At 42.5% G+C, this 60948-nt stretch overlaps 3 protein-coding genes across 3 annotated transcripts; 2 read left to right on the top strand and 1 right to left on the bottom strand.

Annotated features, from left to right (window-relative positions):
• Window positions 1-647: 647 nt before the first annotated feature.
• cUnh16orf89 (chromosome Un C16orf89 homolog) lies at window positions 648-9368 on the top strand. The gene is made up of 8 exons (XM_079252427.1): window positions 648-873; window positions 4930-5082; window positions 5190-5340; window positions 5471-5588; window positions 5858-6020; window positions 7394-7498; window positions 7978-8067; window positions 9105-9368. Exons 1-8 carry the CDS (start codon window positions 693-695, stop codon window positions 9206-9208), a joined length of 1065 nt encoding a protein of 354 aa, XP_079108553.1. The 5' UTR covers window positions 648-692; the 3' UTR covers window positions 9209-9368.
• A 508-nt stretch (window positions 9369-9876) lies between these two features.
• ift70 (intraflagellar transport 70) lies at window positions 9877-31520 on the bottom strand. Its single transcript, XM_079252423.1, has 19 exons — window positions 31417-31520; window positions 30978-31043; window positions 29229-29438; window positions 29060-29116; window positions 28808-28943; window positions 28352-28456; window positions 28145-28273; window positions 24831-24880; window positions 23995-24147; window positions 20242-20307; window positions 20099-20152; window positions 19904-19969; window positions 18805-18881; window positions 15425-15632; window positions 13989-14060; window positions 12681-12784; window positions 12503-12581; window positions 11106-11235; window positions 9877-10619 (listed from the first exon to the last, which is right to left on the bottom strand). The coding sequence occupies exons 1-19, from the start codon at window positions 31462-31464 to the stop codon at window positions 10483-10485; spliced, it is 1947 nt and encodes a 648-aa protein (XP_079108549.1). The 5' UTR covers window positions 31465-31520; the 3' UTR covers window positions 9877-10482.
• Window positions 31521-34248: 2728 nt separating this feature from the next.
• LOC306764908 (uncharacterized protein) lies at window positions 34249-49982 on the top strand. Its single transcript, XM_079252206.1, has 4 exons — window positions 34249-34292; window positions 42042-42173; window positions 43685-43814; window positions 48623-49982. Exons 2-4 carry the CDS (start codon window positions 42056-42058, stop codon window positions 48897-48899), a joined length of 525 nt encoding a protein of 174 aa, XP_079108332.1. The 5' UTR covers window positions 34249-34292; window positions 42042-42055; the 3' UTR covers window positions 48900-49982.
• The last annotated feature ends 10966 nt before the right edge of the window (window positions 49983-60948 follow it).

Here is a 60948-nt window from a genome sequence, read left to right as displayed (position 1 = left end):
AGAAATTCACTTGTTACAGCAGCTCTTGGTTTACAATAAGGAGCACAAAGCGGTAGAAAAGATGCAATCTGTTGGTTAGTCAAGTCGCACTTTGTAATGCCTTTACACGAACACGTGTATTACAAAGTGAACTAACATGGATCGTAAAATGGACTAGTTTTCCATTTCTAGGGGCTAGAATAAGTTGAATTTACTTATATCTAAAATACCCTCACACAACTTTTCATATGATATTGATAGATTATAACAAGTATTTTCAAATTAAAACCAACTTTATACTATGATCCTGAGGAACTTCAGGCTGGATTGTAACTATAAGCAAGTGTTTTATTACACAGTTTCCTTGTGCAGCTGAGTTAATAAAGTTTATATGATTGGTGTTGCAGTTTTCTACATAATTATTTTAATAATTTATTTTAATGAACATAATGAACATAAAAAAAAAAAATCAGAAGATCAACTTTAGGACAGTTTGACTTTAATATTTTGGGGACTGGAGGTTGGTGTGTATAGATGTTAATTAGGAGTTTATTAGAAATAAAGTTGCTAATTTCTTATGTCGTAAAGATGGTCTCTCTGACGTCACAGCTGGTCCACCCCTCTGGTAAAGGACGACCAGTCTGTCCTTCCAGCTGCTGTTCTGTCTGTCCGGCCCGGAGCCTCCAGTCTGGGATCCTCGGACTGCGGTAAGGATGCGGGCGGCGCGGCTCCGGCTGGCCGCGGCGCTGGCGCTGTTCGCCGCAGCGGTGTGCGCGTCGCGCGCGGAGGTGATCGATGACATCCTGAGCAGCCTCTCCCACGGAGTGTCCTTCTTGGAGCGACAACACGAGCACATCAACCTGGACGGGGCGGTGGGCTTCGTCATGCTGCAGGGTAGGTCCGCAGATCCCGTCTGGGCGCAGACGCGTCTCTCCAACTGCGGAAACATCTCGAAAACATCCGCAGTTTGGGTTTATTTTCACCAGTTCAGACTGGAGGCAAGGCAGAGATGCAGCAGATTAAATGTCTCTGACACTTGAAATAGTTTAAAGGAGGTGGTAAATCTCGAGCCTTGTTTCCCGCCATGTTTTTATCTAATTATTTCTGGGATAACCACGTTTTAATTGAAATTAACACGCATAATTTCACGTTTTAATGAGACATTGCATCATAAATACAACTTCAATCTGACTTTTTGAAGCTGTAGTTTGGCTCTTCAGTTCATAAATGTCCAATAAACGCAGGGCCGCTGCTAGCCAGATGGGTGCCTTAAACGCAACTGCTCTAGGGTCCCCCCAAACAAACCCCATGTTAGACCCCCAGGACATGATTTCCATATTTGCCAGTGTAGTTGTCTTCATTTCTATATCAGATTCTAACTACTAATTTCCAGGTGTCAAATTGACAACCTTTTATGTTCTTAAGGACAAAAATGTTCAGAACTGAATGATTGTTTTTTTCCCAGCAACTTCAGTCCTGCTTAAAATAACCAAAAATGTAAGAAAATTAATGCTTTAAATGCCAGTTTGATCACCTGATGTCGCTGTTTCTATTGTTTTCTTCACTTTAATGATGAAGGTGCCCCATTAAACCTACAATTTTCTATTCTATTCTATTCTATTCTATTCTATTCTGCAGTCATTTAGCAGATACTTTTATCCAAAGAGACTTACATATGAGTGAGAACAACACAAGCAGGAAATCAAACAGTAGAGGACATGGTAGGAAGGTGCTGGTGGACTGTCCAGTTGGACGCAGGTCTTTCCATGAAGTGCTACAGGCTTTTTTTTGTTTTGTTTTTGATTTTCCCGCTTCCCACCCCATAATATTACCGATGTTAAAATACAAAGAATTAATACCATAATGTTGGTTGTAAAGAACTGGACAAAGTTCTCCAACTTTCCTGACAAATACAGTTATACTAAGAGCGAAAGTGCTCTTTGAAGAGCTGACTCTTTAGCTTGCCATTCATTTTTCCATCTTAAGAGCTAATATAAAACCTCATTTACATTCTGTGATGTTACAGTTTAATTTCCTGGGAAAATAGTCAAATTCATAATGTCCACAAATCCGCTCCGTTGAAAGTCTGTGTGGCTTGAAAAATCAAACGCTGAGTCCCAAACCTTCAGGCCAGATGCACTAAAAATGGTCAAATTGTTCTTCACCATGCACAAAGTTTATTCTTGCTAAAGTTCCATATTAAAAATAAAAAAGTAAAACTTAACAATGTAAACGTTGTTTTTATTAATAAATATACAGCAATCATAATAAACTAAGGTAGTTCTGTCATTTACAGAGTGTCATTGAACGCCTCACAAGTGCAGAAATCACAAATCTGTCAATCAAAGCGAATGATGATCTATCTTATTAAAGTCTGCCTGTGATTGGCTGGATGTGTTTTGTTTTCTATTTATGTGGGAAAAAGAGGAAAAGTTGAATCTGACAGTTTTCTTTAATGAATTAACAGAATGTTTATAAAAACAGAAATCCACTTTTACTTCATGGCCTTTTTGTGTTTTTACGTTTACACTATATTATAAACAACCAGGAGACGGTTTTTAATGGCTGTTGGGTTTATTTAGATCTGCTCTGCAGCAGGTTTTAGTTTGAATAATTAAAGCTCAGTGCATCATGGGAGGTCTCCCAGCAGCCTCGACCTAAAGCAGCTTAAATAAAAGAATGACTCGAGGTCACCAGAGCCGAACTACAACAGACTTTACAGCCTGGTTTCACTCTAAAATACAACGTCAGACTTACAGCAAGCAGAACCAGTGACAAATATCAGATCCAGATGCAAGAAAAGATGGTTCAGATAAGTTTCTGAGTGAAATGATGTAGAAGTATCTGCTGGAAGTCCGGTTAAAGATCCGTCATTCCCGCACGGTCAAAGCAGCGGGAATCCATGAAGAGACGTGTGAGCAGCGACATGTTTAACAAAATATTCAGTTTATAAATTATTTTTAAAAAAACTACATCCAGAGTGACAGAAAATAAAGTGGAAATGAGCTAAACGTGGTTTGCGCTGATTCACAGCCCGTAGCTAACTGACCCCATCGGGCTGGTATCGAACGATACTGACACTAGTCTCGATATCGTTGTAGGAAAACTAGATTATCAAGAGTCTGGATGAGTGAAGTTTAAGAATGTTTATTAAAAAAAGGGAAAAAAAAACAGTTTTACAAGGAGAACGTCGACCTGATGAAGTCCGGTGAGGTTCTGAGGAGGAGGAATGATGTGATACACGGAGGGAGGGAAAATTAAAACTGGACCTGTCTTCAAGGCCGTTATTATCCTGGCAGGTGTGTTTAGACGGACATGATGTTCTCATTCCAGGGATCAAGGTAAACGTCTAAGCATTAGGAATATAAGCATGGGACAAGGCCGGATTATCCAATGGGCATTATGGGCACAGGGGCCCATGCCAACTTGGGGCCCTTTTTAGGCCCGTGTGGGACCCACGTAGGGCAAACACTAGCAGTTCGGACGTTAAACAAAACGTACATAAAAGCCAGATAATTTCACCAAAGTGTCTAGCGGATTACTATTGGTACCACTGGCTGAAAGATGTTAGAAACGTCGTCTCACATTGTATCATTCACAATTTTTCTCAATGTTGCGGTGGGGAAGGGGGTCCCTGGAACACTCTGGGCCCAGGGACCTGTGCACTTTTAATCCGGCCCTGGCATGGGATGATGAAAATGGTTATAATAAAGATATAACTTTCTGTCAGGATGGCGTGGTGGAGGTGTGGACCCAAATGCAGGGACGGGAGGCAGGAATGCAGAAAGAAGATGTTTTTAATACCAAAAAACTAAACTGAAGGCAAAAACCATAAAACTAACAAAAACACACGGAGCTGACAAAATGACAATGAACAGAAACCCGGTAGTACATACACACACAAGACACGGGTAGAATGATTTAACTAATGAGTCCTGGTGAATCTAATGAAAGAAAAACAGGAAACAAGACACAAGGCAGCTAAACATGAAAAACTACAAAATAAAACTGGAAACTAGAATTAAAGACACAACATGAAACATATGATACGCTCACAACCCTACTGATGCGTTCAGACGCCACTGATGCCTTCACCTTCCAGGCCCTTTATCCTGATTCTCCCATCGCTGGCTGGATGTGTGTGTTCAACAGCATCTGGAGCAAAGTTTTTACCACATGTATCAAATATCCACACGCAGCACTGAAGGGTTCAAATATTACAGCATCGATTCTTATCATGACTCATGTTACGTCCCCCGATGGAGTTTGTCCAGCCTACAAAGAGGTGGCAACATTAACAAAAGAAAACCAGGAAAATGCACAAATGAAGGTTTTATTTAGGACCCACTTGTCCTCAAAAAGCATCAAGAGGCACAAACCAAAAGCCAAAGCAAACCCAACAACAAAAGCATGAACCAAAGCTGGCACCAACCCAGCTTTAATCACTAAAATGTTCATTAAACACCAAACAGTCAACCTCATTCACAGTCAGTGAATGAGCAGCAAGCTGTGGCACCAAGACTCAACCAAACCCAGCTGCCAAGAACGAACGCCTTTATTCTGGTGCTCAGCAGAAGGTCTGGCCAATCACGGGTAGGTGGGCGACCAATCAGCATCCAGCACATCAGTCTGAGGGCGGTGCCAGGAAGAAAACCAGGTGTATCCGAACTCCCAGGTGATGGTTTGAATGGTGACCAGCTAGACAGGCCATGGGCCGTAACACTCAGCAAACTGATTCAGCTCCAACAGGCTGGATGTTGTTTAATACTGAACAGAAAGCGGGTTTTTTTTTGGTCCAGAAAACCATAAAAATGCTCCTAGTTTAGTTTAGTTTAAGCTTTTTCCAGGAATCGAACAGATTTGTGGCTCCAGACGGTTTATTTGGTAAAAAAACGTGTTGTAGAGTCCAGAGCGTGTTTTTACCGAGTCCTGTTGCTTGTTCTGTCTCAGCCGAGCTGAAGGAGGCGATCCGGACGTGGCCTCACACCGACCCGGTCAGCTGGGCTCAGAGAACCTCCGCCGTTGCTCTGGTCAAACGTCTCGACCAAAGTCTGGACAAGGCCGTCGAGGCCCTGAAGCAGAACGACCCGAAATACTACAGAGGTGAGACGTGCAGACGGAAGCTCCCAGAGACCAGTTAAAACCAGTTACGTGGGCTGTGAAAGTGGCGTTTTTAGACGATGCTTTCTCCAATCGTCTGCTCCCTCTAGAGTTCGAGCCTCTGCTGACCTGGACGTTCTGGCTGATTCCTCAGGACTGGTGCTCCACCGATCCCAGCCTGGTGTATCCCTCCACCATGAGCAGCGAGTGTTACGACGAGCAGCTCAGCGACAAGTGTCTGACGCTGCTGCTGGGAACCTGGTACAGCCGCTGTTTATCCAGCAGGCTACTGGTTACCTACTGGTTCAGGATGCAGCCCAGATGATCTGCAGAGATCTGAACTGTCGGCTGTAACACGGGGATCTAATTTCTCTGCTTTATGTTTGCACAGGAAGATGAACGGGACGCCATGCATCGTCACAAAGCCCTGTCGGGACACCATGACCCACTTTGGTTGTCCACACTACTCCCTGTCCCACCAGCTGCTCTACTTTATCATCGGAAGAATGGTGAGATGTAAAAAAAAAAAACACACTTAAAGCAGTCAATATCTGCAAAAACTGCCTTCACAGGAAGAATGATCATCCATATGTATCCCCTAATACAATATAATAACGTTTAAAGACAAAGTTAGGTCAGAATTTGGTCACTTTTCTTCACATATTTTCTTACAAACACAGTGTGTGTGACTGAAAGGAAGCGTGTAAGTAGAGAACAGTGGGTCAGTAATAACACCTGTATAATAAAAAAGGCTGATTGTTTTGTGTTTCCGTCTCAGAGAGGCTGCAACAACCTGCTGAAAGGTGACACCCGAGCATCCAGAGCAAATATGACCGAGGATAACTACCAGAAGATCTTCTGCTCCAACATGATGAAGGCCAACCAGGACATCGTCAGAGACGGTTTGACTGAACAAACTGTCGACATCTTCATTGAAAACAGTGAGAGTTATTGTTTTCTGGCAGATTATTGATCATAACCACTAGAACCGTGCAAAACCTAAATATCACACATTAAAAGAAAACCAGTCATGGAAACAGCCAGATAAAAATAGTTTTTATGCTTTCACGAGGTGCTTTTTCCAGACGTACATCCAACAAGTGTCATGAATACACTTTGTTTTGCACTTAAACGTTACGCAGACGTGACATTCGGGGTCATGTGACCAGTTCATTTCAAGTGAAGATGGCGTGGAATGAATGGACAGAGGAGAAAAAAATAAAACCTCCATCATCGACAGCAAAATGCAGTTTTACAAGGAATTGAAGGGCTTTGAAAAGTCCTGGAAAACCCCTCAAACTAAGCTGTACTTCCTGCCATTATATGAGAATTACAGCTTCTGTCATTTAATAGAAACATCTTTATTTCCTCTTGTCAACATTTTACAAACACCGGCTTGTTTTGTGACAAACTGATGGAAACGCGGCGGTGGGAGCTGTGATGTCAGCCTCTGACCAGGAAACAGCAGGTTTCACGTCTAGAGTTCAGCATCTGGTCTGACGGGATCTGGTTTAGAAACCAGGCCAAGCCAGGCCAGACCAAGCCAGGCCAACTTTATTTATAAAGCACTTTCTGACAGCTACTGCTGACCAAAGTGCCAAACATAACATATTTAACATACTAAAACATAAAACAATGAAATTTAAAACCATAAAAGATAAGACATAGAAACAAATAAAAACAATAAAAGCAACTCATTGTGGTAAAATACCAGTGAGAACAGGTGGGTCTTGAGGATTTAAAACTGGACAGTGATGAAGCCCGTCTGACCTGCAGGGAGAGTTCCACAGAGCTGCTCCCGCCACAGAAAAGACCCCGTCCCCTTAAATTATGTTGGCTCAGAGCAACAACCCCCATCTTTTACATACCAATAATTACATCATGAAGTTTTCTTTTTTTTACTATTTATATATTTTTTTTTTACTGTTTGTTTGTTTTTCTAAGCATCCTACTTGGGAGTCATCCCAAAGGGACCAATAAAGTCTTTAAACAACATATTTCAGTTCAAATGCCCAACATGTCATCAGATTTTTGATTTGTCCACAGAACAAAGGAAAAAAAAGAAAAAAGATAATTAAAACTTTAAATATCTTGTTTTATTTGGTTTGTATTCTGAGCTGTAAAATCAAGTTTGTCACAAATAAAACAGAAACATTCGACACACTTATTGATCCGTTTTGCTTCCATCTGTCTGCTTTTCTGTTGTGGGACAAAAAACCCATAAAATTCCTTCAGCTGCACCTAAAAAACCTGAAATTTTACGTTTAAGGAGGGAAGTGTTGAAAAGCTAAACTCCCTTTTTGTCCGTCGACAGTTCTGATTTGTGGATTGGCCGGTTTCTCTGACTTCCACAAAGCCGACTGGCTGCAGCACATCCTCCGGCTGCAGGACGAGGAGGTCGGCTGCTTCGGGAGGGACAGTGAGTAACCGGCAGCAACAGACCGACCTGCTCATCACCTCATGCTCAGTTAATAAATCTAACGAGTTAAAACATCAATGTTTAACCCTTGTTCACCCTTTTACAGCATTAAACACTCCGATCCACTTCAGTCGTCATCAGAACTTCTAAATTAAGCTGAATTTCTGAAATAATTTGAACCCTTTAAAGTCCTTTTGGAACAATAAACCAGCATGTAATAATGAACAATAACACTGATTTTAACCCATTAACTGATCAATTTTACAGTGAAAACAGTTAACCTCCATAAAAGTGCTTTAAATTTTTGCATGTTCATTTAAAAACATGACAGGATTAATAAATATAATTTTAAAGTTTGTTTTTTTTTTTAATATGAATTGTTCTTAAATTAAAGATGTGCTTATTTCAGCAACACATTTGAACTGGATCCCATTAATCAGGTAAATTCTGTGTGTGTGTGTGTGTGTGTGTCTCCTCAGAAAGCATCATTTCTCAGATGATTGGAGACGAGCTGCTGGAACAGCTGCAGCCTCACAGGAGAGTGAAGAGGCGCGAGAAAATCCTTCAAGGTCACTTTGTCTCCTCTCATGACGTCGTTACGTAACAAGAGTCTCAGCAGCAGAAATGCTTCATATGTGATCATGTTTCAGCTGCAGGACTTCCACGTGTCGCTGAAATTTCATGTTTACACGAAGGAACAGGGTTTTAACCCTGTAATGCCTGGTTAAAACAGATATACAGTTGTCCTCTAATATATTTATACACTTTTATTAAAGAAAAAGCTGAATTTACAACAGTCATTCAAATAACTGGAGGCTGAAAAAAGGAACAACTAAAAATTTGCTAAATTATAATTTAGTGATATAAAAAACATGTTTTTTTTTTTTTTTAATTTAATTGAGTTGAACAAAAAACAAAAAAACAAATATGTCCTGGACAAATTAAAACACTTTTCTGTTGAACAGTGGGACAAAATACCTGTCAGCAGGTGCAGAAGTCTGACTGAGGAACAGAAAACACCTGACTGGAGCGTGATGTAACATGTCATTTTTTATCATATTTGTTTGTTTAAAAAAAAAATTTTTTTTGAACCAGAATTAGAAAATAATGATTTTTAGAAAAAAATATTTTTCAGTTTTTGTCAATTTCAGCTTATTTCCCAGACGACTGTTTTTCTCCTTTAATGGGAGGGGATGAGTACATCTGAGAACGACTGTAAATAATTATTTTTCTTTGTTTAAGTATTCATTTAGTCCTTTAATGCAAAGCAAAATTAATTAAACAAACTAGACACAAAACTAGAAAAGAGCGCAGATCTCCGCCAAGCATATTGTGGTGAACACCCAACATAACTTCAAAGTGATCCAGAATCCAGGATCTCTTCCTGATCTCCACCAAGATGTCCTCATTTGTTCCTTGTGAGACCTCCAACATATCCTGGAAATTTCATCAAAATCCATCCATAACCTTTTGGGTAATGTTGCGAACAGTTTAAAGCAATTGGTGGAGCATCTGGTAGTTTTTCCCCTCAGGGCCACCGTACTTTCTAAACCAGGAGCATAGCTCTCGCTGACGTGAATCCTCTGGTGTTTCTCTGGTCCTGCAGACGGCTGTTCCAGTCACATGACGGCGGTGGCGGTCGGCGCTCTGGGAGGATACCTGAACTTTTACCTGACAGAGCAGGACATCACGAAGAGGCCGCTGTCCTGAAGCACACGACACGTTCACGCAAGAAAAACACTGTTCTTCGCTGGTGGAGACCGACGGCACGTCACATCAACTAAAACCTTCAATTCTTCACAACATGCTAAAATATTTGGCATAAAACAGAAAAGTTTTCCCAACAACAAACAATAAAGCTCAGCGCATAACGGTCACAATATTCTCTACGAGGTCTTATTTTAACCCTTTCATTTTTTTTATTTTATTATAAAAAGTCATAGAATCATTCACCAAAATGATCATTTCTGTAGACATAGTAGCATGAAGACCAACCACAGGCGTCTTCCTGGCTTTATTCCAGCCATAGAGGATCATTATTTCTCTGCTTTTCTCATCGCTTGTTGATCTTTGGCTGCTCCTGATTGGACGTTACCGTCAGTTTAAGCTCTCTGATTGGTGGAAAGTCTGACAGGAAGTGTCTTCATCATCATGTCCAGGTAGCAACAGATGGTGATCAAGATGTGATAAATAATGGATTTACCATCTAGAGTCTCTGAATAAACACTACATGTTGTGTCTGGATTTAAAACCTCCTGGACGGATAGAAACGCTGGAAAACCTCCGTAGACCAGCTGGAGGGTCACATGACCACCACAGAGTTCCACGCTGTGAGACGGTGACGGCAGAGACGGCGCTGGGAGGGGGATCTGGTGGAGCGTAAAGGGTTAAAAGAGCTTCTGCTCCTTGTGGACGATAGGTGGCGCTGTTGTCGCTGTAGATGCAGGAGTTTCTGGTGCTCTGACTGAATGATGAGGATTAGAATCTGATTATTCTGGAAGATCTTCTCCCAGAGCTGCAGACCGACGTCTTTACTGTTCATCTCTGCTGGTTTTCCTGCGGTCTGAGCAGACGTCGTGTGTCGTGTCACATTGTGCTTTACGCGGTTTGTTGTTCAGAACGATCATCTGCAGCAGTTTTCTGTCATTTAAAGTGAACCAAAAAGCAGAACGGAGCATCTCTATCTGAGACAAACATTTAATTTACACGACAAGCAAATGTGTTTCTTTCCAGAAATAGTTGTTTCTGCTTTCAGCATGTAGTAAAGCGACATGTGGAACTTTAAACATGAAGGCATCAGCTCATGTCAGGTTGAGTTTATGTGAGCAGAATAAAGATAAACTACTAAAGCCACGTCTGCTGGACTCTTTCATCCAGACAGAACCGTACTAAACGGGACGCTTCCCTGCAACCAGTCAGACATGCTGACTGGAGGACAGTTTGTGTGTAGAAACAGATTTCACCCCGCCGTCTGCACAGTGACCTCACTTGTTCCAGCCAATGACGTCGTAGAAAAGGGCCTTGAGCAGCCGAGCCTCGTAGGTGACGGTGTTCTTGCCGATGTGGACGTGGATCTCCTCCAGGGGCTGCTCGATGATGGCGGGCACCTCCTTCCCGTACGCTGCAGGCAGATGGAGACTCACTGATACTGGCTCACATTAAAGACACAATACTATATAATGAAGTATTTATAATTAAGGAATTAATTACGCTTTCCAATAAATATATCATAAATATTACTATTGCATCAATATGATATGAAAAACTTAAATATTATTTTATTATTATATTACTACATATCTTTTATCTGTCTTCTCTTTTCATCATCTGCAATGCTTTCAATGTTTTTATGTAAAGAGCTTTGAATTGTTTTGTACGTGAAATGTGTGAAACAAATAAACCTGCCTATATTATTGTAAATAACAACAGATATAATATACCGTAAATATTACTTGGACTTAGTTTTTATACATAACAATAATATGATATGATATATGATATATCATTACCAGCAGCTGTCAATCAAGGCTGTCTGTCATCTTTACAGAAACTTGTGTGTGTGTGTGTGTGTGTGTGTGTGTGTGTGTGTGTGAGGGGGGCCACTCACCCTCGCAGTGCTCCAGGAACTGAATACACTCCTGTACAACGGCATCCCGCAGCATGACCATGTGTTTGGACATGTTCTCCAGCAGCGAGAGGAAACAACGCTTGGCGTAGAACCACGTGTCCGTCCCCAGCTAAACACACACACGCACACGCACGCACACACACACACACACACACACACACACACACACACACACACACACACACACACACACACACACACACACACACACACACACACACACACACACACACACACACTGTAGGTTTTATTTTCATATAACAGCAGTTCTAACTGACACCAGAAAAAAAAATGCATGCTGGACTGGAAACCAGACTGGAGACCAGACTGGAGGCCAGACTGGAGACCAGACTGGAGGCCAGACTGGAGACCAGACTGGAGGCCAGACTGGAGACCAGACTGGAGGCCAGACTGGAGGCCAGACTGGAGGCCAGACTGGAGACCAGACTGGAGACCAGACTGGAGACCAGACTGGAGACCAGACTGGAGGCCAGACTGGAGACCAGACTGGAGAACAGACTGGAGAACAGACTGGAGACCAGACTGGAGACCAGACTGGAGGCCAGACTGGAGAACAGACTGGAGACCAGACTGGAGAACAGACTGGAGACCAGACTGGAGAACAGACTGGAGGCCAGACTGGAGGCCAGACTGGAGACCAGACTGGAGGCCAGACTGGAGGCCAGACTGGAGAACAGACTGGAGACCAGACTGGAGACCAGACTGGAGACCAGACTGGAGGCCAGACTGGAGAACAGACTGGAGGCCAGACTGGAGAACAGACTGGAGACCAGACTGGAGAACAGACTGGAGACCAGACTGGAGGCCAGACTGGAGAACAGACTGGAGACCAGACTGGAGACCAGACTGGAGACCAGACTGGAGGCCAGACTGGAGAACAGACTGGAGACCAGACTGGAGAACAGACTGGAGACCAGACTGGAGACCAGACTGGAGACCAGACTGGAGAACAGACTGGAGGCCAGACTGGAGGCCAGACTGGAGGCCAGACTGGAGAACAGACTGGAGACCAGACTGGAGACCAGACTGGAGACCAGACTGGAGGCCAGACTGGAGAACAGACTGGAGACCAGACTGGAGAACAGACTGGAGACCAGACTGGAGAACAGACTGGAGACCAGACTGGAGACCAGACTGGAGACCAGACTGGAGACCAGACTGGAGGCCAGACTGGAGACCAGACTGGAGACCAGACTGGAGAACAGACTGGAGGCCAGACTGGAGACCAGACTGGAGGCCAGACTGGAGGCCAGACTGGAGGCCAGACTGGAGAACAGACTGGAGGCCAGACTGGAGAACAGACTGGAGAACAGACTGGAGAACAGACTGGCTGCATCTGTAGAAAAATGGCTGACCTTCTTGTTATACGGCTCCAGGCTCTTGATGACCCGAGAGATGCCGAAGTCGTAGTTTCCCTTTGCACAGTACAACGTCCTGCAAGGAAAACCGCAGTTTCAGGCCGATTGAAGGGATCTGGATGGAAGCCAGTTTCCTCTGGTGACATTGAAGGAATCGCAGAGACGGAAAACTTACCCGATGACGAGGTTGACAATGCAGAGGTGGAACACCTTTTTGTCCGGATCGTCATAGGAGATCTGCTCCTCCTCCTTCTCGATTTTCCTCATCAGCTCCTCGGCCTGTCGAATCAGCGTCACACAAAGAAGAATCGAAAGATTTATTTCTTATCTAAACAAAAACAAAGTCTCGTAAATAAAAATGCCACGTTTAAAGTACTCAAAGGCAACGTGTACGAGTTTATTTCACGTTGTACTGCAGTTTCATTAAGTCAAAAAGTTTCATGTGAAACATTTCCTGTTTGTCGCAGTGAATAACCATGTTTGATGACGGGGGTCTTCCTCTCTTGTCAGGAGTCCCATACCTCTGGTCAAACATGAAAACCATTTTAACAACGATTTTTGATTTTTTCCTTCAAAATGAAAATAAAATACTAGAATAGAAACCAAACTGCATCAAATGCAGACTTTTCCACCACATCAAACTCTCCGGAAATCTTCCAGAAAAGCATTAAAATGGAGCGATGTGGCGACCGTCCATCACCATCATGTCTGCAAACTGCTGCTGTTTCTCTTCTGTTTGTGTTTGACATTTTAAAGACGCATGTTTCAACTGTGATATTTAGAGAAAAAAAAACAAAAATAGTTTTCATTTTTCTGGCAGCTGCAGAGAAACTTTTCCATCTTCTGCTGCTTATTCGGGGTCGGGTCGCGGTGGCAGCAGCCTAAGCAGGGAGGCCATTTGCCAACTCAGCGGGGGGATCCCGAGGCGTTCCCAGGCCAGCCGAGAGATGTAATCCCTCCAGCGTGTCCTGGGTCTTCCCCGGGGTCTCCTCCCAGAGGGACGTGCCTGGAACACCTCACCAGGGAGGTCCAGGAGGCATCCTGACCAGATGCCCGAGCCACCTCAACTGGTTCCTCTTGATGCGGAGGAGCAGCGGCTCTACTCTGATCTCCTCCCGGATGACCGAGCTCCTCACCCTATCTCTAAGGGAGAGCCCGGCCACCCTGCGGAGGAAACCCATTTCAGCCGCCTGTATACGAGATCTTGTGAAACTTTTCCATTAAATGAAATTCAAGTTGAGATTTCTGAACCTTATTCTGGCTTTTTCCTCCAAATAACATGAAAACAAAAAAGATTAATTCTTTTAAAGTAAAATAAAGATAAACACACTTCAAAATCAGTGTTTGACTTCATCGTCTTCCATGTGCAGCTCCTGTAACTACGAGGGCTGTCAGAGCACATATGTCCTACACACAGCAGAGGACCTGAAGGCCTCAGGTGGTTCATAAAGGGACAAGGCCGTCTGTGTGTGGGCCGCTTTACCTCCTCGTTTTGGCTGGTCATGATGTAAGACACACACAGGTTGGCCAGGACCACGGCGCTCACGTTCAGGATCTACAGCAGGAAACACATGACTCCATCAGCAGCATGTTAGAAACGATCCACCAAACGCAGACCAGCCGCCGCCGTCTTCAGAAAAGCTCCAAACGTCACGTCACATGTACAACACACATTCACACCAACACCTGCAATCCTGCAAACATAACCAACCAAACAGATCAGACGACTAAAGCAGGAGAAAAGTCCTCACACGTCATCCTGCAGCAGGGGAAACAGGAACGGAGACGCAGGAAAGGCTTTAGAAGACCTAAATTTACCAAAGTTTGCTGAGAACACAGAGATAAGGCAGCCGTCTCGTGGAGGAAACATCTTCCAGGTTAACGGAGACGAAACTAATCTGCATCATTCAGTTTTTATTTATTCATTTTTCCACCAAATGTTCAGGTTACACAGTAACGTCGTCTCTAACACTATCAATCACGCTGATGTTATGTAATTTTCCTTTTTTTAACCCACGATTTATTTCTTGCAGCACGGTGGAACAGTGGTTATCACATCAACAAGCTCGCTGGTTCGAGCCCCGGCTGGTAGACGTTGAACAGTGAGCTTTCTGTGTGGAGTTTGCATGTTCTCCCTGTGTGTGTGTGTGTGTGTGCACGTGTGGGTTCTCTCTGGGTTCTCCGGCTTGCTCCCACCCAGACGTGCACGTCAGGATAATCGCCATGGTTGATTGATGACTGATCACATGCAAGTCGCTTTGGATAAAATGACTGGAACAGAATTTAACATTGAAACGGATCCTGTTTATCCAACCTGGAGGCCACGCCGATGGATTTCTCTTCCACTGACCCAGAGCTCCGAGCAAACGCAAACTCCAGTTCAGCTTGTACTTTTCTCTTCAAACCAGTACAAGACGAGTTTCCCAGTTCTCAGAAAAATACGTTTTAATGACAAAGAACCTTGTTTGTGCATTCAGGCCGATGTTCTTCCAGTTCAACATAACATTTAATATGACTTACCAAAAGGCTTTTCTCCTAAGCTGCATCCAAAGTGAGCGGGAGTTACCATAGCAACCAGTGACAGAGTGAAATGCTGCATCAGGAGGTGGATAAGACCCCGGATGAACCATCAGGAACGTACCACACAGAACAGTAACACTCCAGAAAACTGTTCAGATTGATTTGAGCTCGTTTCCAGACTGACTATACAGATGTCAGAAACGCCACTCCAAGCAAACATCCACACAAATCCACACAAACACGGCAGAACTGCAGCGTTTTGGCCGTTTTTACCGAGGGTTTGCACTTGCAGGGACATTCCTGAATGTTACACTGCTCCACCTGGACAGAAAGGCAAACCTCAGACTGCCATCGACGCCGACGTGTCAACAGACGCCTGAACCTTCCCAGCAAACTCACGTTGTCGTAGTGCTTCTTGACGATGGGCTCGTAGAAGCCGATGGCCTCTTTGTATTTGTTCTGCATGAAGAGCACGTGAGCCACGTTCAGCTTCCAGGTGTCGTCGTCGTTGCAGAAGTCCACCGACTTGCGGAAAATCTTCTCCACCATCTGGAAGTTCTCTCGGTTCCAGTAGATCTTGGCCTGAGCCATGAGGACCACTACGTACCTGAGATCAGAACCAGCCAATCAGAGCAGAGGGATGGGATTGTTACTGAACGGAAGCACGTGGTTCTGACAAAAACCAGCAACACGGATCATAATTATCCAGTTTTATCTTCTCTTCATCGGCTTCCTGTTAAAGAAACAAATTTTAAATTCTTCTCCTCAAATAAAAAGATCTGAGACGCCATCGGATGATGTCAGAGTTTCAGACAGTTCCCAACACGCCACTTCACTGTCAGACTGCAGGTGTACCTGTGGTTCCTAGAGGATCTAAAGGTAGAAGGAGAGGAAGACCGTTCAGACGCCTCTCTGGAGTAGGGCTGGGAAAACGAATAGAATAAATTCAATATCAGGATGTTTTGCCTCGTGATTTAAAATTTTTTTGTTTTTTAACAAAACAAGTGATTTTTTTCCAAATAAATAAAAACAATGCATGATAAAATTTTTGCCATTTTTATTATTTTTTATAGATCTTTTTACTTGTCTTAATGAGCATTACAGCAGCAGAATAATGAACTGGCTACTTAGTTGTTTTTGCCTGATTAAAATGAAGCAAAAAAGGTTTTGTACGTTTTTTTTGTTTTTATTGCTTTTGTTTTTATCAATATTGCTGATTTCTACAAAAATCAGTTATTTAGAATAATCATGAGAATTGCAATTTAAGTCAAATCTGCACCAAAAAAATGGAATGGAATCGCATCGGGACGAAAGCATATCGCCACAGGTTGGAGGTTCAGACCTGGTCAGAAGCTCCAGCTCTCTGAACAGGTCCGAATCCTAAAGACCTGGACCACTTTGCACCAGCTGGCAGCTACAGATCTGCTCCTACTCTTCTGTTTTTATAGACTCCCTCAAGCTCAGCTCATAGGAACAAAACTAATACCTGATCATTATTATATCAATGTTTCCCCTTCATCTGGGGGGTCCAAAGTCGGTCCTCAAGGGCCGCTGTCCTGCAGGTTTTCCATGTTTCCCTGCTCCAACTCACCTGGCTTCCATCAAATGGAGGTTCTGCACAGTGACCGATCAGTTTGAGTCAGGTGTGTTGGAGCAGGGATACATGGAAAACCTACAGGATTGTGGCCTCCCAGAAGCGGAGCTGGACACACATGCCCTACACTGACTAAGCTCCAGCAGGCTGGCCGGAAGTTATATATTTTTAGCGCCACACCTTCAAATTTAAGAGAATTAGATCGTTTCACATGAACCTGCATTGGTTTCTCCAGAAGCACAGCAGCGGTGGGCTACTCTGCTGTCAGACGCCTGCGCTGCATGTGAACACTGCATGTAGAGCTGCATGTGAATACTGCATGTGAACGCTGCATGCAGAGCTGCATGTGAATGCTGTATGTGAACACTGCATGCAGAGCTGCACGTGAACGCAGCATGCAGAGCTGCATGTGAATGCTGCATGTGAACACTGCACGCAGAGCTGCATGTGAACGCAGCACGCAGAGCTGCATGCAGAGCTGCATGTGAACGCAGCATGCAGAGCTGCACGTGAACGCAGCATGCAGAGCTGCATGTGAATGCTGCATGTGAACACTGCATGCAGAGCTGCATGTGAATGCTGCATGTGAACACTGCATGCAGAGCTGCATGTGAACGCAGCACGCAGAGCTGCATGTGAATGCTGCATGTGAACGCAGCATGCAGAGCTGCATGTGAACGCAGCACGCAGAGCTGCATGTGAACGCAGCACGCAGAGCTGCATGTGAACGCAGCACGCAGAGCTGCATGCAGAGCTGCATGTGAACGCAGCATGCAGAGCTGCATGTGAACGCAGCATGCAGAGCTGCATGTGAACGCAGCATGCAGAGCTGCATGTGAACGCAGCATGCAGAGCTGCATGTGAACGCAGCATGCAGAGCTGCATGTGAATGCTGCATGTGAACACTGCATGCAGAGTTGCACGTGAACGCAGCATGCGCTGCATGTGAACGCAACATGTAGAGCTGCATGCAGAGCTGCATGTGAACGCAGCATGCGCTGCATGTGAACGCAACATGTAGAGCTGCATGTGAACGCAGCATGTGAACGCAGCATGCGCTGCATGTGAACGCAACATGTAGAGCTGCATGTGAACGCAACATGTAGAGCTGCATGTGAACGCAGCATGTAGAGCTGCATGTGAACGCTGCATGCAGAGCTGCATGTGAACGCAGCATGCAGAGCTGCATGTGAACGCAGCATGCAGAGCTGCATGTGAATGCTGCATGTGAACGCAGCATGCAGAGTTGCACGTGAACGCAGCATGCAGAGCTGCATGTGAACGCAGCATGCGCTGCATGTGAACGCAGCATGTGAACGCAGCATGCGCTGCATGTGAACGCAACATGTAGAGCTGCATGTGAACGCAACATGTAGAGCTGCATGTGAACGCTGCATGTAGAGCTGCATGTGAACGCTGCATGCAGAGCTGCATGTGAACGCAGCATGCAGAGCTGCATGTGAACGCAGCATGCAGAGCTGCATGTGAACGCAGCATGTGAACGCTGCATGCAGAGCTGCATGTGAACGCTGCATGCAGAGCTGCATGTGAACGCAGCATGTGAACGCTGCATGCAGAGCTGCATGTGAACGCAACATGTAGAGCTGCATGTGAACGCTGCATGTAGAGCTGCATGTGAACGCTGCATGTAGAGCTGCATGTGAACGCAACATGTAGAGCTGCATGTGAACGCTGCATGTAGAGCTGCATGTGAACGCTGCATGCAGAGCTGCACGTGAACGCTGCATGCAGAGCTGCACGTGAACGTTACACAACTAAACACTGCCCCCCTAATGCCATTTCCGGCTTCCATCAAAGTTCAGCTACCTAAACTCACTGAAAATGGATCAAACTACTGCATATCGACCCCCTGTAACCTGGATAAACGGGCCTTAACTTGTTTTTCATTCATTTTGTTACATTCCCTATGACAGTAATCCTGAAGTATCTTAGTAGATGAGTTGTGTTCTGATTCCCTGGAATAATGTAAAAGCCATTCTGCTTCCTTAGGAAAAGCCTGGAAGTACAGATAGTCAGAAGAGAAATGATAACCTTACCTTACAGAGAAGTTACAACGAACATAAAGAAAATTAAATAATGTTGTTTTTCATGTTTACTTTCAGGTGAGAAACCTCACACGGTGTTTACATCAACGTATGTCCTGACTGTGTTTGTGTTTCCTCACTTCTCCTTCATCAGGTCGAAGTCCTGCACAGCTTTCTTCTGCAGGTCGTCGTCCCGAGCTTGCCTGGCGTCCTGCACCTGAGGAATGACCAACAAATCAAATTCAGGTTGAACTCTTCTCCTCAGGGCCGGCTCTTTGTTGTTTGTGCAATAATCACACACACACACACGCACGCACACACACACACACACACACACACACACACACACACACACACACACACACACACACACACACACACAGGAGGATTTACTGAAACGCCTCATCAGGACACACCATGCAGAGTTAACCTGCAGGCTATCATGCAACGTTCCTCCAGGTGAGGAGGATGCAGCTGTTCCCAGGAAACATTTCTCATGTTGTTTTTAGGGGAATAAGAAAATATCGAGATAAAAAAAGATCGAAATATTTTAATTTATTCATTTTCTGAACCCGTTCAATCTGAGTAAGGGTCGCAGTGGAGCTGGAGCCTATCCCATCAGCATTCAGGCGAGAGGGCGGGTTGCACCCTGGACAGCTCGCCAGTCCATCGCAGATCGCAATATTTTGTGTGACGATATTTAGGTTTTCAGCAACTGTATCAAATTTATTTTATGAACAACGGATCTTTATTGATGAAGAATCTTTTATTCATCTACATGCAGAATAAGTGTTTTTATCTGTCGTGTCGTGAAGCGCAGCTTGTTATTCAGCGAGTTGAGCTTTAAACGCCTTCTACGCCAAGAGACTTTTCTTGCCATTAACCTCTAAAACGGTTACCAACATCTCATATTGCTGCTCCCGTTTTGTGACACATATATTGCCAGTTCTCGCCAATGCACACCACTAGTAATTTTATGTTTATTTGTGCTTTTTTTTCAGATTATTGAGGTAAATGACATCAAACTACAAACAGACAAAAGATGGAAATTAGCAATTGCTTAAAATCTGACACATTATGAATACAATAAATGTTTTGCACAACATGATGATAATCATCTAAAACTAAAAACTGTGACACTTCTGTAATCACATATAAACAGAAGCTGTCATGGCACTGATGCATTTTTTTTAACTGGTGGGTCCAACGGTGCAGGAAGAGATGAAAGATTTTAACAACCTGTTTTGTCAGCTTCCGAAGCTGCTCCGTTAATTTCGCGTTCATCTCTTCCAACTTCCTGAACGCCTGTAAAAGGAAACGGTGCAGAAAAGCATGATGAATGGAGGAGAAAAAAACTAACCTGAAGGGAGACAGTGAACAAGGAGAGGATGGAGGGAGGACCAAGTAAACCTAAAAGTCTTTGTGATGTTTTACCTCCTCTGGTGCTGTCTGACATGTCAACAAGGCGTCCAGGAACTCATACATGTACTGGAAAGAACAAAAACATGCTTGTGTTTTAGACGTGCAGAAAACACTGCGTTTGTTCTCAGATCCTGAGTGAAGGCCGTGGAGCTCACCGGTGAGAGGAGCTTGTAGGTGAGATGGGCGTTTTCTGCCAGGACGTCGGCCGCCAGGTCGAAGTACTGCGAAAGATCCAACAGAGACATTAATGCCATTTTAATGAAAAGCACCACACCTGCAGCTCTGTCGCCACATGGCTCCAAATCCTTCTAAAAAGGGCGTAAACTCCCGGCGTAGACCCCTCGCTGGTGTTCCGGATGGTGGGAAAAAGGCTGTGTTGCCGAGGATTGTGGCGGTTCTGAAGGAGAAGCTGCGATAATCCTCTGAGTAATGAAGTCAGTGTGAAGGCAGTCAGGAAGAGGAGATGCTTTTGTCTGAATCCACTGCTGTGTGGATTTCAGTAAAATCACTTTTACACCTGATTCAGTCAGTCACTGTGTTAAGGTTTATGCTTTGGGTTCAACCAGCTTATGTTTGAGTGTTACTGAGGCATGTAAACAGTTATCTAACCTCTTCATCATAAGGCTTTTTATTCCCTCACCTATGACCCAAAAGAAATCAAGTAGATTTCCACGGCTACACAAGCTGGATGTTTAATCCTGGTTTCTATGGAAACCTGAGACGTGTGACATGTCTAGAGACGTGTCAGAATCAACATATGTGTTCCTGTATCGCAGTAAATCCACCTGGAACACAGTAAAAAAAAAAATCTAAAACCAGTAAAGTAATCCCAGGAACCAGTAAAGTAATCCTAGGGACCAGTAAAGTAATCCGAGGAACCAGTAAACTAGTCCCAGGAACCAGTAAAGTAATCGTAAGAATGCGTAAAGTAATCCTAGGAACCAGTAAATTAATTCAAGGAACCAGTAAAGTAATCCTAGTAACCAGTAAAGTAATCCCAGGAACCAGTAAAGTAATCCTAGGAATGAGTAAATTAATTCTAGGAACCAGTAAAGTAATCCTAGGAACCAGTAGAGTAATCCTAGGAACAAGTAAAGTAATTCTAGGAACCAGTAAAGTAATCCAAGGAACCAGTAAAGTAATTCTAGGAACCAGTAAAGTAATCCAAGGAACCAGTAAAGTAGTCCCAGGAACCAGTAAAGTAATCGTAGGAATGAGTAAAGTAATTCTAGGAACCAGTAAAGTAATCCTAGGAAGGAGTTCTTTTATTTATTTTTTTTCTTTTCTTTTTTCTTTTTCTTTCTTCTTTTGGCCTCAGACAAAGGACTTCTGTCCGTACTTATCTTGCTTGATCTTAGTGCTGCATTTGATACAGTCGATCATAACATTCTGTTACAAAGACTAGAACAGGTGATTGGAATTACAGGTACAGCGTTAAGCTGGTTTAAATCATATTTATCTGATAGACTTCCGTTCGTTCATGTAAATGACAAGTCCTCCTCACAAACTACAGTAAGTCATGGAGTTCCTCAAGGTACTGTACTTGGACCAGTACTCTTCACGCTATATATGCTCCCTTTAGGCAAAATTATTAGACAGCATGGAATAAACTTTCATTGTTATGCAGATGATACTCAACTATACTTATCCTTTAAACCAGATGAAACAAATCAGCCCAATAGGCTACAAAATTGTCTCATAGACATAAAGACTTGGATGTCTAGAAATTTTCTCCTCTTAAACTCAGATAAGACTGAAGTAATTCTCGTTGGATCTGAAAAACTCAGAGCTAAATTTTCCGGTTTTGTAATGAACCTGGATGGCATTACTTTAGCTTCCAGTGCTACAGTGAGAAACCTTGGAGTAATATTTGACCCTCACCTGTCCTTTGGCCCACATATTAAGCAGGTTACTAAAACAGCCTTCTTTCATTTACGTAATATAGCCAAAATTAGGGACATTCTGTCTCGGAGTGATGCAGAAAAACTGGTTCACGCTTTTGTTACTTCGAGACTAGATTACTGTAACTCTCTATTACTGGGCTGTCCTAAATATGCCCTGAAAAGCCTTCAGCTGATCCAGAATTCTGCAGCCAGAGTCCTGACCAGAACCAGCAGAAGAGATCATATTTCTCCAGTTTTAGCCTCTCTTCATTGGCTGCCTGTTGAATCTAGAATAGAATTTAAAATCCTTCTCCTTACATATAAAGCCCTCCACAGCCACGCACCACTATATATCAAAGACCTCATAGTTCCTTATATACCAAGCAGAGTACTTCGTTCGCAGACTGCAGGCTTACTTGTGGTTCCTAGAGTCTCAAAGAGCCGAGCAGGAGGCAGAGCCTTTGGTTATCAGGCCCCTCTCTTATGGAATAAGCTCCCAGTTAGTGTTAGGGAAGCAGACACCCTCCCCACCTTTAAGACTAGGCTGAAGACTTATCTTTTTGATAAGTCCTATAGCTAGGGATGGTTAGCATCCCTTAGTTATGTTGCTATAGGTTTAGACTGCTGAGGGACATTTCCTGATACACTGAGCTTCTTTCTTTTTCTCTTTATCTCTCTCTTTTATCCCCCCCCCACCCCCAATAACAGTGTTGCATCATTAACATGTATGTCTCCTGTCTCAGCAGGTCTCCCTGGCCGGGAGTAGCAGTTCCTGTTGTCTGTTGTCTTTCTGTCCTCTTCCCCCCACACAGCAGAGGCAGATGGCTGCCTGTCCTGAGCCGGGTTCTGCCAGAGGTTTCCTTCCTGTTAAAAGGGAGTTTTTTCCTTCCCACTGTTGCCAGTGTGCTTGCTCAGGATGGGAGATTGAGTTGGACTCAACTCAATCTGTTGGTTTCCTTATATAGGCTGTTATGAATTGGCTTTCATTATGTTTTCCCCTCTGTCTGTAAAGCGTCTTGAGATGGCATTGCCGTGATTTGACGCTATATAAATAAAGTTGAATTGAATTGAATTGAGTAAAGTAATCCTAGGAACCAGTAAAGTAATCTGAGGAACCAGTAAAGTAATCCTAGGAAGGAGTAAAGTAATCCTAGGAAGGAGTAAAGTAATCTTAGGAATGAGTAAAGTAATCCTATGTAAAGTAATATGTGATGAGGATGATGATGTTCTACAGTAGAAGGTAAAAAGTGAAGCTGAACAGGTTTCCAGGTGTTTAATAGAGATGTTACCAGGTAAATATCTCAGGAACTCATCAGCTGATGATGATGACGATGATGATGATGGACACCTCTATCAGTGGTCAGTCAGTAGAATCCAGATTTAGACCCCAGATTCACCTTAGAAATACCATGAGGGTCCAGGAAGACAATAGGTAGAGGGAATCCTTCACTATAAACCCCCTTCATCTCCATGGAAACTAGCTGGACATTTATCTCCCTGGAAACTAACTGGACCTTCATCTCCCTGGAAACTAGCTGGACCTTCATCTCCATGGAAACTAGCTGGACATTCATCTCCCTGGAAACTAACTGGACCTTCATCTCCATGGAAACTAGCTGGACCTTCATCTCCATGGAAACTAGCTGGACCTTCATCTCCATGGAAACTAGCTGGACCTTCATCTCCATGAAAACTAGCAGGACCTTCATGATTTATTTAGAGCAAAGGCAGAGTAATAGGAGACACATTAGCAGAGTTTCTGTCCCACAGTGATGAGACGGACGTCTCTGTAACCAGCAGAGTCTGCTTTCATATGACGCCTTGTTAGTGTGGAGACTAGATCAGAAGCTGTGAAGTGGACTCTGATGTCATGGTTTCTGTTTGGGGTTTGAACTTGGTTTGGTTTGGACGCATCGTAGAGTCTTTTAGCTGAGTTTCCCGCCATGTTTCTATGCTAAATGTTAGCATCGCTGCCTCCTAGCGGGTACTGCGTCCTGTTTTCAGACCGTACGCTTGGCTGCGTACCTCGTGTTTGCAGTAGAGCAGCAGCAGGTTTCCAAAGGTGATGGGAGGGTAGGAGGGCTGCTGCAGGAGGAAGGCCAGCTTCTCGAAGCCTTCTGACGGCTTCGTGTCCATGTTCAGCAGAGCCTGGTTGTGAAGGGTCACTGGGTCCAGTTCCTGCCAGAACACAGAAATAAACTGGAGTTTCCAGCAGGAAGTGAAACATCTTTCTCTCTAGCAGTGAGTAAAGTAATCTAGTAGTGAGTAAAGTTAACCTAGTCGTAAGTAAAGTAAACCTAGTAGTGAGTAAAGTAATCCTATGATTACTAGGACAGTTCAGCTGAAGTAGACAGACATATCTATTGTAAACCGATGTAATTATACGTAGACAGAAACATCTGCAGCTCCTCCAGAAAGAAAAAAGCTTTGCATGACAGGACGAGCACGACGTGAACCTTCAGCAGCTGCACCTGACTGTTGCTCCCAGCAGGGGGCAGTAGTTGTTCATGTCCTGGCAGACGGCCCTCATCAGTCCATCAGTTTTAATGAGGACATTTTCAGACCATGAATGCTTCATCATCACCTCCATGCAAGCTTTCACACCCACGTCTCCATGCTAATATTCCATTCATCCCTCTTTTCTCCAGGCTGTGACAGGACAAGTCCAGGCAGCCTCAGACTACAGCAACCCCTCAACCACGTGCACAGACTCACATTTATTTCCTGCAGACTAAAGTCGCTCATGTCTCAACGTCAGCTCTTCAGAAACAGTAAAAATGAATAGTTTATGTTGCCTGCGGGTAAGTTGTTTTGTCAGCATGATGAGCAGACGTGGGAGTGTATGTGCAGCGATAAGTTACCTCCTCTGATCGGGGGGGCATGTCAGTGAGCGCATCCTGAGCTTCTTTTACTGCAGGAATCCACATGAAACACAGCAAACAGAAACATGTCAGAGCAAAACAAAACTTCATTTCATTACAGCGACTGTTGTGGAATTTATCTGATGTGAAAGAAATCTAGAAATCAACCGTATTCTGTCCAGTTTACTGACAATGCACAGTTGTTGCAAGCTAGAGGTCTCCAGAGCTCTGCCTGCCACTCAGGGTGTTGCAGCGTTCTTTAGACATACACAAACAACCTTCGCCTGGCAGCACTAGTCAAAACAACTGCTAGCAGAACATGATAATAGTCAAAGCTGAAACAGGCCATGAACAGAACATTCAGTTTCATGCATGAAGCTACTAAAGCAAGCTTTCTGAACCACTCTAAACTATACAGAATATATATTTAGTACTACATAAAAGAACTTTAATAAAGGAGTAACACATTAAAACTATGCTATATGTATAATTTCCACCACACAGGCCTTGAAACAGAACATTCAGTTTTTGCATGAACTAACTAAGGAAAGCTTTCTGAATTAAACTATGCAGAACATACTTTGTGCTACATAAAAGAACTTCAACAAAGGAGTAACCCATTAAAAATATGTGTCTAATTTCCACTACACAACTATCAGAAATCAACTCAAGTCTTTCATCCTTTCATTCCCTGACGTTCATGCGTAACAGAAACTTTACAGATTGGGATTTGGTTTGGATTTTACGCACTGCTTGGTCTTTTCTACTCTACAACATTAATCTGTAGAAGCACCGCTGCTAATAGACACCAAGCAGCGAAACCGGGCTTTTCTCTGCTGCCTCTGAAGCAGACCTGTGTTTGATGTGCACTCCACACTTCCTCCTGATCACTCGTCTTTCAAGCTTTGGTCTGATAATGTGTCAGAGCCGGGAGAGGAGGGAAGATGAAAGGAGGCTATGTGAGTCGGACTTTCTCTCTGGAAGCAGCCTTGTTTGGGACTGGCATAAACGTCCTGCGTTAACACGCGTGTTGAACCCTGTTCTGCTTTGTTAAATAAGTGCTTTGTGTTTGGATGTTTCTTTGTTTTAACTGGTCCTTCCAACATCATCCCAGTAGGGATGCATCAATCCACTTTTTGGGAGTTCCGATATCTGAAATGTGAATATCATTAGGTTGTAATAAATGACCCATCCTTTCTGAAGTTACCTCACCAATACAAATATAATAACATTACAGATCTAACAATTTCAACAAGTTTTTATTCTGATTTGGCACATTTTACCTAAATACAACTATAAATGTGTGGTTTTGAAACAAAGATCTGGCTTTTAGTGTAACAAAAAATGTCTCATTTTAACATTCAAGGCATTTATTTCTTATAAAACATGTCTGAAGTATGTCATCACACACATCTGCGCTGACTTGACTAGTGTGGTATCAGCACACTTTTATTAATACCAAGTACGAGTACACACACTTGGTATTGAGCTGATACTGACACTGGTATCAGTGCATCCCTACATATCAGCATCATGGTGGTCTGGCTGCTGTGCTGTGACGAACAAATCTGCTTTGCCGACAGGAGCTTTATATCAGAGCCCTCTTAATTATTTATTATTGTTTATTTTGAAATTTCACTGTTGCTGATGAACGTATTAACGCTAAACGAGAGTGTTGGGGATGAAGAAGAGAGAGAGTGAACAGTAAAGAAAAAGAAGGCGAAGAGAAGAGAGGGCAAAAAAAAGAGAATGGGGACAAAGGGACACCAGACGGACAGACAGACAGACATCAACTGCAGGGAAACAGAACACCACCTGCAATATCTCCAGGAAAACTAAAACCAACAATTACCAGAGGAACTTAAAAAACAGATAAGCTGAGGAGGAAAGAAACAAATGTTCATCACAAATGGTCCCCACAGAGTAAAACCGGACCTGTAGCTGGTGATAAAACCCACTGGACGACACCACGGCTGGATCAGCTGGAGGGTAGGAAATGTGGAGTGACTCTGTAAGAACCACCAGATCTAGACCAGGGGGTCCATGGGACCTGGGGTTCGGATTTTTATTAAATATGGAGCAAAAACAGCCCTTCCAGGCTCACCTGTAAGATATGCCCGACTTCTACATGCTGAATAAACACATGGATAAAAACTGGTCGGAGAAACTGGATTCGTGCTTCCTGTTTCAGTCATCAAAGCTTGGGTTGCCATGGTAGCTTCCTGCTACCATGGAGACCGACTGTGATATCATCCATAGTACCGGTGAAGGCTGCTCAGCACGCCACACAGAGCGGCATTCAGATGGAGGAGGAGTTTGAGGAGAACGTTTGCTGGTGGGAAAAGACTTTACGGCAGCAGCAGTGTCCATTGGAGGACAAATCAGGACAGCTGGTTGGATTCGGACGTGACTCTGCTGTTATTTTAGGAATCGGATTAATGACCACATATCAACATCAACATTAAACCATCAGAACCGTCTGGGTCCTCCGGCTGATCAGCTGTATTAAAAAGGGAGTCAAAACTCCACCCGGCCGGCTTGCCTCCAGGTCACCTGGGTGGTAAATGGTGCGGACCCCGTGTGAGGGGAGCTAAATGCTGCACCAGGACCAGGATGGTTATTTTACCCGGCTTCCTGTCTGACCAGACTTCAGGACTGTGTTCCCACTTGTTTCTGAGCATACACTCAGTTTCCTCGCCTGCATGTTCCTGCAGACTTTAAACTCTATTTGGCTCCAGGGAGGATTTATAAATATGAAGCAAAGAAAGAAAGAACAACAGAAAGAAAGAAAGAACAACAGAAAGAAAGAAAGATAGATAGATAGATAGATAGATAGATAGATAGATAGATAGATAGATAGATAGATAGATAGATAGATAGATAGATAGATAGATAGATAGATAGATAGATAGATAGATAGATAGATAGATAGATAGATAGATAGATAGATAGATAGACAGACAGATTAAATGCGCTTTTATTTAGAAAATGGCTGTATTTTAAGTTCCTCTGGGCCGTCGGTTTATTACTTGTCTGTCTGTTATAAGAACAGACTGTTTTAACTTTAAACTGATTTATTAAACCACCAGAGCTCTGAAATAACAATGTTAAATAATATTCTAGTTGCTCTTTGTGATTTTGATATGAAGAGAAATGACCTGTGATGTTTCATGTCAGTCGGTGGATGATGACTAAACTTGAGATATCAGCAAACATCGAATCAGTATCCATTAAATCGATATAATGTCATGTCATGTTCAGCAGCTCTCATCTCTGGCTGCCATGTAGTAGAGGACGAAGACTCAGGTTCTTACGGTTCTTCCTTTGGTATTCGATGGCTGCTCTGAGGTTGAAGGCTTCGATCAGGGCTGTCTGATGCAGCATCAGTGTGTTTCCCACACTGTGCACCTCCATGCCTTCAGTTGTCATCCCGATGCTCAGCTCTGGAGTGAAAAACAAAACCAACAACATCACTCTACCAAGTAGTAAAAGAGCACGTTAAACAGGAGAGACGTGTTTACCTGGATGTTCCTTTATTCCTCGTTCGATGATCTCAGAGATGTATTTGAGGGCCTGATCGTAGTTTTTCAGACCGTAGTATGTCAGAGCGATGTTGTAGGACAGAGCTGACCAAAACGAACGCAGCACAAAGACAAAGAAACAAACACAACCACTGCAATTTAAGTATTTTAGGTTTTTCTCAGCTGGTCACATAAAAACAAAAGCTGTTTTCTTTTAGTTGTACGACAAGGGACTAAAAGGTTTCTTCTGCATCACCTTGAGAGAAGCAACATTTTTAGGAGGAATTAAGTGTCCAATATGTGGAATTTGTAGATACAGAGTAGATACATTAGCAGGAAGCAGAGGTTCTACAATATAACAGTGTTAAATCATCACTGATTTCATGTCTTTTCCTTTAGATCTCATGAAAGACATTAAACTGAGTATCTTCTGTTAGTGCAGAGACAGTAACATACCTGGCATATATCCAAGCACCTGCATCGCAGACATGAACTTCTTGCATGCCTCCTCATAGCCTCCCTCCTGGTAGAGCAAACATCCCATGTTGTAGATGTAGTCCGGGTCGTCCTGCGGCAGCTGCTCCAACAGCAACTGGAAATCCACACAGTCAGACCAGTATGGAAGAATGAATGTGCAAGTTAGGCTGCAGGAACTGCGACCAAACACACAGGAATGTTGTGTTATCAGGATGTGTGAGAGCTCATCACCTTGGCAGCAGAGTAGTCTTCCTCACAGTATTTAATACAAGCCTGCAGCTTCACCATCTGTGTCAGACAGGAAGAAGATATCAAAGAGAAAAAGGACACAACACAGCAAACTAAACATGCTTAACTATGAATAAATCTGCTTCTGACATCAACACTGCGCTGAACGAACCTTCAGGTGACTGCTGGGGTTATCCAGAACAAAAGAGGCCTTGGTGGCTTCAGGGTAAGCCCCAGCTTTGTACAGGGACTGGGCGTAGTACACCTTGTACTCCTCCACCTCCGGGTGTAGCTGGGTGAGCTGCTCGTAGCATTCTGCAGCGTTGGCGAAGTCCTGGATGTGATAGTAGCAGTAACCCAGCAGAGACAGCGCCGCTCTAGACTGAGACGGAGGAAAGGAAGAATGATGATGATGATGGTGACAAGAAGAAAACACCAACTTGTTAAAAAAGATTATTTAACTGCCCCCTCCCTCCCTCTGTGCCCCGTGAGAAAGCCAGATGAAAGATCCTCAACCTGGCTGTACTGGTGGGTGGACATGCTTTATCCAAAGGTCTAGAAATAATTAAAAACCAGAAATAATGTCCTCTAAAGATAACAAATCTTTGTATTTTTCCTTGAAGTAAGAAAATAAATAAACTAACATGTTAGCATCCTTATTTCCAGTAGTACCATCTGGAGAGACTGGACAGCAGACTGGACTGGAAGTTCACAGAAGCTGTGTACAAAAAGGACCAGAATAACCAGATTCTAGGAAATCCCAACCCTTCAATGAAAGCAGCAAAGTGCTGGAGATGTTCTTCCAGTCTGCAGTGGTTCCAGGGTTGCCAGCAGATTCATAAGGCTGGCCAGATCACTGGACAGAAACTGGAGACAGTCGGACAGGAGGTCTCTGAACAAACTGGTCTCCATCATGGAAGATTCCTCACATTCCCTTTACAACTTACTGGAGAGATGGAGCTGCTGCAACTTTGCTGGTATAAGAGTTTAAAAACTTCTTTGTTTCATTTAAAACCACTCTGAACAAGAAATCCTCCACGATAACCCTCCTCCGGTATCTCTACTGTTGTTGAGGATGTCCTGCATTTTGTTCCCAACGAACTTCTCCAGCGGAGTCCGCCCTCCCTCCCCATCACTGACACACACTTCCTGACCAGTTTGTCGAGCCATTTCCGCTCCCTGACCGTCACGACTGACAGAAGAGATTCAGCATTTCATTGCAGAATTCTAAGATTTAAGCTTCGCGAGACAGAAGAGTCTGCTCTGTGCTTTATTATATGCTGCATTTGCCTTTACCAACCAGTTCAACACAAGATACAGGTAGACAGGTAGATGAGATCCTGTCTCTGCCCTGTTATTCCATACTACATCCATATCCATTCTGCTTATTTGTACACGGTCTTCCTGAACACACTGTTATTCATTTGTGTTTTTCTTCTGTGAATTCTGTTTATTTTTGTTAACATTTTTCCAATATCTCATTTTTGTTGTTTCTTTCTTTGTTCTACCTCTGATATCTGCATAGACAAAGATATTTTTCCCTCACAGGACTAAAAAATAAATATCTATCAAGACCAAGACCGAACTCAGTCACATTGATATTTACACCATAAACCTGCCTTTTACATGCCACAGACTTCAGGAGTATTTCAGGATACACACCTGACCTTTCTCAAAGTCAATATTGAACCTTTCCAGGTATCTGTGAGTAAAATCAGTAAATATGTCTTCAAGAGTAGGCAATTTACCGAAAATATCAATTTGATTTTTTGACATTTTTTAAAAATAATCTGAGTGGCATTACAGATGCTGGGTAAACTGTACTTCTTATTTGCACTACGTATGCAAGTAGTGCAAATAAGAAACAACAACAAACCTTGAAAAAAGGAGGGAAAGTGAAGAGATCCTGAGAAAAACTTACCTTTGTGTGTTTCTGAAGTTGGCCGTTTAACACGTGAATTGCATCAACATAATGACCGTCTTTTATCTACAAAAAAGGATTAAAATATGTTTTTATGTGATAATATGTACTTTGATCTTCATCAGCATAGTCTAAGGAGAAGCTGTTTAACTTATGATGCAATGAGATTGGTTAAACATCACAACACATCACAGCAAACTTAAACTTTATTTAAAATTAGCTTTAAATGACGGCAACGTGAACTACTGCAGAGGAAAACATTAAATGCCGAATTATAGAGAATACATTTATACTAAGGGACAGCGTAATACATCTTGGATTTATTCCTCTAAAAACAAATACCAAAGTAAAAATCAGTTCTTTGAACGACATTCGGTGAAGCTGCGGTATAGTAGCCAAGCTAGGAAGCTAAGCTAAACACAAACATGCATTTCCTCACCAGTCTGTAGATTGTAGCGGTGTACTCTCCATCTTTTATAGCTGTCATAACTTCAAAACAGCTATTTCAACTCGTATAAATTATCTGTATCTTTTTGTATTCACACTTTCTTAAACCTAGCATTAAGCTAGCTCCTCATGAGAGGACGTAAGGCGGTGATGCTTAGGAACCGTTACTTAGCAACGACGTAAACCGGAAAGGAACGGAAATGTCCACCAGCCAATCATCGAAGACATTACTCCCGGCTAATCACAATTCATAATTGAAGATATTATTTTTTACAACTCAAAACTTACAAAAGAGATTTCTCTTCTGACATATTTATGGGTAAATACCATATTCACAAAAATAAATGGGAAAAAAACAGATCCCAAGTATAAACTGCTTTAAAAACGAATTTAGAATACTCCTGTCCTCCATGAAATATATTAATAATCCTAATCATACTGTTGCTAATTTTTGTGATGCTGTAAAATGTTTGACCCTGTAAGTTGTTTTTATGTTTCTGTTTGTATTTTAATTTTACATAAGGAAAATGCCTTGTCTTTTTTTATTTTTTAATTTGTAATAGTCTCTTCGAGATGTTGTAATAAAGCGTGGAAAAACAACACTCCCGCTGATCAACTAGTTAGGCCAAATGCCAAGTAAACAGTTCTCCTAAATACAGTTTCTTTCCATAAGTATGTTTATGACTAATACTCCTGTAATATCTATATTTTTATGTTTTCCCAAAACCTTAAACTTTGCATTTAGCTAACTTCTTTTAAGAGGACGTAAGGACGTAACGCTGAGGAGCCGTTACTGTTTTTGTTTGTTTGTTTTTTTCCCTCTATCCTTCCTTCTTATGTTACAATTTTACTGCTCAGTTGCATTATATGTACCTGGGAAGTTTTTTTAAAATTGATTTTTTATTAAGTTTTTCAAAAAGTTATTACATGGGTTAGTTTTTACAAAGTGTAATCAAGAAGATGATCTTAAAAAAGAGAGAACAACAAAGAAATTAAACCATATAATACAAGGGGAATCAACCAGTGATGTAGTTGTACAGTTTGCACAGATGTAAGGTTTTAGTATGTTTTAAGTTAGTACAGTTCAATTTTTGGATCACATGAAAATAAGTACATACATCCATTTTTTTGAAGAGAGAAAAAGAGGGCATTTTTTTCAAGTATTTAATTTAATGTATGTGAAACTTTGCTAAAATAATCAGCAAATTGATGATATATGATTCATTTTTGGTGGAGTTGGAATTTCTAAAAATAAGTTGCAGGTCTGACTCGTTTAAAAGGAAATCCTTACCCAAATGTTTCTTAAGATCTAATTGAAAGTCAGACCATAAATTAGATACATGCACACCGAAAGAATAAGTCTTCTATGGTTTCAGATTCATTTTGGCAAAAGCTGCATTTATCATTTAAACCAGGTATGCATTTGTAGATGAGACTATTAACAGGATATTTATGCACAATTTTGAAGACAAGGTCTTTAACCTTATTGGGCAGAATAAATTTGTAAGGAAGAGTAAATATAGCGTTCCACGTTTTATCATCTAGTGTCTGTTCCAACCATCTGTATCTAGCAGGTGCAATGGTTTTAGTAATGAGGAGTTTTCTTATGAAAGCATTGTTAAATTTCTTATCAGAGATGGAAACTCCATTCACTTTAACACTGTAGTTAGTTATATTAAAGGAGGTATGTATAAACATTGGTTTGACAACAATATCCTGCTTGTAAGACAGCTCTTTGATACCGATGGTCAATTATATTCTTGTGATGAATTTAAGAGAAAATATAGTGTTCCTATATCTCAAGATGAACAGTTATGAATGCCCTCCTGTCAGGTATCATGGCACTATCCACCTGGAAAGGTTTACACCTGTTACAAGCTGTATTGTTAGACAATTTCTTTAAATAAAATAAAATTTAAAAAAAAAAAAAAAAAAGGAGACGTTACTTAGCAATGAAGTAAACCGGAAAGGAACGGAAATGCCCACCAGCCAATCATCGAAGGGAATATTCACGGCTAATCAACTATGGAAGTAAAATCTTAAGTAAAGTCAACAGTTTTCTGAAAAACTGTATTATATAAGAGAGTTTATAATAACTAGTACCGTAATATTTGTATTTTCTCCTCAAATTCTTAAAGGTTGCATCCTGTTCTGGATGGACAGCACTATCCAGAACAGGATGCAACTTTTCATCCCTGCAAGAGAACAAACATGCACAAACACAACAATTTAGCCAGACACTGTGGATTCATTATGAGTGTATCTGGAATCTGATAGTGGATCCATACAGGATGAATGTAGGACTCTAACATCAGCTGGAAATCACCATATGGGTTGTTTGCTGGAGGTCTGCACTCTCACTGGGCTTTTCTAGGTCTTTCTGTTTTTGTTTCCTACTCATTTCCTTAGTCGTGTGGTGTTTTTTTTCTCCCTCCTTTCCTTCATTCCATCTTTCTTTTTCTTTCTCACACAGCAAAGCACAAGCACAGACTGGTAATTTCTACCAGTGATCTCATGTTTGAAGGATGTACAGTGTAACTTCAATCATAGGTCACAGAAAGAAGAACACACACACACACACTCACATGAAACCAACACAGGTGTTGGAGCTTCGCCTCCAACCCAAACCACGCTGCTGACCACCGGGCCTCTGTAATGATGGGGGACGAGAAAACAGTGCAAATGTGTGTGTTTGAAAGTGTGAGTTCACATTTGTGTGTGTTTGCATGTACATGCATGCTTGTGTGCTGCAGGGGTGTGTGTTGTTTCTGTCTTTTTCCAGCTCTTTCTGCACCTCTTGCATGCCTGTCACTTACTTGTGCTGGAGCGAGCGGGAAGCTGTGCAGTAGAGGAGCTGCAGAACAACAGGTACTGATCAATGCTTTTAGATTTTACAGGTGGATGACTGAGGAAGTGCAGAGCGGTGCTGGCAGAAGGGAAGAGTACCTATCTGTGTTTTTTATTTCTAAATTTACTTCTTTTTTTTTTTTTTTTTTTTGCACATTTGCTTTATTTTGAACTCAGTGTTGCTGCTTTATTATAAGACATCTTATTTTCACGCTGCATAAGGGCAGGAGGTCGGCGAGCGCATACTTGAAATGAGAATCTTTGTTAATGTTGTGCATGAATTATATAAGATATCTGCCTTCTAAATACTGAAAACCTCTGGGGATTAGTATGATAGTGCTGTGCACCTTCCTGCTCAGTAAAGCCATGCTTATTTCATAGAGCCAGACTTATCTGACTGTGGTTGCTTATGAGAGAACCTGCAGCAGAAAATGGGCTTTTGTGCCAGCGTGGGTTTGCATACCTGAGATTCAGGTGCTTTTTGTAATGCTGTGTGTGTGTTAGAGAGAACATCCAACTCAGGGTTCAGACAGGGGAAGAAAATAAACAATTCTCAGCCAGAAAAAAAAAAAGCAAAGATAAAGAGCTGAAAAGGAGTTTAAACTGAGAGTTAACTGCGATGGAACAAATCCTGCAGGTTTCAGTGAGTTAATTTAAGCCCTTTTAAACACCATTTAAGATAATTATGAATGAAACTTTAGAACAAGACGACACATTACTAGAAAATTTCAAATGATCCCAGAAATTTGATATCTTTGGTTATTAAAGAAGATTACATTACATCCCATTTTTTCTACGACAAGCAGCAGGTGTGTGTGTGGGGGGGGGGGGGGGGGGGGGGCGTTGGCTGCAAACAGTCACAGACAGGTTGAAAACTGGGCCATTTCTTGCCTGCAGTATTACAGGACTTGTAGCTTAACCACCATGTGGTAGCTCTCTGTTGTTGTCCACGGACCAGAGACTGAGAACCCCGGTTTTCTGGCAGACCAGAGGTCTGCTTGAAAAACTTTGTCCCTGCTTGTTATGTTGTGTGTTACAGTTGCCATGACAACCTTGGCATTGGGTTTCACACACACAAAACCTTTTGATCATACATTTAAATAAAAAGGACTGTATTGGTACAGAGAAAAGAAGTTTAGGTTGCGGTAAATATGAAAAAAAGACAAAAATATGTTGATAAATAGAAACTCGATCAGATGAGATTCTTATGAAATGGAGTGTAAGGTATTACAGACGTTGTTGGGAAGGTCTCCAGCCGATTTGGTACAACTTCTATGGCATCATGTTGGGTGACAAAAAGCTGCTGTTATGAGTGACTCTTAATTTGATCTTAACTGTTTGTTTTTTTTCATTAAGGATGGAGCTAGCAAGCGTCTCACTTTCCAAACCAGTTCAGCTCCTGTTCCACCTGCATGATTCCCAAAATCCTGGTTTGCAAACTCAGAAACTGCCAACTGATGGTGATTTTGATACCAGATTTAGCTTACCACAGCATTTACAATCATATGGTCAATTTGACAATAATATGTTCAATTTCACAGAAGCAAATTTAAAAGCTTACAAGTCATAAGAAGTTTATAAATAATTGGTGGGAGAATGGCAACATTAACAGTTAGTCACTGAGAAAACATTGCTATTTACTGACACCACAAAGGACGAGAAAAGTCTGTAGTAACACTGAAAGTGTCGCCTCCATCCTGCATTTACAACGTAGTAAAGGTTGAATTAGTCAAATATCCAACCAACATCATCCCAGTCGCATTTACACTGAGAGAAACCAGATTTTTTTGCTTCATTTGCTGCTTAACACCAGCAAAGTGCTGCGAACACAGCTGAGACTCCCTGACAGATGCAACACTTTTATCCCGTCGTCCAGGTCAGCAGGCTGTCTGGAGAATGAAATCCCATCATTGGGAAGTCGATTGGAACGTCCAAAGGCACCATAGTAACATTATTTCTACTGATAGGAAAACATAGGTGTAACAGCTGAGCCAGTAGCAGTACGTCTTCTTTGTTTAGCTTTTAGACACCCACAAACATTGCCAATGAGCAAGTTATCAGTGATAAAAGCTGAGAGGGATCTAGAACAAAAAAGTAAAACCAGGATCTTGCTCTGGACAAGGAAACCTGTATAGACACAGAGGAAAGTGATGTGTAAAAAACTCAGGAAACCAGTAGTAAGATTTGGGATTGGTGTATTATTTCACTGCTTCCTAAAAATAAATCTTATCCAGTTGGAAAGCAATTTTATTCCTCTTTTAAATGTTTGGGCTTTGTGGGAGGAGAGCAGAGTTCAGAGTCTAGGTTGTGCCCATTAAAAAACAAATTTTCTACCAAACTGTTTACTCTGTTGTTTGGTGTCATTTATCAATTACAAGGACATTTTCTGCATCTTCTCCACATCTTGACCCTTTGACCTAACTGTGGCAAGCTGATTATGGACTCATCCCTGAGCATAATGCTGCTCCACAAGTTGCAGATGCCAAACAGACCTGATGTGATGGACAGCAGCAGCTGTGCACAGCAAGATCTGATTGAAAATATTTGGGATGTTTTTTATGAGCTCAACTCATTTTGTTTTTCTGCTTCCTCATTATAAACTTTCCAGTTTTTCTTACTCTTTTCCGTCATTGTATTCTCCTTTCTGTTCAGCCTTGCACCTTTGTGCTGTCTACCAAGTAAGTTTGTTACTCTTTATTGATAATTTATCCCACTGGCTCCATCATTTTCATTTTGTTTTTCCTCTGCAACTACACATGGTTAAAGTTCAACCACCCATGCATACCTGGACTTATATAGATTAAAAGAAAACTATCCAGAAGTGTTAAGTTGAACAGTTGTCAGACAGTTTGTTCTGCCCATCGGCCTGTTCATCTTGTGTATTATGTATTCAATAAGCTGTGAGAAACCTGAGTGTCATGATGGATAACACGTTGTTCCTTTCATAGCCTGAACATCAAGAATCTGAGAATGTGTCTCGTATTAACATGTCTAACATGCATAACAAATACTTTCTACTTGAATGTACTTGAATGAATGTTGAGATCTACAGATCTCAACATTCATTATAAAAATTGCAATGGTAGTGTGTGCGTTTCACCTAGGTCCTTGTGCTGGTAAATTAAACTGTATTTATTAACATTACAGACAGGCAGGATAACTTTGCTTAGTCCCTAAAAGAGCAAAGTCACAGCAGCTATCTGCTAGCTTGATCATGGCTAATTTAGCCATCTGCTAAGTGCAGGACTCTTATTAAATAGATGTCAGTGTTCATGTCTCACAAAGTTTCTTGTGCTGTTATATATAATTGTGTTTATTATTAAAGACAGGCAGGATAGTTTTGCTTTGTCCCCAAAATGAGCAAAGTCACAGCAGCTAGCAGCTAGCTTAAACAACATCATACAGCAAATGAGGCTATGAGCTAATCTGTAATAGTTATACAGCTTCGAGTGTGTGGCTGGCTAGATGAAAACTTTTAATAATTTTTCAATATCTTGAAATTTTACATCAAGACTAAAATTTGTTTACTCAGATTTGCTAAATTTGAACTGCCACTAGACTAGTAGTGACACTGTATAGTTGGCAATTGTTGTCCAACTGTACAATTCAACACAGCACCCACGAGTTCTGGTATTATTGCTTCGTTTTCTGTGTCAAGATACAGCTAAGTCCTTTGAAAATGGACCTAATCGACATAGGAGATGGATGTAACTGTCAGTCCATCTTCTGATTCCTGCATATGTCTTTAGTTGTCTAAGAACTGGTCTGTAAACGGTTTAGGGATGTTTGAGGTTCTAGATGAGGCCGGTGGGTGCATTGGGTTGGAACAGCTAAAATTACCTCCATGTTCTTTTTACTACTGTTTATTTCTCTGTTTCCCACAAACATGTGAGGCTTCTTGAAACAGACATGTCCAGTATGGACATCTGTATAGTCTACTTCAGTGTCTGTGTATTAGTCTAGGTGTGTTTGTGGCAAATATAAAGTTGCCTGTGTGGTTTGTACTCAGCATGCCTCTGCAGCTCTCCTCCCTGTTGTCAGTTCAGGTTAGTTCATCAACTCTCTAGCAGGAGTTGAACTCGTCTTCGATGACGGCTGGAGTTTAGTTGATGGCCTTGGGGCAATTCTGTCCCTTTGACACGTCTGTAAGGCTTCAAAGTTTCCAAAACAATACGTTTTATGTTCTTTTTATCTTGCTACTTGTACACAAGGAGTTTGAATATGAAGTTTAATTATTCTGAGGCAATGAAAAAAATTAACGCCCCACAATGATTGGCATTTCCTGTTTGAGTCTAATGAAGATTCAAAACACGCCAAGGCATCACTTGTTTGCATCTAAGATGCTTAAACTGCAACCGCTCAGTCTTCATTAAACTACTCCTTCCAATTATTTGTAAAAAATCAATCAATCCGTCAGCCAAGCAATCAGCTTTTTCGCAGCACGGCTGGAGGAAGATGGAATTTGAAGGGCTCGGTCAAAAGCTGCTGTCTGCATGTGAAGCAGGTGAATAATTACAGAATAAATGAGGATGAAATCAGACATGTGGGGCATGTTAAACTATCTCCAGATGCAAAGTGAAAATGTAAATAGAGCAGAGCTTTAACACTTTAAAGCCCAACACAAAGAAATAGGGAGATTAAAATTATTTTTATCTGTAGTCCTAATTTGGACTACAAATAATTCCCAAAAATATTTGTTGTATATTTTAATTTACGGTTTATTATAATGTCAAAATAATTGGAAGGCAAACAGCGTCCACCAGGGGGCAGAAGACAAGCATCAGATTGTGTAAAAACAGGGTTTTGAAAAAGTTTTAGTATAAAATTATGTAAAATGCCCCAGAAACTGTATTTTTCACATATAAAGAGATCTGTTGTCCAACATGGACAGCAGCGTTTGCATTATCTGCCTTGTTCTTGCGACCCCGACTGGGCGTCCCAGTACATTGCAGTTATGTGGGAAGCTTCAGGTGCGCCACATGGAGGTGAGAATACAGACCGAAATGAAACTCTAAAAGGATTCACCTGAACCCGTTACATCAGCAGGTAACAGCAACAAACCGACTTACAGACAACTTAAACTGTAACAAGTGCTGCTTTAAACCTGCAGCCAAACACAGAAAAACAGGAATATCCCTCCCAGCAGCATATATATGAGATGGTTAGCAGAGTTACTGAACAAAACAGCCAGATGTGCAGTAGCTGCACAAGTTTCTTCCTGGCTGTCAGTCATACAGTTATACACTACTCACAAAAAGTTAGGGATATTTGGCTTTAAGGTGAAATTTATGGAAAATGCAATATGTTCATGCTACAGTGATATAATATCATAAAAGTAAGACATTTAAGTAGAAGGATGCACTACTGATTTCCTTATCTCAAAAAATTCATTCAACACAAAAGGTAACAACAATGGTAGTTACACCACAACAAAAAATTTGAACGTCTCAATATCTGGTCATGTGCCTTTGAGCATCAATTACAGCTTGACAACGACGTCTCATGCTGTTCACAAGGCAACTTATTGCCTGCTGAGGCATGGCATCCCACTCTTCTTGAAGGGCAGCCCTCAGGTCATTGAGGTTCTGGGGTGCAGGGTCTCGAGCCTCTACACGACGGCTCAGCTGATCCCACAGGTTTTCAATGGGATTCAGGTCTGGAGAGAGTGCAGGCCGTTCCATTTGAGGTACACCAGTCTCCAACAGCCGTTCCCTGATGATGCGGCCTCGATGAGCAGGAGCATTGTCGTCCATGAAGATGAAATTAGGCCTGTGCTGTTCATGTAGGGGCACAATCACTGGATTAATGATGTTATTCAGGTAGTATGGGCTTGTCACTGTACCATTCACAAAGTGTAGGGCAGTTCTGTACCAAGTGGACACCCCTGCCCACACTGTAACACCGCCACCACCAAAAGCTGGCCTGGTGACAACAGTGGCTGATGCATAGCGCTCTCCCTGACGTCTCCAACATCGTTGCCAGCCATCATTTCTGCTCAGTGTGAATCGACTTTCATCAGAGAACAGCACTGAGGCCCACTGGTTCCTCGTCCAGCGTAAATGCTCCCTGGCCCATGCAAGACGATGATGCCTGTGCCTGGTGGTGTGGTCAGGTACCCGTGCAGGTCGTCTAGCACGCAGACCACGCTGATGGAAACGGTTTGGAATGGTCTGACGTGACACTTGGGTGCCTCTCACCTCTCTTAAACGTGCCTGGAGTCGAGTGGCATTAATCATCCGGTTTCTCAGGGCAGTGTTCACAATGTAGCGGTCATCAGCACGGGATGTGGCCAAAGGACGTCCACTTCTAGGCCTTTCTGTGACTCTTCCAGTCTCTCCATATCTCTGTTGCAACCTGCTGATGACACTCTGTGACACTCCAAGCTCAGTGGCCACTTCTGTCTGAGAACGTCCTGTTTGAAGCATCGCAATGGCAAGGGACTGTTGTTCCATTGTTAGGTGTCGTCTTGGTCTCATGATGTCAAAATGTGAATAGCATGATGAGGACAACTGTTTAAACACCAGCTCTAATTGAACCAGGACATTTATTGGTCAATTCAAGGATCACACACCTGCCGTGATTTTTGCCGTTAAGCTCCTTGTTAGAGAACAGCAACTTGTGCAAAATGTATTGAAACATTTAACAGTTGGACATGTGCATTTAAAAGCTTAGAGAAGATCACATTAAGTTCACCTGTACAGGTTTGAATGCATTTTAGGCTTGTTGTGAAATTTCACTCAAAAGCTGAATATCCCTAACTTTTTGTGAATAGTGTATCTCTGTTAGATAACTGGGCCATCTCTCTTTTTAAACACCACAGGTTTCAACAAAACATTTTAATGTTTTTTTCTAACCCTAACCCTAACCCTAACCCCCGAACACCGAACCCTAACCCTAACCCCCTAACCCTAACCCTAACCCCTAACCCTTTAGTTCTGTTCTCCCCAGTTTAGTTCCCTTGTTTCTTGTTCAGCCTTTGTTCCTGTTCATTAGAGTCACCTGATTTTGTTTAGTTCATTCACTTCACCTGTCTCGTTTGGTTCCTGTGTATTTATTTGTACCCCTTGGTTCCTGTTCCCAGTGCTGGTCCATGACTTGTATTTATGTTTGGTTTCCTTCAGTTCAGTTCAGTTCAGTTCAGTTCAGTGTTGCGCAATTAAAATTTCTTCATTCTGCATCCCTGGCTCCCGTTCCTGCATTTGGGCCCTCACCTCCACCACACTATGACAGAAAATAAAATAAAAACATAAAACATTACATTTTATGAAGAAACACAATTTTATTATTAATACATTTCAGATACTGTGTTAGAAAAGCACAAATTAAACATAAAAAAATCTGATTTAAAAAAATCATTTTTATAAAGAACAATAAAAACAAAAATAAAAATATATGGTCAAAATAAAATGAAAAATTTAGGAAAACATTGTTTCCTTTGTTTATTGACTGAGTAGAAATGGAATTTATTTTACTGTAGCACCTATAATTCATCGTCACTGTAACTCGTGTCTCTGTATCTTTTATCATATCAATGATGTAAACAACAACAACAAAAGGTTTTGTGATTTTCTCTGCTGGAGATAAAGACGCGACAGAACACGGAGACAGAAACAGTGAACGACTTCTTGGCTGCAGTTTGTGTGGTGATGATGATGATGATGATGATGAAGAACATACTGGGCTTCATGGACCCGCACATCACCGGGAGGCTCACGCCATGGCAGCTGTAGCCAACGTAGACGGTTAACAGACGTCTCTGTCTTTCTCCAGGTGCTGGTCCCATCATGGCCTCCAAACTGAGTGTGCTGCTGCTGTTACTGGCCGTTGCCACGGTAACAGTTCTTGCACAGAGGCGACGCCCGACAACGACGACCACCGATGAGTGGAACTACAGGGATGGCTGTAAGGGCAGATTTCTATTTGCTTGCTACGAGTTCAAGACTGATGATGATTTCCAAGCTTCATGACACAAACAGTTTTTCTAAAACAAATTTATTTTTAGTTTTCTGGTGTTTTGGAGCATAAAAAATTGCAAGAACAAGAATTTTCCTTGTGTTTTCTGCTTTGTCAGTTTATTACGTAAACATATAAACAAATGTTTAGTGCACATCTTGTCAATATTCATCAGTTTTATTTCAGTCCTGCAAGACATTCCCTAAACATCCAAGAAAATAAAGATTTTCCTACTTTGTTATGTCACCATTCCTTCACTGCGCTGATGAAACCAAGTGTCGGACAGGTTAGGACTGCAGATAAATTAGTTCAGTACCCGTATCCTCGTCTTTGCATTGTTGTATTGAAAACTGCACTGATGCCCGTAGAAAACTGGCTGCTGCTAAAGCTCAGTCAGTGTTTCTGCATTATTGCTACAGAACTCTGGTACTATGTCACTCATAAAGTCACTGTTTCAAAGACACTGATTACTTTGTGTATCTATAAATCAGATCAGTGCTTGCTGGAGTTCCTCAAGACACCATGTTAGTGCCACTGCTGTTCATACATGCTTTCACTCAGTCAAATGATTAAAAACAACAAAATATGTTATATATCCATCCATCCATCCATCCATTCATCCATCCATCCATCCATCTTCTGCTGCTTATCCAGGGTCGGATAAGGCTGCTTCCCTGCTTAGGCTTCCCTGCAGCCTAAGCAGGAAAGGCCAGACTTCCCTTTCCCCAGCCACATTTGCCAACTCTGCGGGGGGGGGGATGCCGAGACGTTCCCAGGCCAGCAGAGAGACATAATCCCTCCAGTGTGTCCTGGGTCTTCCCCGGGGTCTCCTCCCAGAGGGACATGCCTGGAACACCTCACCAGGGAATATGTTATGTTGATTACATAAATCTGCATCACAATCTCAGCGGGAGACTCAGTTCGATCCAAACTCTGACCAAATAAAACTTCACTGCTGTTTGGCTAAAGATACATTGCTGTTAACTACAATATGTGTAATCATCACGGCTGCACATTTTGCATCTGTTTGAAAAGAATATTGTCCTCAGAAAGGAACGCTAACATCGGCAGGCTGCTGTATGTGAGTAACCACTAGGGGGCAGTGTCGCTGCCAGTTTGCCTGAAATCACACAAAACTGTGCCTGAAAAACGCGCTGTTTTCTTTTCTGACGGGTCGTACAGATCAGCCAATAGATCCATGAATAGATCAATAAATTCAGCTTGTGGTGGGATGTTTCTATGAGGTGGCACGTTATGACAGAACATAACGTTCAGTCCAATCTGATGGAGAATTTTCCAGATGGTTCTGTGCAGCAAAACAAATAACACCCTTAATTACAAAACAATGAAAAAAAGTTTAAATGACTGCAGAAAGATCAGCCTGTTTGTTTCTGGTTTGGATGAAGGTGTCGGCGTCTAACTGGGAAACTGTGCTCGTGTTGTGGTTTTTTCTGTCCTAGCGGAGCGAGTTAGCATGCGCGGTGTGGCCAACCTGACTCAGGTGTTGGACAACTGGAGGTTTGACATCCTGTCTCAGATGCGAGGGCTCCTGGAGAACGACCACCAGTCTCTGCTGCCAGATTACTCCAGGTAGGAAAAGCAGCGTCAGGGATTAAAGTCTATTCTTTAGCTGTGTTTTTAGCCACATCTTTACAGACATAAAACTATGATATATGACATAATTATGTGGAGGGGGTGGAACTATTTCAGTTTCTTCCCCTCGTTCTGCTTTGATTACATCTTGTGTGTCCAAAAAAGGGTTTGCGTCTGTGCATCAGACGTCTCCGTCTCAGAGGACATTTCTTCGTCCTGTCGTGTGTTTTGCATGAGCAGACTGTTCCACACGGGCGAAATAAAACCGTCTACGGCTTCAGAGTCGCCACAGGAATTTGGTTTATTCCTGTGGCTGAAACTGAGTCTGTGGCCGATGCCATCACAAAAAAAACTGCTGCTCAACCTGCAATTAAAAAATCCAAAAAGTTTTCCACATGGAAGTCTGCAGCTTCCTGAGGTCTGCTGATGAGACTTTGTGCTGGTTCGGTAGTTAAATCAGCAGCTTTAGACGTATCCCAGCCTCTTTCTCCACTTCCAACACATTCGTTCCTGCTAAAGTGGAGGTTCTTTTTCTTCTGGAGATCAGGGTCAAGTTCTTCCTTGCTGAAATATAAAAATTCTCAAATAAATGAAAAGGATCGCAGTATAAATGGACAGTATAAAGTACTGCGTGTACACCGTGAAGGAAAGTACTTGTCTGATTGATGAAGAATGCCTTCCAGTTATATTTGAGGCACATTTCAGGAGATAGAATGAAGCTTGACTCAAAGTAATGTGTGTGTAGGAGGTACGAAGACAAGAAGAATGTTCTTTTAAGAACCATCCTGAAGTAATACCACATGTTACATGATGATTACTTACAGTGTCGCATGAAATAATAAATTAAAAACACTTCAGGATTTATTTAAGTATCTTTTTTATTTATTCAATAACAATAATATTGTTGTATTTTTTATAAATGTCCTTAAATTATTTACAGAAGTTGTTTACAGTTTTTATATGTAATCACACAAGTCTCTTATTTTCCAATACCTACATACAGAAAAAAGACTGAAATATAGAATTATATTGTGCTTAACTTAATAAAATAGTACATATCCTTAAAAAATATTTATTTCTTATTTAAATGAATTATTTGTCATGTTTTAAAATAATTTTTGTGAATGTTTTCCTGTGTTGAGACCTCTTTTTATACACAGTCTATGGTTGAGACTTTATTTTGGTGAGTCGTGATTTGGTGAGAGTTCATCTCTCAAAGTTTTAATAAAGTAACTTGTTCGTTTGAGCTGAATTAAGTCATTTGAAATAGTATTTCAAAGTTACAAGACACCATTTTGTTGTTGCTGTTACATTTTGAGGCTGTATTTACAAAATTTTAGATACAAAGTCATAATTTACTGTCCTTCATTCCACAGGCAGGAAAATAGTTATTATGTGTTTATAGATAAAAGATAAATATGGATAAATCTGAGCGAACTGGAATATTTTTAAGTTAACCAATTGTCCCCCTGCTGTCTTCATGCTCCAACTTGCTCCACTGCACTGATGAAATGAAAGATTCAATGCCTTCAGTCAAACAGAGATAAAACTGAAATTATAGCTTGTGGAGTGAAGAAAGTAAGGTTAATAATCCGTTTTAAATAGTAATGGCAAGTTCAGCTCTTTTAAAAGATTCAGCTCTTTTGACTCGGCTCCCAAATTGTTTTTCATATGGGATCATTTAGCAATTATTGGTTTATTTGTTGCAGAATATTATGTTTATAATCAAATGTTGAAACTAGGGCTGGGCGATATATCGAATATACTCGAGATATCGTGGCTAGTCCTCTGTGCGATATAGAAAATGCCTGTATTCGTCATATTCGAGTATCCTGTTGTTTTTAGCTGTGGGCGGGGTTTCCTCCCTCCTCCTCCACTCTGCACCGCTTTGCACAGAGAGTTAAAGCAAGCGCACCTCGTTACGTACATAACGTGAGCTACGTGCTACGTCATGAGAGGCAGCGTGGAGCCACTTTCTCGCTAAATCTGGCGACTTCTTGTGAAAAGCGACTAGCGACAAATCTAGCGACTTTTACTGGAGTTATTGGAGACTTTCCTGGTGTTTTGGCGACTGACTTTAAAGCGCATATTGTAAAGTTATTGTCAGAAGGAGAGTCTCTCCCCGTCCTAAAGCACTCAGTCGCTCCGGCTGCAGCTGCAGCCAGTCAGAGGAGCAGAGAGGACACCTGCACGACTCCACCTACAGTCACAATGAACAGCCAAATCCGCCACTGATCCCGCTCTGGATTACAGAGTGGGACGTAAATTACAAAATTTTTCACGTCACGCAAAAATAATTTATTCTATTTGATTACATTCACAGCCTCTGTCCCTTACTCACCTCATCCACTGTGTGTGACACAAGCATATTTATCTAGCTCGTCATGTCTCTAGAAAGTACAGAAAGGAGTGGGAATCAAACCCTGAATTAAAAACTCAAAATCGTATCCATAAAGCAAAGCCTTATAATAGTTCATCATTTGAAAAGTCCCCCCCACAGCACCTATTTTCATACGTTGCATTTATTACATCATGCAAAGGCACTTTATTTAGTTTTAAAATGACATGTTTCTGCCACTGCTTTAACTGTTCAATAAATACAGTTTTGATCAGTTTGCTTCGTTACAATTTCATCCTTTTGGCATAAATGTTTAAAATCAGCATATCTTAATGCAGTATGAACAATTATGTTTTAATGGAGACACAAAATCATCTTACTGATGTGATTATTTGCACCAAAGCATTCATTCAAGGCTAAGGTAAATATCGAGATATATATCGTATATCGTGACATGGCATAAAAATATCGGGATATTACTAAAAGGTCATATCGCCCAGCCCTAGTTGAAAAAAACGATTAAACTAGTGATCCTCACTGTTAATTCAACAAGAGAGACACTTTTTTAAATATCTTGCTACGTTGCCAAATCAGTAACATCCAGCCTTTTAGCAAGGAATGGTTATCCTAAATATTGCATGGAGTAATGACATTCTTATGCAACAGTATATGGTGAAAATACAATAATGCCTCCAGAATGTGGGCGTTTCTTTTTCATTACATATACGGAGCTACCGACGGAGCAGCTCTTTGGTGGAGTTCGCTGCAGCTGAAATCAGCCAGAACTGGCAACTCTGACAGGGTCAGTTAGAGCCGTTAGGACAGCAGAGTTTCTGCAAGCAGCCTGCAGCTCTTGTTTGTGGAGAGAACTGCAGCGTTGAGGATCATTATGACTTGTTTAGATGCATTTTCAGACAGCCAGAGGCTGCTTCACGAGCCGCAAGGCAGGAGTCAGTGAGCTGCATGCGAGCCGCAAGCCATGCAGTGAGGAACACTGGACTAAATACAGAACCAAACCAAACAAAAGAAGTAAATAAAGGCTAAAATCTGAACATTATGACACTTTAAATAAGCCAATGTTTACATTTTTTCCCCTGGTCTGTGTAACTATACTAAGAGGCCCTTCCATCTCTACATGGTAACATGGACTCACAACTAAATTTTAGTAGTTACATTAAGACAGTTGTGAAGTATTAAAGGATTGATGTCTCAGTTTTCTGGACTTTGTTGCAATGCTTTTAACGTTTTATCTAAAGCAATTTGAATGGTCTTGTACATTAAATGTGCTCTGCAAATAAGCCTGCCTTGCCATTGGACTGATTTAAAGATATTTTTCTATCTTCCATCTGTGAAAACGTGCTTCCATAAACAAACTTATATCAGCATGAAGTAGACGGCTTGAACAGGCTGAATGCTTGAGCTACTGTCGCTGCTGAAATGCAGTTAAAAAGAATAAATGAGGCCTTATTTCAGCCTCTGGAGCATTCTTACATCAGTTAAAGTCAGGAGTGTGTCTGTTTTAGCTGTACGAAACCCACATGGGGCACGCCACAATCTCGCTGCCAAATGTCATGGAAACGGATCGTTTAAACACTGAAAACAGACCTAAAATTAGAAATTCATCACACGCAAATGGACATCTGACTTCAGCCACAGTGGATGGAGAGGAAATTAAGAAGCATTTTGTACAAAGGACTCACACAAAATGGTTTTAGATTAAATAAAGGTGTCAGTTTGATTAATTTGTCAGGAGGTGAAGTTTACTCGTCATTTTGGCCTTATTCTTCCTTTCTGTCTCACCATTGTTCCTGCTACTGTGTTTAACCCTTAAAACTCCAGTAGATCTCCCAAGTGCCAGTCTGTAACTCAGGGGGGTAAATCGAGATGCATATCTGACCCTGCTGAAGTTTTCCAGACATTTCTATCTGTCCAGGAGGTTTACAATCCAGACACAATGTGTAGTGTTTATTCAGAGACTCTACATGGTAAATGATCCATGATAACACCATTAATTATCACGTCTTCATCACCATCACTACCATGTTGCTAAGAGACCTCTATTTGCACCTGGACATGATGATGAAGACACTTCCTGTCAGACTTTCCACCAATCAGAGAGCTTAAACTGACGGTAACGTCCAATCAGGAGCAGCCAAAGATCAACAAGTGATGAGAAAAGCAGGAAAATAATGATCCTCTATGGCTGGAATAAAGCCAAGAAGGCGATTTTATGTTTTATGTTACTGTTAGTAATAAATTCAGTTTTCTTCTTCTGGTTGCTCTTTATGCTGCCATATGTATTGATATGTTCATCTTACATAATTTCAACCTCATGATCTGACAGCTGAGGCTGAAAACATCACGTCTGCACGCTGACTGGGATTAAAAAGCTTCAGCTTCTACATGCATTTTTTCATTAGCAGAGCTTTAAGGGTTAAAATCCTGCTCTGGTTTTGTCCTGGTTCAGGATCCAGCCGCTGTCCGAGGCTTTAGACGACCTCTACAAGGAGTTCAACAGCCTCAAAGCTCACCTCGGAGACCTGACTGAGAAGTTCGCCGCCGTAGAAGCTTTCATCGATGAGGTGAAGGCTAGCCGTGCTAACAGTGCCGCTCCCGCTCCTGGTCCAGGCCCAGCTCCTGGTTCAGACCCGGCCCCTGCACCAGCCCCGGTCCCCAGGCAGACTGGGAGGAGGATCGTGAGGAAGAAACCGACCTCTTCGACCTCAACCTCAACCTCAACCTAACCAGAAAGCATTTCTGTTTCCTTTCCTTTAGCTTCTTCGCTGTCTTCAGGTTTTAGCCACTTTTCGTTCAGTTCCAGGGTGTCAAATGCTGCCACTTTGTCAAAGCTCGTACTGACCGTCGCCAGTGTGCGGTCCCTCTGCATGCTGGGAATCCATCGTTGGAGCTCTCCACATTCCCTGCTAGAAGTTTTTCCAACCCTTTCCTAATGTCTTTACACTCATCCAGTTAGGCTTCCAGTCCAGATTTTACTGGTTTCCTGGTATCATGAAGGAGAACACCTGCCAGGCATTTATGAAATCAGGGTGCACCTGCTTTATACTGGGAGGTTGGAGGGGTGGGTGGTGGTGTAAGCCACATGACATATAAAGATTAGTTAAAGTTCATGAACTCGGCAGCCATTTTATTCTAAAATTCTAATAAAAGCCCTTCAGAAAGTTAACCACATCTATAAACAGTGCTTAGCTGTATCCCATCTGTTCCTGGGATGTTAAATAGCTCCGACAAAGCAGAAGTATGTGATGCCCTGGGAGCAATTATGTAACTCAGTTAGATCCACAGTAAGCTTAGCCTCTTGGGGTATTTTCTGATATGATTCATTAATTTTTAATCACAAATAAATTTTAATGGAAAAAACAAACGCAAAGCCCAATTTCCTATGAACCCCACAAAGACGCCAACTCAGCACATGTTGTAGGTTTTATCAAGTGAGATGATGTTGTGTGTACATATGGCCAAATCTGAAAAAAATCTGAACAGTTTGCTTAAAAGAAAAGCTAAAAACATGCAAATATTGCTTCCTATTTGCAGCTTAACAACTGGAAAGCTCATGGAAGCATCCAGTCGGTGGTTACTATCAACTTTTTTTTTTTTTTTTAAATAATTTTTTCAATCAATAATAATTTAATTGGATGTTTTCTTGACATAATTATTTCCCCTATTTTGGAAAAGTAGGGTTATTGTCATTTATCCTTCAAGTAAATGAACTTATTGGTGATCATGATGGAATCCAACACAAGCTGCTATATTTCTCCAACTAAACATACATTAAATTTTAAATGCTTGAAACTTTTATGACTTCTGAAATCTTGTCTGTTTGTGACTGTTCTGCATTTTATGAGCTCACAATAAACTCGATTATTGCATTTATTCATCGGTTCAGTCACTTTATCAGACTTCTCGAGTTCACTTTGATCTAAAATGAGCTGAACTGCAGATGGCTGATGACGTCCACGTGGTTCAAGCTGAACTCCGTGGAGGTAAGCTGAACTCCGCACCACCTTCTTTTGCTGGTTTGGATCCTATTTCCCCTTTAGAACTGCTTTCATTTTAGGTGTCATAAATTGAACAAGGTGTTGGAAACCAGCACTCTTGGATTTTTGTTCAATTGGACATGAAGCATCAAACTGTTGCTTCACATCACCATGAGAATCTCCCGTTCCACCACATCACCATGAGAATCTCCCATTCCACCACATCATGATGAGAATCTCCCGTTCCACCTCATCACCATGAGAATCTCCCGTTCCACCTCATCACCATGAGAATTTCCCGTTCCACCTCATCACCATGAGAATCTCCCGTTCCACCACATCACCATGAGAATCTCCTGTTCCACCTCATCATGATGAGAATCTCCCGTTCCACCACATCATGATGAGAATCTCCCGTTCCACCTCATCACCATGAGAATCTCCCGTTCTACCTCATCACCATGAGAATCTCCCGTTCCACCTCATCACCATGAGAATCTCCCGTTCCACCTCATCACCATGAGAATCTCCCGTTCCACCTCATCACCATGAGAATCTCCCGTTCCACCTCATCACCATGAGAATCTCCCGTTCCACCTCATCACCATAAGAATCTCCCATTCCACCTCATCACCATGATAATCTCCCGTTCCACCACATCACCATGAGAATCTCCTGTTCCACCTCATCACCATGAGAATCTCCCGTTCCACCACATCATGATGAGAATCTCCCGTTCCACCTCATCACCATGAGAATCTCCCGTTCCACCACATCACCATGAGAATTTCCCGTTCCACCTCATCACCATGAGAATCTCCCGTTCCACCACATCACCATGAGAATCTCCTGTTCCACCTCATCATGATGAGAATCTCCCGTTCCACCTCATCACCATGAGAATCTCCCGTTCTACCTCATCACCATGAGAATCTCCCGTTCCACCTCATCACCATGAGAATCTCCCGTTCCACCTCATCATGATGAGAATCTCCCGTTCCACCTCATCACCATGAGAATCTCCCGTTCCACCACATCACCATGAGAATCTCCCGTTCCACCTCATCACCATGACAATCTCCCGTTCCACCTCATCATGATGAGAATCTCCCGTTCCACCTCATCACCATGAGAATCTCCCGTTCCACCACATCACCATGAGAATCTCCCGTTCCACCACATCATGATGAGAATCTCCCGTTCCACCTCATCACCATGAGAATCTCCCGTTCCACCACATCACCATGAGAATCTCCCGTTCCACCACATCACCATGAGAATCTCCTGTTCCACCTCATCATGATGAGAATCTCCTGTTCCACCTCATCATGATGAGAATCTCCCGTTCCACCACATCATGGTGAGAATCTCCAGTTCCACCACATCACCATGAGAATCTCCCGTTCCACCTCATCGTGATGAGAATCTCCCATTCCACCTCATCGTGATGAGAATCTCCCGTTCCACCTCATCGTGATGAGAATCTCCCGTTCCACCTCATCACCATGAGAATCTCCCGTTCCACCTCATCACCATGAGAATCTCCCGTTCCACCTCATCACCATGAGAATCTCCCGTTCCACCTCATCACCGTGAGAATCTCCCGTTCCACCACATCATGATGAGAATCTCCCGTTCCACCACATCATGATGAGAATCTCCCGTTCCACCACATCATGATGAGAATCTCCCGTTCCACCACATCACCATGAGAATCTCCCGTTCCACCTCATCACCATGAGAATCTCCCGTTCCACCTCATCACCGTGAGAATCTCCCGTTCCACCACATCATGATGAGAATCTCCCGTTCCACCACATCATGATGAGAATCTCCCATTCCACCACGTCCCAAAGCTGCTCTGCTGGACAGAGATCTGGTGACTGTGGAGCCGTTGGAGGACAGTGAACTCATCGTCATGGTTGAGATGATGTGAGCTTTGTGACATGGTGCATCATCCTGCTGGAAGTTTCCATCAGAAGATGCTACACTGTGCTCATAAAGGGATGGACATGGTCAGCACAAGTACTCAGGTAGGTCGTGATGGTTAAACCAGGTCATGTGGTACTAAGCAGCAACCTCCGGAGGTTAAAAGTGAAGCCTATGCGGAAGTGCATAAAACTGCAGTTCCCCTTTCATCCTCTAGGGGCTGCAAAACAGAGCAAATCCCCATAGACTCCCATGTTAAAAAGACCAACTTCACAGCAGAAATAAATATGTTTACAGCAGAAATAAACATGTTTACAGCCTGGTTCAAAAATCCATTTTAGGTTTAATAGGTCAGGTTTACCTTCAGGACAACTGTGGGGGAGTGAATTTCTTTCAAACTCAACCGTTTAAAAGTAATTTAATCTCAAAATTCTGCACATTTAGGGGCGTGTCCTTTTGATTGACAGGTACCCGATCTCCAACTTCAAGTCAGAAGAACGTAGAACAACTGCGGTTTATAGCTGGTTAACAACATGACTTAGCTTTACCCCGCTTACCTCCGTTAGTTGGTTAGCACCCGTTATCTCCAGGTTTGCTCGGTTAGGTCTTAGCTACAGAGAGCTTGGAGTTCGCTCGATGTCAATCATCCACCATGACGCTCACAGCCCCCCTCTCAGCTCCACCTCTTTGCCCATATTTGTATTTTCCGGGTAAGACGATACTCATGCCCCTGCCAAGATGGTGATTGTAGGAACCACCCACCGAGCTTCAATTCAGCTCTTCAGAAACCTACGGGTGACGTCACGGAGGCTCCGCCCATCTCTTTATATACAGTCTATGGTTGGTGCTAAGCGGACCAAAGCGGGACCAGAAAACCTCCCCCCACCATTCCAGCAGCAGCAGCCTGTAGCGTTGATCCTGACGGCAGGATGGATCCATGTTGTCATGATGTTTCCAGCAGATTCTGATCCTACCATGTGAATATGGAGCTGAAATGGAGACTCATCAGACCAGCAACGTTTCTCCATCTTCTATTGTCCAGTTCTGGTGAGTCTGTGTGAATTGTAGCCTCAGTTTCCTGTTCTTACTGACAGGAGGGAACCCGCTGTGGTCTTCTGCTGCTGAAGACCATCTGCTTCCAGGCTGGACGTGTTGCGTGTTCAGAAATGATGTTCTGCAGATCTACGATGTGCTCACTGGACTTCCTGTTGTCTTTCTATCATCACCAACCAGTCTGTCCAGTGTCCTCTGAATTGGGTTTGATTGAAATCTGGAGGCTTCAACTGATAACTGGGAAAAAAATTGTAATTGTAATACTGTATAGTAAAAAGTAACGTGCTTTTATCCATAATAGTAATTAAAAAAAAGAACAAATGATTGTTAAGTAACCACCCTTTGTAGGAAAGTTTGTCCAGGTGAATGCACGATTGAGTCATCTGTGATCGACTACTTTGGTCTTGTAATGTAAAAACAGTTGTGAAAAAGGTGCTTTAGCATAACACGTTAAAATGCATGACTTGAATATTGTTTCATTGTTTTTATTGAGCATTGACTTCATAGAGTGTTCCCTTGAAAGTTTGTGTTTTGAGAGTTTTACCTGCTGATCGTGTCTCAATAGATGATGTCTGAGATAACGAAGGGGAAATGTGTTGTTCCTCCTCGTCCATTACAAGACTGGACGTGACAGCAGTAACATCCTGCCTGTTCTTCATTATTCCCCTTTACAGGTAAAATCTCTGCTTTTTGAACCATTTTACATCTGTATTTATGTTCTCCGTGAGTTAAGAGATAAGCTGGAAGTGAAATCTCTCCACAGAACTCATTTTATGTTTCTGCGAAGTTTGAACTTTTAGTTTTCTTGCTGCATCACGTCGAACAGGCCGCGCCGTAAAAAATACCACTGTGCTTTCTGTGTGCAACGTTCAGCACTTAAGAGTTTATGTTAAACCATTGTGATCTGTAACATAATTTTGTATAGTTAATAACGTGACGCTGAGTGCTGAGTTGTAATTTAATCCTTTTGTTTAATTTTGTAACATTAACATTTAAAGATGTATTGCAGAAAATATTGTCCTTGTGGGAAAAAAATACATTTCAAGAATAGTTGTGACAGCAGTAACATCGTGTCTGTGTTTCATTATTCCCCTTTACAGGGGTGCAACATGTGTCATTGTAAATTTTGTTCATTATGTTTTATTTTTTTTATGCTTCTAATTTACAGCATGGGTAAGAGGGAAAAAACCCTCCGCATGTCCGTAACAGTGTTACTCTATAAAGATCTGCTCACTTGAAGGTCGGCAAAGCCACGGCTGTTCTTCCAGGTCAAACAGAGCAGCATGTACAAGAAGAAAACAGAAAAACACACACGTAGGTCTGGTGGATTGATAGTAAAGCTGACTGGGACACTGAAGTGGTTTTGTTGTAAATGTGCAAACTGACCGAAACGTTTTTCGTGTTCTTGCTGCCTCTAGAGCAAGAACAAAGTTCTCGCTTCTCATGGAGGATAAAAGAAGCTGAAGAACAAAGCAGGATCAGCTTCAGGTTTAACATCAGGTGGAGTTTTGGTTGTTTTAAGCCACATGACCAGAAGGAAGAAGACGACCTGTTGGGTGGGTTTGTCTTTGTTGTAATTAATGGAAGATGTCGCAACGCGGTCGAGGCCTTCTTCGCATTCCACCTGCTCTGCTGCCAACCAGATAACGGTTTGGCTGTGGAAACGCAACAGATTTACTGCACCAAACCATCCTGCAGCGACCCAGACCCACTGGTGGAAATGGGGTTTAACCACCGCAGCCTACCTGAGTACTGCCGCTGATCTGGTCCATCCCTTCTGAGCACAGTGAAGCATCTCCTCGTGGAAACTTCCATGATAGAGGTTCTCATCATGGCTGTGCAGAAACTGTGTGATGCTTCATGTCAGCATGGAGGAAAATCTCCAAGGAATGTTTCCTTGAATTAAGGCAGTTCTGGAGGAAAAAGGGTCCAACCCGGTACCAGAAGGTGGTCCTGGTTCTGTTGGGAGATGACAAACAGTTTGTCTTCAGTCTGCTGGAAGAAGTGGTGAGATTGCGTAATCTTTTTCTCCGTGACGTTTCTGCACAGAGCTGTTTGCATCATTTAGTGAATTTAAAGGAAATTTCAGCCAGTAGCTAAACAGACTTTTGACTCCATTCAGCTTGATGGTGGGAGCCTATTTGTCATGGCATGGGGGTTACATAGGAGGAAAAAACAGCAGGTGAAAGATGAAAGTGAACGCTCATGAGCTCCAGCATGGGAACATTGCCTTGGAAGTCAATTCGTCAGCCGTGGCGGTCCGCGATGTGCAGCACGATGTAATATTAGACACAGACATCATTTTATTTTATGTGCTCGGTGGTTCTGAAAGTGTTGCGTGAATAAATTAACGTCAGGGAAAAGGCCAGCTGCCACTTTGTCTTCGACTTGGTGGTCGTCCTGTTACCGTCCTCGTCGATGCTTCACCGGCGTGAATCCTGCAGTGAGAGGTAAAGTAGGAGCCCAGCAGCTGTGGATGACATTTAAACCAGAGTGTGAATCTATAGATGCTCCCAGGAGAAGGACGTGACAAGCTAATATCCAGCAAGAAATGCTAAAATCTCGGCTAGTGAGGTATTAATATGCAGGGGTTTCTGTCTCCTCTTAGTGTCAGCCTGGACCTCAGGGACCACAAGGAGCAACTGGATTGCAGATCTCAGAAATCAAGAGGAACCTAGTGGAGTTAAAAGACTGAAAAACACAGAAAAAAATGTCTTAAAATCAACTTTAAAACAAACAGGGAGCTTTAAAAGGGATCAATGCTTCGAAGAATCAACCATAAAAAGCTGACGACGCCTCTCATCTTCAGGTTTAAGGGTCTCGTGTTTTATAAGCAGAGAAACTGGAGCAGAGTGTGTTGACAGCCGCAGAGCTACAACCAACTTCGCATCATTTCAGCTTGTAAATCTGGTTTTAATCACGACCAGGAAAGTCCCGTTTTTCTGGGAGCGTCCATAAATCTGACGAGGTGCTGAAATGCAAACTCTGGCGTTAGAAGTAATTAAACTCTGACACTTCGCAGTCGCAGAATGCTGTTGCACAAGCTGCATTTTACATTCTTCCACGACGAACAGCGTTTTTCTCTGCTTATCTCACACTCCTGCTGTTTAGGAGGCATTAATGATGCTTGCATGCTGGCTACAAGCTGTTTGTCTCTTTGGTGATTAGTTTTTACTGTTGCTGGTTTCAGAACAGCAGGAACATGGAGGTAGAGGGCGGCAGGATTGTTTAGGGCTCTTCAGACATTTATGCATCTTGTGTGTGTGTTACGGAAATGTGTGTTTTATGTGTGTACAGTGTAAATTCTCTTAATGCAAAACTGAAATAGGTTTTGGTTTGTCTGGCTCTACGAAGGGAGGCTGGGGTTTCAGGTTTCAGAGTGAAGATGATTTAATTTACCATCAAAATCAAACATCAGCGGGTCGGCAGGGCAACAAGCCACGAGTTAAAAGTCAAAGCAAAGCCAGGCGATACTGCAGTTTGCTATCGATCCAAAACCAAGTCCAGGGTAAGTATCGTCGATACCAATACTTATACTTTCGCTTGAAATTATAATGAATTTGTTTTTACTACTGATCTTGATAACGATCATAATAAAACACATTACAGGGATGTTTTTTATCAAAACATCTCTGTTAACAGGTTGAGAACTGAGAGTTTATAACTAAAGCTGTCCAGCATCATGAGCTTACCGATATCATCCGCCGTTATTGGCATTAAAATGTAATATAAATTATTCGTATTGGTTTTTACTGTTATAATGACAAAACTTTTACACATCTTGTACATACTGAACATCAAACTCTTCTGCTTTGTCTCCTCTCACTCAAAATGTCTAAATATGGGACGTCTGCAGCAATGCAGCATGTGCGCCGGTCTGTCGTGGTGAAGAAGGAGCTGAGCCAGAAGGCGAAGCTCTCGATTTACCAGTCGATCTACGTTCCTACCCTCACCTATGGTCATGAGCTGTGGGTCGTGACCGAAAGAATCCTGATCTCGTATACAGGCGGCTGAAATGGGTTTCCTCCGCAGGGTGGCCGGGCTGTCCCTTAGAGATAGGGTGAGGAGCTCAGTCATCCGGGAGGAGATCAGAGTAGAGCCGCTGCTCCTTCGCATCGAGAGGAACCAGTTGCGGTGGCTCGGGCATCTGGTCAGGATGCCTCCTGGACGCCTCCCTGGTGAGGTGTTCCAGGCACGTCCCTCTGGGAGGAGACCCCGGGGAAGACCCAGGACACGCTGGAGGGATTATATCTCTCGGCTGGCCTGGGAACGCCTCGGGATCCCCCCCCGCAGAGTTGGCAAATGTGGCTGGGGAGAGGGAAGTCTGGGCTTCCCTGCTTAGGCTGCAGGGAAGCCTTGAACGTTTTGGTAGATGTCCATCTGTGCAGTTGAGGACATCATCAAATGTGTCGTCACTTGCAGTCTAAGCAGCCTGTCAGTGGACTCGTCCACGTCTTTGAGTTGGAACTTCTTCACAATGTCCCCAGACATTAAATTTGCCATTTGCAGCAGCTGTAAAGCAAAGGTAACGTGAGGAGGAAGAGAGACGTCCAAACTCCAACCAATGTCGTCTTTTTGTCTTAAATGATTTAGTTTTCCTTTCCTTTCCTTTTTTCCAGGGGGAACTTGGCATATATCGGTATCTGCTGGTATTGTGATGAGTTGGACCAAATCTGTATATCAGATTTTGGGGGAAAATTTACAGAGTGTTTTGGGGCAAAAGGAACGATTGTGATCCTCCCTACTTATAACAACATCAGTACTGTATAGAATTAAAAGAAAAATCATTATTTTGTTTTTTCACACAATTGTTTGAGAAAAATAAAGTCAACAGTAGAAAATAGTTAAACAAAAGCAAAACCTGCTATTGGCTGGTTCTCATTCACATTATTTGGCTTTTTGGCCTCAAACCCCTGAGCAATAAAAATATTGATCTCATCATGCCAGTATCGAACGGCACAACTCGTATTGATCCAGTCAAATGAAGCTGAGATCGGCTACTTGAAGTCAATCAATCTCTGGAATTATGCATTTGGAGAAGTGGTCCCCAACCTTGGGTTTGGGATCCTGAAATAGGATTGCCCACCCCAAAGAGCACAGGGGGTCCCCGAGGCTTTGACCATTCAGAGTCATTGTGATTAATAATATTTTAAAAAAAGAATAAGGCTGTATGTCGTTAATTCAACAGCCAATCCAGTACTAATGGTGAGAATCTGACTAATGAAATAAAAACCAAGCATGGTTTTAGCTCAGGGTGGGCCAGGGCAGGGGATCCACAGCTTTTTTTGTATTTGAGCCCCTGAAGAGGTTAAGTGAACTGCAGAAATCCACTATTTGGCCAAAATACAAGCGTCCACCTGGATTTAACAACGCCAACAGGTGGAAGCCTCCTATTGGATCATTCCTGCATGCGGCTGAAGTACAAACTGAAAGTAACAAACGTGTCAGTCAGCATCTGTTTCAGTCTTTGACGTGGACTTTAAACGTCTAAAAGGGATGCAAATCGATGGAAAAAGGCGATGATGGCTGATGTGGTTCCATAAGGCCTTGGCAGCTAACGGTTGCAGAACATCACAAGCAACCCTCTCCCATGATCCTCTCTGATCAAGATTCAGAAGAGATTTTAGTTTTTCCGCCAGGACTTAAGTAGTTCTGTCCTCATTTATAATAACTTCAGATGAAGCAGCTTGAAAGCATCAAAGGCAGAAAAACTCACCTCATTTAAATTCCTTCAGTCGATGTGAATCCCATGGCGTCGTCCATCCTGCCTCACGTCTCCACCGCGGGTTTGATCAGGTCACTTAAAAAAAAAAAGTCAGATTTTGCTCATAATCATGAGTGTTTGGTGCAATGAAAAGATCAGTGTCCGTCATACAGGCTGTAGATCTTTTCCTCTCTTCGCTGTCTAGACTAACCTTTAGCTGTTGCCTGCAGACACCTCAGACTTCCCAATATTTATCCATCAAGCTGTGAAGTAATCAAATATTCCCATTTAAACAGCATTTCTATTTATTATTCAGAAATCGTTGAGCAGAATCTTCCTACAGCAGCGTAGGAATATGAGTATTTATTCATGTGAGACGCGTCCTGCTGCACTAAACAGCGAAACAGCAATAAGAGCAGACATCATTAAACCTAATGAGGGAAGGGTTTTCTGTTTTCATTTAGCGGCTGCTATCAGCTGGAGGGTTTGGAGGTGATGCAGATGCTGTATATGGACAGAGAATATTTCTATCTGAAAGATGGTTTAAAAAAAAAATTCACAGAGACATTTGAGGCGTTTTAGCTACATATGGTGTTAGCAGATGTTCAGCGGCAGTCGGATCCATTTGCAGCGAGGGTTGGGCGCCATCTGGACTTCCCTTTGTCACTTTACCTGGAGCACATTTAATCCCATCTAAAGAATTTCTGATCCGATCAAGAGGGGTGGTTTAAACCGTTTCATGATGGGATACGCAGGAAAATTGGACCATGCGATCACTCCAGTCAGGGTAGAGGTTGATGTCGTGTCTGCTCGTGCCTAAACCTCGCCGGTGTGACATGAAGCAGTTAGTTTCAGAGAACTCCAAAGAAAATGGCAACAGCAAAGCAGGCATGGGCCGTGGCTGAAACGCTGAAAGAGTTGATGGTTTTTGAGCATCTCAGTGGTTACAAGGCTCGGAACCAGTTTGTGACATTGTCCTCGTCTGGCTGCATGATTGGTCCAGATGCAGAGTAGTTTGAAGCAGGTTCAAAGCAGGTAGATGATGTCGTCTTCAACCACAAGCCTTTCACGAGAGCTAAACTGTAATGTCCTGATTTTCTTATTGTAGCGAACCGACAACAGTCTGAGTGTAAAAACAACAAGATGGAAGCAGAAGTTATGGAAATATGACAGAAGAAAACATGGGAGAATAAATGATGTGTGCAGTGGGATAAGTTGGCGTTGAATATTTAACAAAGTTAGAATTTTATCAATAAGTAGATTATATCCTCTGTAAGAGTATACATGTATTTCTATAAGAATTGATGATGTTTATGAACGTCCATCTTTGGTCCACTTTGAGTTTGTTTCCGTCTCGCGGTCTCTGCATCTGTCTGGTTTCTCCTGGTTTTCCAGTGATGGAAGACGTCCCTGATCCATCTTTTCCCTCCTTTTCTCTCCCTTAAACAAACTGAGCTGGGAGGAGTTAGGCAGAGTAATTCATCCTTCGTCTCCTGTCACGGCTTGTAATCCGGGTCCCAGAAGCCCGGCTTAGTCTGCCAGCTCCGTGTTCACGTGTCGCTGCGGCTCGGCACATGAAAACACGGCAAACAGCTGGAATCACTGCGTATCATGTTCATTTGCTGGGAGGCTTTTTGGATACGGGTCAGAAACAGACAGCAAAGCAGCTAACGGCACCGCAGCTCACTGTCAGGTAACATAACATAAAGTCGTCGTGGTTTTCAATCCAGTTCAGCCACACCTGTACCGGACACAAACCAGTTCTTCTGAACAAAACCAGCTCTTTTCACCACACTGGAGACAAGGAGAATTACTGCTAAATGTATTGTTTATTCAGAGACTCTGTGTCGGGGTGTCCAGTCAGTCCACGCGGGTTGCTGTCCTGCAGGTTCTCTCTGTTTCCTGGATCCAACAGTCTATGAAGCTCTGCACAATGACTGCAGGATTGGCCCCCCGGGACCGGCGGATTCAACTGTGTCCTGCTGCTTTTAACGACACATTTCAGCTCCCTTTCGTACGCAAATGTAAATATCTGTTATATGTCTCCGTCCTCATACTTCCATGTGTCTTTTACGTTGACATGGTTGTTGAGTCAGATCATTCACCAGACAG

This window comes from Telmatherina bonti, assembly GCF_933228915.1.
Source record: "Telmatherina bonti genome assembly, chromosome: 14".
In the NCBI taxonomy this organism is placed as follows: domain Eukaryota; kingdom Metazoa; phylum Chordata; class Actinopteri; order Atheriniformes; family Telmatherinidae; genus Telmatherina; species Telmatherina bonti.
The sequence above is the reverse complement of the archived record's forward strand: the minus strand, read 5'-3'. Positions and strand labels throughout refer to the sequence as shown.

Excerpts from the sequence above, each read along its gene's own strand:
- ift70 (XM_079252423.1), bottom strand. The coding sequence starts at position 31,464 with ATGACAGCTATAAAAGATGGAGAGTACACCGCTACAATCTACAGACTG. Across the intron at positions 31,044-31,416 it reads CCGCTACAATCTACAGACTG|ATAAAAGACGGTCATTATGT; the intron begins GTGAGGAAATGC and ends CCTTTTTTGTAG. Across the intron at positions 29,117-29,228 it reads ACCCCAGCAGTCACCTGAAG|ATGGTGAAGCTGCAGGCTTG; the intron begins GTTCGTTCAGCG and ends TGTCTGACACAG.
- LOC306764908 (XM_079252206.1), top strand. The coding sequence starts at position 42,056 with ATGGCCTCCAAACTGAGTGTGCTGCTGCTGTTACTGGCCGTTGCCACG. Across the intron at positions 42,174-43,684 it reads GTGGAACTACAGGGATGGCT|CGGAGCGAGTTAGCATGCGC; the intron begins GTAAGGGCAGAT and ends TTTCTGTCCTAG. Across the intron at positions 43,815-48,622 it reads CTGCTGCCAGATTACTCCAG|GATCCAGCCGCTGTCCGAGG; the intron begins GTAGGAAAAGCA and ends GTCCTGGTTCAG.
- cUnh16orf89 (XM_079252427.1), top strand. The coding sequence starts at position 693 with ATGCGGGCGGCGCGGCTCCGGCTGGCCGCGGCGCTGGCGCTGTTCGCC. Across the intron at positions 5,083-5,189 it reads CGACCCGAAATACTACAGAG|AGTTCGAGCCTCTGCTGACC; the intron begins GTGAGACGTGCA and ends TGCTCCCTCTAG. Across the intron at positions 6,021-7,393 it reads CGACATCTTCATTGAAAACA|TTCTGATTTGTGGATTGGCC; the intron begins GTGAGAGTTATT and ends GTCCGTCGACAG.